Source organism: Rana temporaria, chromosome 5 (assembly GCF_905171775.1).
Source record: "Rana temporaria chromosome 5, aRanTem1.1, whole genome shotgun sequence".
NCBI classification, from domain to species: domain Eukaryota; kingdom Metazoa; phylum Chordata; class Amphibia; order Anura; family Ranidae; genus Rana; species Rana temporaria.
This window is the reverse complement of record NC_053493.1, coordinates 414,959,358-415,020,371: the sequence shown is the minus strand read 5'-3', so window position 1 is coordinate 415,020,371 and position 61,014 is coordinate 414,959,358. Positions and strand designations below refer to the sequence as shown.

Below are 61,014 nucleotides of genomic sequence, written 5' to 3'. Positions count from 1 at the left end.
TCCAAGATGGCCGCGTAAGCTAGGAGCTCCGCTCTGCCTCAGCCCCACGCCAGCCCTAGCACCGGTTTCACGGCGGTGCCAAGACCCCGGAGGGTCGGATTAGATTGGGGAACGCTCGGTCGAGCCCCCCATGTATAGCGGAGCGGTCCGGAGGGGCCTGGAGGCGAGTTACACGGCGCTAGAGATACAGGCCGATTCCAAGATGGCGGCCGCGCCTCAGCTACAACTACCTCACGCAGGGGGAAACGCTGACCTGAGGCAAGTGATCGCTCCGGCCACTTTAAATTTCCCTCCTTTGCTGGCCCAAGGCTCTCCAGGCTCCCTAGCACCCTCAGCAGCCGCCTTGGGTCCCCAGTCAGACTCCACACTGCTCCATTACAAGGGCCAGGCACAAGGTGTAATACAGGCCTCACCAGTCTCCATGGCTGCTGGTCACTCAGAATTAGAAATACCTCAGAATGCAGGGGAGCTCTTTTTGAAGTTCTCTGAACTACTTGAACGGGGGTTAGCCCAAACAGCAGTTAACATTACTAAGGAAATACATGCTGACTTCCAGAATCTGGGTTCCAGGATGGAGATCATAGAAAATAAATTGGACATCACTATATCCAGAACTAACCAGAACACTGACCAAATACAATCACTTCAGGAACAACTAGACGTGGCCCTCACTAGAATTGACGACCTCGAAAATCGTTCCAGAAGGGACAATTTTAGGGTGAGGGGTCTCCCTGAATCCGTTACAGACATCCCCAAAGCTATCCAAGACCTCATCAAAAGCATGATCCCCGCTATTGCACCCCACAAGCTGGAGCTGGACAGGGCCCATAGGTCTCTGGGCCCCCTGAGAAAGGATGGATCTCCCAGAGATATTATAGTAAAACCCCATTACTTCTCAGTGAAGGAGGAGGTCATGAGGGCATCCCGTCAGCAACCCCGCATATCCTTTCTGGGTCAGGATATTCAAATCTTTGCTGACATTTCTGCAGCTACTATACAAAAACGCAGATCGCTGAAACCTTTATTGCTGATTTTGTCCCAAAAGGACATCAAATATTGGTGGGGATTCCCGTTTGCCTTAAAATTTGCCTTCAAGGGCAAAACTCATGCCTTTACCACGCTATCTGAAGGAGAAAAAATTTTGCTAGCCTTAAAATTGATCTCACTGGACTCAGCAATGGACACGTCAAATCTTCCACCAGGTCCTTCCAAACGGTCCACCCCGGCAAGTCCTTTATCCCCCACTTGGCACACAAGCAAAAGCAGACGCACCAAAGACACCACAAAGACCTGAACTAATCATCATAGCGGTCCCGCCCGCTGTTCTGGAAGTTTTCCTCCGCTTGGTGCTTTTAACGGAGGATATTATACCTGTTAGGTATAGTGTATCTGGGTTCTCTATCCGTGGCTGGGGACCCATGAAATACCCGGAAAAGGAGAGAAGGGAAAGGGGAAAAATTTTCTTTTTATCCTTTTTTGGAGACTGTTTTGTTTTCTAGTTACATGTTCTTTGCACTGACCGTGATCCGTACATTTTTCTCTTGAGCCGTGATAGTATACATTTAGAGTGTTATATGATAAGCTATTGTTTTCTTGTTGACTCTAAAGGGTTGATAGGGGCTGAGGCAGTTGCCTTGCGCCTCAGATCATACCTGGACGGGGACTATGTCGCTGTCGGGGTTTGGTCCTGTAGCCCGAGTTAAGGGCTACGTTACTGTTTTGTCTGACGAAGGTGGATGGGATCTATATCCCCTCCATGTTCGTTGTGAAGACATACTTCATATTTTACAATGTATTATTTCTACTTTTGTTTGTTCTCTTATTTTTCTTCTTACTAACCTTTTTTCCTTGATTGCCAGTTCGTGCATGTGTCATCTTACCTATAGTGTTCCAGGCCTCGGCTCCGGTCTTGTTTCGCTCTGCTGTCTCCCATGCCTCCATGTCGATGGGGTAAGTTCCAAATTGCACCCACGTTATTCTCCCAATGACCTCACCACATAACTTGACTTTGCCGAACTTGGTTAGAGTTGCCTCACACAATGTTCAGGGCTTGAACTCGCCCGTCAAGAGAAGGAAGGTGTTTCAGTCTTACCATTCCCGGAGGATGTCAGTTATCTTATTACAAGAGACACATTTTCCGACCACTTACACACCCTCCTTTCTCCATGCGCAATACCCACAATTTTTTCTGGCTAATGCCGAGGATAAAACGAGAGGGGTGGCTATCCTTTTTGCGAAATCTTGCAAATTTAACCCGCTCCTGACTCACAGAGATCCTAATGGTAGATTTATGTTGGTTAAGGGGGAATTGGATGGACTTCTAGTGTCATTTATTTCATACTATGCCCCCAACAGAGGACAGACCGAATTTTTTAAAACTATGTTTGATACCTTAGTTCCTCTCTTGGAGGGAATGATAGTGTGTGGAGGAGACTCCAACATTGCATTTGACCTAAGCTTGGACAAATCCAGACCTATAGCTACAGCATTGACACGCCCAACTAGAGCTAGCTCACACATAGCAAAACTGATATATCAGCATAACCTGGTAGACATTTGGAGGGAACTCAATCCATACAAAAAGGACTACTCCCACTATTCTCACCCGCATCGATCGTACTCTAGGATTGACCATATATTCATATCTGCTAGACATATTCCCATGATTACGAAAGCTAACATAACGGACACAGCTCTATCGGACCACTCCATGGTGGTTTGCTCGCTACAAACTCAAAACTCAGATTCTCACAAATCACACTGGAAATTAAACGAAACTTTATTACACGACCCTATTGTGGTTTCACAGATTGATGGGGCCATCAGGGAATATTTTGTGCTTAACAGCGTTGAAGGGACCTCGGCCGAGATATTGTGGGCAGCTCACAAAGCTACCATTCGTGGCAGGATCATACAGATAGCCTCTAAAAAAAAGAAGGAAAAGTCTGCGGAGGTGATGAAGCTTGAGAAAGATTTTTTAACCCTGCGCAGACAACATAAGAAGGATCAGACGACGGTTCAGGCCCCGCAGCTTGATGCCGCTCGACTAGCTTTAAATTTAGCTTTGACAGTTAGGGCGGAACGATCGCTAAATTGGTCCAGTGCTAGATTTTATTTATACAGGAACAAAATGAACACGATGCTAGCCACCAAGCTCTCGCCGAGGTTCCGTTCGTTCGCTCTGCCCAAGATTAAGACCAGGGACGGGACAACAACCCTTAACCCTAAACGCATACTGCAAGAATTTGAAACCTTCTATACCTCCCTTTATCGGGGGTCGGGGATGGCCGGACATTCCGAGATCAATTCCTTTTTGGACCGGTTAGTGATCCCGAACCTACAGGAGAGTCATGTAGACTTGATGGAGGCACCGATCTCCACAGAAGAAATTATAGAGGTTATTAGGGGACTTAAGGATGGTTCGGCCCCTGGACCAGATGGTTTCTCAGTCCCATATTACAAGACTTTCTGCGAAACCTTGGCCCCCCACCTCACTAAATTTTTTAATTCAAAATGGGGGAGGGAGGGCGGTTCCATGCACCCAAATTTAAATGAGGCGTTTATCTCAGTCATCCCCAAACCGGATAAGGACTCGGAGCTCGTTGAAAATTACAGACCTATATCACTAATCAATAACGACTTAAAAATATTGACCAAGATACTAGCCAACAGGTTAAATTCATTTATAAAAATATATATTCATAGGGACCAGGTTGGATTTGTCCCTGGTAGACAGGGCCCTGACCAGGTGAGGCGAGCAATCGATATTATTTCTCTGCTTCAGTCGGGCTGGGATGGGAACCCGCGGCAGGAAGGACTCCTCCTTTCTTTAGACCTACGGAAGGCGTTCGACTCTGTTACGTGGGATTACCTCTTTGAGATTCTGCGGCGCTGGGGCTTTGGAGAACAATTCCGGGGATTGTTGAAATCTTTATACTCTGAACCCAGCGCACGGGTCAAATTACAGGGATTTTTTTCGGGCTCCATTAGTATTGCTAGAGGTACTAGACAGGGCTGCCCATTGTCCCCCTTGATTTTCGCAATAGCGATTGAGACACTTGCTATTGCGATCAGGTCGGATCCGGATATTAGGGGGGTATCTTGCGGCTCCCAAATCCATAAATGCGCTCTCTTTGCAGACGATCTTCTCCTGTATATCTCTTCCCCGACCACCTCTCTTCCAATTCTTTGCAACTTATTGGAGTCCTTCGGGAAGATTTCGGGTTTGCGGGTGAATTGGAATAAATCTCAAGCCTTAAACATCTCCACCCACCCCTCAGTGATCAATCACTTGAAACCCTATTATGAATTCCAGTGGGCCGAATCATCCATTCGTTACTTAGGCATAAACCTCACAACCAAAATTGAACATCTCTACCAGGCTAATTATCCACCTATATTTCGGAAACTAGAGCTAGATTTACAGACGTGGGCTCGACACAAACTTTCGTGGACAGGTAGGGTTAATGCAGTCAAAATGACCCTACTACCAAGGTTACTCTACTTGTTCAGATCTCTACCAATAGCGGTTAAAAAAGACCAACTCCGTTCATTACAGAGCAAAATTCTGAAATTCATTTGGGAGGGCAAAGGTTATAGAGTGGCACAAAATGTCCTTTATGGGCTCAGAACACAAGGAGGCCTTGGACTACCAAATCTGTTTAAATACTACCAAGCTGCCAGACTAGCACAATTTTCTGCTATTTTTGCGGAATGTGAAAAACCAGAGTGGATAGATATGGAAGGTTTGGCGATCCCTAGCCTTTCAATAGAGAGCCTTTTTTGGTCATCCCAAAAATCTAGACCTTCGATACTGTCCCCCACATTGTCGCAATCTTTTAGACTCTGGGATGGCCTGAGACACCTTCCTTCTTTGGTCTCGGAGACTAAGCCTTTGACACGGATCTTTCTCAACCCGCAATTTCCTATAGGGATGGACATTTCAGCTTTCCAATGGTGGCTGGACAAAGGGATCTATAGAATAGGCGACTTTTTGACAGCCACGGGCCCACTTTCACTGGAGCATTGTGTGAGGACACTTGATTTACCGCTATCGGAAAGAGCTCGGTACACCCAAATTTTTAACTTTGTGTCATCCCACTGGTCTGACAACTTCAGGCACGCAACTCTTACTAGTTACGAAAGTTGGTGTAAACAAATGACGGAACACAAGGGGGGAATATCTATATTATATAGAGCTCTATCCGAGGTTTCCACAAAATTCTCATACATGGAGGCATGGGAGAGGGATCTGCGGATGACCTGGGACCTGAGTAGATGGCACAAGGTAGGTTTGAAAACTTTCAAAGGTCTAGTGAATACTTCCTTAGCTGAAGCTAACATAAAGGTTCTGATGCGGTGGTACCTGGTACCCAGTAGATTGGCTGCGATGTTTCCTTCGTCTTCCCCATTATGCTTTCGCAACTGTCAAACGCACGGCACGATGCTTCACGTTTGGTGGGAGTGCCCCAGAATCAGGGGATTCTGGAACAGAATCTTTTGCCTTATCAGAAAAGTTACGGGAGTACAGGTGGAGAAATCCCCGCATATCGCTCTGCTAGGTTCCGAAATTCCTCGAGTCTCCAAACCCATACAAAAACTGATAGCTTTCATGCTCATAGGAGCTAAAACCACTCTAGCGGCAGCCTGGAAGCAACCTAGGGTCTCGTTCTTAGCAGCTAAGGGGAAGATTTCATGGATCATGACGCAGGAAAAAATGGTCAGCTCTATCTCTAATACCAGGGATAGTTTTGAGGCCATATGGGAACCTTGGGCCAGACATGTTGGTGTATCCCTATCGCCGGGTCAGGCTCTGACCCCCTCAGGTACTTAATTGGACTACTGGCAATCAACTCTTTTCTTATTGGTTCTATCTTTCTTTTTATTTCTTTTCTTTCTTCCTTTCTTCCTTTCCTTCTCCTTCTGTCATGATACCTTTGGTACAATATCCTCTTCGAGATGTTTGTTTTAGTTATTATACTAGTCTATTAATAGACGACACTTTCAGGGGAGCACCCTGGGGGAGGGGGAGAGTTTGGTTGGGGAGTGGGAGGTCTTCCTACTCACACATCCCTTGGGATGCGACAGGAGGTCTAGAGTTCTTCTCCACATTTTGGGCGGGGTCCGAGGTTATCTAGGGTCACAGAAGTCTCTCATCGTTATTAAGTTATGCTATCCCTTTATCCGACACAGTATGCTCCCTTTACGGGGTGTCGGTTGAGACTCTGTACGAAAAGCGTTGTTTTGGATCCTCGTCCCTCTTCAACTCTGGCTACACATAGATGGGTAGGAGATCTCCTACGGGGACATTAATTTATATTTTTATTACTCTCTCTTCATGAAGCTAGATTAACTTAAGATGTACATTGAAAGTTGGACTGTATCTCCATTATTTATTGATCGCTGTTTTTTTTTTTTTTTTTCCTTTTTAAATGGTATGTACTGAGTGCTTCATGCTATACTTTGTATGCTTTTACTTCTGCATCAATAAAATAAAACTTTAAATGACAAAGAAACTACACTAGTCATGCACTCTCCAGCTCTCTAGCTACTTCCGTGCACACCTGCACTCTCTGGGTTCTCCCTTCCAAGCCTGGACTCCTCGGGAGGGTGGAGCCCAGAATGCTGGTCCCGAGTCTCCTATCAGGCCCACACACACCTACACAATCAGTGTGCTGATCAGCTCTAAGGCTTCATTCACACTACTACACTACTTTCATCCTACTTTGCTCTGTGTTCAATGTTTCCCTATGAGAGCGTCTTGTAGCGTCCTACACAAGTCGGTCCGACTTTGAAAATGCTCCCTGTACTACTTTTGGTCCTACATTGATCCTACTTCAGGCCCATTGAATATCATTGAAGTCGGACCAAAGTAGTATCCTGTTCATGAAAGTAGGATGGATGTAGGACCAATGTAGGATAAATGTAGGACCGATGTAGCAGAGCTAAGTAAGATGAAAGTAGTGTAGTAGTGTGAATGAAGCCTAAAGCCTGAACCCAGGACTGGGGATTTCATTAACAATTGAGGAAACTGGAATGCCATCTTCCTAGAGCCCCTCAACCAGTCCAGTTGAAAACCCTGGGTCACCACACCCCTGGGGTACCACACTACTACAATATATATACACACACACACACACGCGTGTTTGAGCTTTGTTGTGCACACCCTAATGCGATAGGCTGCGCACGCCTATGTTCCCAACACACACAAATGTGAACGCAGGCTCAGATTTTCAGAAGAGATGCGACGGTGTATCTCAGGAAACACCGTCATATCTCTTTTTTTGGCCCCGGGTATCTATGCGTATGATTCCTAAAATCATTTTCGCATAGATACGGCGTAGATCCGACAGGTGTAAGTCACTTACACCGTCCGATCTTAGATGTAATTCTACGCCGGCCGCTAGGTGGCGTTTACGTTCAGTTCTCATTTGACTATGCAAATGAGCCTGATACGCCGATTCCCGAACGAATTTGCGCCGCGTCATCGTCGTTTATGTCGTTTCCGTAAGCGTAAGGATACCCCTGCTATATGAGGGGTAACCTTACGCCAGTCCGCCGTATGCCATGTTAAGTATGGCGTCGGGTCAGGGTCGTCTTTTTCCGTCGGTTACGTTGTTTTACTAAGTCGTCCGCGAATACAATTTTACGTCAATGACGCTCACGTCGGCGTCATTGACGTTTTCCGTCGTGAGCTGGAGCATGCGCACTGGGCTATTTTTTCCGCCCGGTGCATGCGCAGTTCGATCGGCGCGGGGGCGCGCTTAATTTGAATACAAGCCGCCCCCTTTGAATTACGCGGCCTTACGCCGGGCCATTTACACTACGCCGCCGCAAATTACGGAGCAAGAGCTTGGAGAATACGGCACTTGCTCCAGTAAGTTGCGGTGGCGTGGTGTAAATGGCTTACACTACGCCGCTGCCGATTCTATGAGAATCTGGCCCTCTATGTCTCAGTTACATTGGTGGTCAGTGTGAATCTTCTCCTTACATTGGGGCTTTGTGTACAATCCTTTCATTCACACTAGTGGCCAGTGTGAAGGTCCCCCTTACATTGGTGGTCAGTGTAAATCCCCATTACATTGGTGGTCAGTGTAGAAACTCCTCTTTATATTGGTAATTGTTAAAAAAATCCAAACTTGAATTTTCGGTCAGTTTACATTGGTGGTCCATGTAGAAGCCCCCTTACATTGGTGGCCAGTGTAGAAATCCCCCTTTATTGGCTGTTGCGGTAAAATCCCCCATTACATTGATTGTCAGTGTAAGTTCTTCATTACATTGGTCATCAGTGTACATTTCCCTTTACATTGGTGGTAAGTGCAGAATTGCCCTTACACTGGTGGTCAGTGTAAATCTCCCCTAACATTGGTGGTCAGTGTAAATCCCCCTCACATTGGTGGTTGGTGTAGAAGTGTCACCTTACATTGGTGGTCAGTACAAATCTCCTTGACAATAGCCGTCAGTGTAAATTCCCCCTTACATGGAGGTCATTGTATATTCCCCCTTACACTGGTGGTTGGTGTAAATGCTCTTATTACATTGGTGTCAGTGCAGAAATCCCTCCTTTCTATTGGTGAGTGGCGTAAAATACCCCATTATTACATGGTGGTCAGTGAAAATCCCCCCTCACATTGGTGGTCAGTGTAAATCCCCCTCACATTGGTGGTCAGTGTAAATCCCCCTCACATTGGTGGTCAGTGTAAATCTCCCCTCACATTGGTGGTCAGTGTAAATCCCCCCTCACATTGGTGGTCAGTGTAAATCCCCCCTCACATTGGTGGTCAGTGTAAATCCCCCCTCACATTGGTGGTCAGTATAAATCCCCCCTCACATTGGTGGTCAGTGTAAATCCCCCTCACATTGGTGGTCAGTGTAAATCCCCCTCACATTGGTGGTCAGTGTAAATTCCCCATTACATTGGTAGAATCCCCCACTATATACTTGCCAAAGATTTCCAGCTTTGCTCTACATGATTCAGAATTTGCCACAGTGTACTGCCTCCTAACTAATCCCATCCCCCACCACTTCCAGCCCCCCCCCCTCCCCCATTGCCACTGATGCCAGGATTCCTAGGAGTTTTCTGTCTATTGATGGGTCCCTTCACCTCCCCAGTCCATGGTGTGCAGGCAGTGAGGAGATGATGTGCTGTAACCTTTAGCAACCAATCAGTGAGCAGTAATGCTGTGCACTAACCTCTTGCAACCAATCATTGAGCGGTAAGCACATGCAGTAACCTCTAGGAACCAATCGGTGAGCAGTAATAATGTGCAGTAACCTCTAACAACCAATCAGTTAGTGGTATAGATGTGCAGTAACCTCTAGCAATCAGTCAGTGAGCAGTAATAATGTACAGTAACCTCTAGCAACCAATCAACAAGCAGAAGTCCTGTGCTGTAACCTCTAAAAAATAAACAGTGAGACATAATGTGTGCTGTAACCTCTAGCAGCCAGTCAGTGAGTGGTAATGATGATACACTGTAACCTCTGGCAACCAATTGCAATCACTGCCTGATCTGATTCAGTAAACTGATTTTGAATCTATTTATTGTATGTCTCAAAGCATGCGGAGAGCGAAATTGCATGGAAGACGGGGCCCAAGAAAATGTTTGACCAGGGTCCAGTCAATATTAAAGACGGCCCTGTGGGGAGCTACAGATCATTGAGGGAACCATGAATGCCGACATGTACTGTGACATATTTAAGCAGAGAATGATCCCCTTCCTCCGGAGACTGGGCCGCAGGGCAGTATTCCAACATGATACCGACCCCAAACACTCCTCCAAGATGATCACTGAAGCTGAGGGTAATGCCGCGTACACACGATCGGAAATCCCGACAAGAAAAGTCAGATGTGAGCTTTTTGTCGGAAATTCCGACCGTGTGTAGGCTCCATCTGACTTTTTCTGTCGGAATTTCCGCCAACAAAAGACTGAGAGCAGGTTCTCTATTTTTCCAACGGAAGAAGTTTCTATCGGAAAATCCGCTCGTCTGTATGCAATTCCGACGCACAAAAAAAACACATGCTCAGAATCAAGCAGAAGAGCCGAACTGCCTATTGAACTTCATTGATCTCGGCTCGTCGTACGTGTTGTACGTCACCGCGTTCTTGGCGGTTGGAATTTCCGACAAGATTTGTGTGACCGTGTGTATGCAACACAAGTCTGAGCCAACATTCCGTCAGAAAAAAATCCACGGTTTTCTTGTCGGAATTCCCGATCGTGTGTACGCGGGATAAAGGTAATGGACTGGCCAAGCATGTCTCCAGACCTAAACCCTATTGATCATCTGTGGGGCTCCTCAAAGGGAAGGTGGAGGAGCGCAAGGTCTCTAACATCCACCAGCTCTGTGATGTCATCATGGGGGAGGGGAAGAGGACTCCAGTGACAACCTGTGAAGCTCTGGTGACCTCCATGCCCAAGAGGGTTAAGGCAGTGCTGGAAAATAATGGTGGCCACACAAAATATTGACACTTTGGGCCCAATTTAGGAATTTTCACTTAGCGGTGTACTCACTTTTGTTGCCAGCGGTTTAGACATTAACCACTTAAGACCCGGACCAAAATGCAGCTAAAGGACCTTGCCCCTTTTTGCGATTCGGCACTGTGTCGCTTTAACTGACAATTGCGCGGTCGTGCGACGTGGCTCCCAAACAAAATTGGCGTCCTTTTTTCCCCACAAATAGAGCTTTCTTTTGGTGGTATTTGATCACCTCTGTGGTTTTTATTTTTTGCGCTATAAACAAAAATAGAGCGACAATTTTGAAAAAAGTTCAATATTTTTTACTTTTTGCTATAATAAATATCCCCCAAAAATATATAAAAAAAATGTTTTCCTCAGTTTAGTCCGATGCGTATTCTTCTACCTATTTTTGGTAAAATTTATAGCGTTTACAAAATAGGGGATAGTTTTATTGCATTTTTATTATTTATTTAATTTTTTACTACTAATGGCGGCAATCAGCGATTTTTTTCGTGACTGCGACATTATGGCGGACACTTCGGACAATTTTGACACATTTTTTGAGCCATTGTCATTTTCACAGCAAAAAATTCATTTAAAATGCATTGTTTATTGTGAAAATTACAATTGCAGTTTGGGAGTTAACCACTAGGGGGCGCTGATGGGGTTATGTGTGACCTGAAGTGTGTTTACAACTGTAGGGGGGTGTGGCTGTAGGTGTGATGTCATCAATTGTGTCCCCTATAAAAGGGATGACACGATCGATGCTGCCGCCACAGTGAAGAACGGGGAAGCCGTGTTTACACGCGGCTCTCCCCGTTCTTCAGCTCCGGGGACCGATCACGGGACTCCAGCGGCGATCGGGTCCGCGAGTCCCGCGGTCACGGTCACGGAGCTTCGGACCGGGTTGCGGGAGAGCGCGCCCGCGACCCCACGGCTGGACTTAAAGGACAACGTACCTATACGTTGATGTGCCCAGCCGCGCCATTCTGCCGACGTATATCGGCGTGAAGGGGTCCTTAAGTGGTTAATGGCTGTGTGTTGAGTTATTTTGAGGGGACAGCAAATTTACACTGTTATACAAGCTGTACACTCACTACACAACATTGTAGCAAAGTGTCATTTCTTCAGTGTTATCACATGAAAAGATAGAAGAAAAGATTTACAGAAATGTGAGGGGTGTACTTACTTTTGTCATATACTGTATATAACTCTGTGTGTAATGGATCTATATAATATAGGAGTTTAATTTTTTTTTAATTGAATTATTGAAATAAATGAACTTTTTGATGATATTCACATTTTTGAGATGCTCTTGTATATCTCTCAGGACAGGTTTCTTTTACCGTTGGAAATAATTTTCTCCTAAACACAAAAAGCCTCAACATGCAAATATCTATCACACTGCATTATAGAACTTAGTTTTGTGCCTCGTCTGCAGAAGTCATTTAAAGCTCCAAATCAGTACAATGTGTATCAACATGTAGGACATATACCTTCAATATAAACATTTATTTCTCCACAAACTTCCTCAAGATAAAAGCTGCAAGACCAGCTCAGCCCCTCCCTGTGCCGAGGAATGTGAGACGCCCTTTAGATTTTCCTTGTCGGAGACTTTTTACTTTCATTTCTCTCTTCTGCTGTCAGCGATGGCGTCTGCTGATCTGAGACAGGAGCTGGACTGTTCCATTTGTCTGACCACATATACAGATCCTGTAAACCTGAGATGTGGTCACAACTTCTGCCGGGTCTGTATTGATCGTGTGTTGGATACACAGGGGGGGTCTGGAGGATATTCCTGTCCTGAGTGCAGAGAAGAGTTCCGGGATCGGCCTGTACTGCACAGGAACATAACACTACGTAACATAGTGGAGACTTTCCGATCTACTCAGCTGGAAGAAGGGAAGACTGGAATCTTCTGTACTTATTGCTATCACTCTCCTGTACCTGCTGTTAGATCCTGTCTGCTGTGTGAAGCTTCTCTGTGTGATAATCACCTGAGAGTCCACAGCAAGTCACCAGAACATGTCCTAACTGATCCCACCACTTCCATGGAGAACAGAAAATGCTCCATCCATAGGAAACTTTTTGAATATTACTGCACTGAGGACTCTGTCTGTATCTGTGTGACCTGCAGTTTGGCCGGAGAACACCGGGGACACAAGGTGGAGACTCTGGATGAGGCCTCTGAGAATAAAAAACAGGAACTGAGAAATGTTCTGCAGAAACTGATGACAGAGAGAGAGGAGACGGAGAAAAGAGTCCAGAGTCTGCAGGATCGCAGGAGAAAAGTACAAGAAAAATCAGAGAGAGTCACTGCCCTGTTCATAGAGCTCAGGAGACATCTGGAGGACCTGGAGAAGAGAGTCCGGAGGAACATCTCCAGCCAGGAAGAGCGGATCTCATTGTCTGATTTGATTGATCAGCTGGAAATAAAGAAGGAGGATCTGTCCAGGAAGATGGAGGACATTGAGGAGCTGTGTAACATGACTGACCCACTGACTGTCCTACAGGAATCAGACACAGGGGACTTGTGTGATACTGAGGAGGGAGATAATGAGGACAGAGAGAGACATGATAGACTCCTCCATGATGGAGGGGATCTGGATGTGGCTGAAATCTCACACACATTACACACAGGGTTATCTCATATGAAAAAAGGGGTAAATGTATTCTTCAATATACAGGAAGCTTCAGACATATTACTGGATGTGAACACAGCTCATAATAATCTACAGATATCAGATGACATGAAAACTGTATTCTGGTCACATATAAAGCAGAATCGTCCAGAAACACCGGAGAGATTTCAGAGGTGGGAACAGGTATTAAGCAGTCAGAGATTTCCCTCGGGGCGACATTACTGGGAAGTGGATGTCAGAGAGTCAGAATATTACAGAGTCGGGATGTGTTATCCCAGTATAGAGAGGAGAGGAAGAGGAGGGCAGTCAGTGATTGGAAATAATAAGAAGTCCTGGGGTTTGTTCAGGTATATTGGTGAGTGTTATGTAAGACATGACAATAAACAGATCAGAATATCTCCCAATCTCTCCAGTAACAGAGTCAGGATCTATGTGGATTATGAGGCCGGGCAGCTGTCCTTTTATGATCTGTGTGACCCAATCAGACACCTCCACACTTTCACCACCACCTTCACTGAGCCCCTCCATGCCGGGTTATATGTATGGAATGGTTCTATAACAATATCTGGGGGTGAAAGGCGACGTGAGAAATAATAATATAACAGAAAATATGCCCAAATCTGCTGACATCACAGAAATATGAATCTGATGATTTTTTACCAACAGAATAATGCAGTAGATTCATATTCCAGATGTCATAAATCTAAAGGTTCCCAACACAACCAATCACAGCATTGAGAAATCTCAGCACAGGGAAGTGTGATTTATTCTCTTATAGCGACAATAATAAGATTTGGGGTTTTCAGGGGTTCATTAAGGGTTAGTGGTTATGATAAGACTAGGAGATATTATCATTGATTATGATTTGAATGATTATTCCAAATTTTCAGAAAATGTAATATACACTATTCATTAAATGTGCTGACTGCATTGGTTTTCTTTTTTCAGATGTTTTTTTATTCTTTTCTATTTTTACCTAGAGATCCTGCCAGTAACACACTTCCTGTCCTGGGGTGACACCACTCACTCTTTTTTTCATATAGGAGAGGAATGTCAGAATTGGCCGGACTGGAAGCGGTTAATATCAGACTGCAGAGTGCACAGGACAGCACTGGATTTCTGGCAGGATTCACAGGTTATTTATACACTTATTGAATAACTAGAACAATATTCTTTCAAGTGTATAAGTAACAAATCAAAATGAAGGAAATAAGTGACGTTTGTTGGTATCTTCATTGTAGATTATTGTTGCTGTCAGACAGAAGTGTACAAAGCTGTAAAGCTCTAATTGGCTCAGAGTGCTGCCCCTCCCCCCCCCCATTCTGCTGTGTAGGTGATTACAGGAAGTGATATCAGGACAAATTCAGATATATACAACAGTTCTATGTAGAAAGAAAAAAGCTTTTTAATTAATACATAATTGCATTAAAATAGAACTATAGGCAAATTTGTATTTAATTTTTTTAACTTTGGATAGATCAAGGGAGGGTTCTAACTCTCGTCAGATTTTTTTTTTTTTTTTTACCATCTGTGTTCCATTGTGGAGATTTCCCTTCACTTCCTGTCCCATAGCCAAACAGGAAGTGAGAGGAAATCCCTGTAAATCATGGGAATTTCTTGCCCCCCCCCCCATAGGTCACCAGAACTAGCGTGCCCATTGGAAGTTCCCCCTTCTTGGGGCCAGATTCTCGTAGGAGCGCGTAATTTTGTGCGGGCGTAACGTATCTGATTTACGTTACGCCTCCGCAACTTTGATGGGCAAGTGCTGTATTCTCAAAGCACTTGCTCCGTAAGTTGCGGCGGCGTAGCGTAAATCGGCCGGTGTAAGCACGCCTAATTCAAATGTGGGACAGGGGGGGCGTGTTTTATGTTAATGTTCTGTGACCCGATGTGATTGAAGTTTTTCACGAACGGCGCATGCGCCGTCCGTGGAAATCTCCCAGTGTGCATTGCTCCTAATATGCCGCAAGGACGTATTGGTTTTGACGTGGACGTAAATTATGTCCAGCCCCATTCATGGACGAGTTACGCAAACGACGCAAAATTTTCAAATTTCGTCGCGGGAACGATGGCCATACTTAACATTGGTACGCCGCACTTACGCCACCATATAGCAGGGGTAACTATATGCCGGGAAAAGCCTAACGTAAACAGCGTATCTGTACTGCGTCGGACGGGCGTACGTTCGTGAATTTGCGTATCTAGCTGATTTACATATTTTGACGCATAAATCAGCGTACGCGCCCCTAGCGGCCAGCGTAAATATGCACTTACGATCCGACAGCGTAAGAGACTTACGTCTGTCGAATCTAAGGGAAATCTATGCGTAACTGATTCTAAGAATCAGGCGCATAGATACGACGGCGCGACTCAGAGATACGATGGCGTATCTGGAGATACTCCGTCGTATCTCTTTTGAGAATCTGGGCCTATTACTTTTGTGGGGACAACCCAAAATTTGGGAAATTTCTTTTACTTTTACTTTCAATGATAATGGTAAAAAGGACCAATAGAGAAGGTGAGACCCCTTAATGGGGGGCACAGACTGCAAACAAAATTGACGAGCGTTTAGTTATACTTCAAATGTTTTTTTTTTATGTGTTCTCTGAGTTCAGCTTTAATTGGAAGAGTCACATTTAGGTTGTTGTTGGTGGACACGGTGGAGGAACTAACCCCTATGCAGGCTTCCTGACACCAACATTTGGATGATGTATCTAGAAGAGGGGGGTCCAACAACTTTTACATCTCCCATCCTGTTCTTGGACAATCAACATCTTCACATTCCATGGTGACTGGATGAAGGTGCCAATGCTACCTGTGTGGATAGAAATGCTATAGTATGGTGTGAGCCGTCTCTTCTAGTTACATATAGGTAGATTTGCCTAACGGCGGCCATACTGAACATTACTATTCCAACTAGGGCCTAGCTCTAACTTTACCCGCCCTGTCTCTTACGTAAACGGCGTAAAAGTACTGCGTCGGCCGGGCATACGTTCGTGAATCGGCGTATCTACTAATTTGCATATTCTTCGGCCGACCACAATGGAAGCACCACCTAGCGGCCATCCGAAATATTGCAACCTAAGATAGGACGGCGCAAGCCGTCGTATCTTAGATATGTTTAAGCGTATCTCTGATTGAGAATACACTTAAACATAAGTCGGCGTAGATTCTGAGTTAGGTCGGCTTATCTACTGATAAGCCGGCCTAACTCTTTGTGAATCTACCTATTAGTCCCATCCTTGGTGTCTCAATGGGATGATGTAACTAGAACAGGGGGGGTTCCACACCTTTCACCCCCCCCATGCTGGATAATCAACATCTGTCTCATCACATCTAATGGTGATTGGATGGAGGTGTTGGTGTTACCTGAGTACATGTCGGGGGATCTTTCTGACACTCATTACAACTAAAGAAGTGGCTTAGAGAATCTACAAAATGTCTTCAACATTACAGAACAAGTCCAGCTGAATGTGACTAACTGCTACTAGATAAACAATGAAGGGTTTGTCCATACTGCATTGTATAAAATAATGCTTAGTTTATATTACAATAATGGAACATATGAGGTGTGTCCAGAAAATAATGAGAATGATGCTTTAAAAATTATTTTATTGAAAAATGTTACAACTGAACACAGTCTTCTAGTGGGATGGCGCTCAGAGCCGGTGTAGTGGTCCTTTGGGCGTTATCCACACTACCAAAATGGCGTCCTTTCTCGTGTTCAAATCCTGAGTCACGATTTCATGAACAATTGACTTGGTAATTCCCGTTTCCTCTGCAATCATTCTGATAGTGATCTGTTGATCGCGGTTGAGAACAGACCTCACTGCATCCACGTTCTGTTCTGTTTCTGACCGACGGCTCACTATCGGAATGATTGCAGAGGAAAAGGGAAATACCAAGTCAACACGTAAAAGGACGCCATTTTGGTAGTGTGGATAACGTCCAATGAGTCACTACGCCGGCTCTGAGCACCATCCCACGTGAAGACTTCCAGGGACGATATGAAGAATGGAAAATTCGCTGGGATCGTTGTGTACACTCACAAGGTGAAAACTTTGAAGGAGACAATGTTCAAGTGTAAAATTTCTCAACAAAATCATTTTTTAAATATAATTCTCATTACTTTCTGGACACACCTCGTATAATGACTCTGTTCACTGTAAATGTGGCTCCTCGTGTTGCTTCTTCCTCTTACTTTCCAGCCCTGCTGTACAGGGACTGCAAGGAGTTGATACCAAATCACATTCAGGTACTTACATTGCTTGCAGTAAAAAAATAAATGTATGATTATACAGCCGCATTCATTTGTGTCTTTTATATCTGCACTGAGTTTGGCTTCAATGGTCTAATTTGCAATAGTTTCTCATAGTTGTCCTCCTTATTCATTTGGATCTCCTTCTCTGCAGCCTTTCCAGTTCCAGGACATCTTTTTGGTTAAAGTGGTTGTTAACCCTTACAAACCACTCTTTACTACAGGTAAGTCCATAATAAGGCTTATCTGTAGCTACCCCGGATATCTCCTAAACCTGCACAGTTCAGGAGATATCCCCTGTATCAGCATGTGCTGGCATCATTGGCACATGCGGACTAAAGCAACGGCTCGTTCATGCCGCTGCTTCAGCTGATGTGCCGTTACTGGCAGCTCCCCTGTGCATGTGCGGGAGTGACGTCATTGCGGCTCCGGCCAATCACAACGCCGGAGCCCGCATTACCCAGAAACAACTCTGGGAGACATGTCACAGAGCAGAGCAGTGTGCCTGGACTGCTGTGGGGGCTTCGATCTAAGGTGAGTATTTCATAATGAGCTAGTATGCCATGCCGACTAGCTCATTATGCCTTTGTCTTGCAGGTTTTTTGGGGGGGTTTACAACCACTTTAACTCCTTTCAAAACTAGAGTGTACAGTATGTGTGAGATAAGTCCATACTAAGGTTTTTACTTGACTAGGGCAGCCGGATAACTTACCGCACCAACCAATACAAGCATATACCCCTTAACATTAAACCTTTCCCAATAATCACACTGACACCTGCTGGATTTAAAATGGCCTGGTAGGCCTTTATTAACAAATACAAAAACTGTATATATATATATATATACACCATCATATACATATATATATCACCCAACTTTAAATATTTAACCTATTCCTCAATTGTTAAACCTTTTAACCATACCTTGGTTGTCAGTCCCCCTGACAACCCCTGATCACTCTTTTGGGCCTGTGGTACCCTCTTAGCTAACGACATGTCCCCAGTCGCGACTACCGACTCGAAGACCTAGCTGACCACAGACCCACCCACTTCTCCCCTGGTGGTCCAGACTGACACCAGACCACCAAGGCAGACACCATCCCTGTAACTATGCCCCCCCACCGTTTTTACCTAACCACCGTCTATTTCTACCAAACGGCAGGGGAACCCACCGCCATCCTGTACTGTCAAAACCACCTAACTCCTATAATTAGGGCGGGAGGGTGGGACTTCTCTCCTTGCTTCTTCCCCCGGACTGATGCTGCCCCTCCTCCAGCATCACCTAGCTCACTGAACTCTCCTCCCCCTCTCCTCACCTCCTCCAATAGTTAATTTCTAGGATCCTATTAACCACCCCCTCTAACTTTAACCCTTTCTACACCTAAGTTCCCTACACCCTGTCATGCTGTCCTCCGCCTCCATTGCATTGCAGCTACGAACTTGTCTTGACTAGGGCAGCCGGATAACTTACCGCACCAACCAATACAAGCATATACCCCTTAACATTAAACCTTTCCCAATAATCACACTGACACCTGCTGGATTTAAAATGGCCTGGTAGGCCTTTATTAACAAATACAAAAACTGTATATATATATATATATACACCATCATATACATATATATATCACCCAACTTTAAATATTTAACCTATTCCTCAATTGTTAAACCTTTTAACCATACCTTGGTTGTCAGTCCCCCTGACAACCCCTGATCACTCTTTTGGGCCTGTGGTACCCTCTTAGCTAACGACATGTCCCCAGTCGCGACTACCGACTCGAAGACCTAGCTGACCACAGACCCACCCACTTCTCCCCTGGTGGTCCAGACTGACACCAGACCACCAAGGCAGACACCATCCCTGTAACTATGCCCCCCCACCGTTTTTACCTAACCACCGTCTATTTCTACCAAACGGCAGGGGAACCCACCGCCACCGCGGCACAAGTGGGACCACCTCACACTTGGGCCCGCCGCCACACCAGGAAAGCCCTCCTAACGCCCTCCTCCAATCCCAGAGCCCAAAGATCGATCCCGATCGGGTTGAGATGAACCCCGTCCCCCCTCAGGTACCTCCAAGTCTCAACTTCTAAATCTGAATGGCGAACCGCTATCCCACCTTGCTGCACCACAAACCTGCCCACTTCTCTGTTCACCTTTATCCGGGCCTTATCCAAACGCTCCAATGACCTGGCCTCCCTCCAGGCCATGCGAGCCACAATATCTGACCAAACAATGATCAGGTCAGGGAAAGAGGCCCGCAGTCGGCGTATATCCCATTGTATGTCTTTGATCACCTGGCGCATCGGCCGGACGCTCAAATCATTCCCCCCCGCATGTATCACCAAAATGTCCGGGGCCCTGTCTAAGCTAGCCCCCCTGTGAACTTCGGGTAACACCTTCTGCCACATGAGACCCCTAATCCCTATCCATCGTACCCTTCCTTCCTCCCTGGGCACCCCCAGCTGTCTCCCCCCAGGCTTGACATCCGCCCTTCTTGCCCCCCAAAACACAAATGAATGTCCTAGGATCCAAATCAGACAACCTTGGGGATCTGTAAAGACATAAAAGAGAAAAACAATACCCAGCAGGACCAAAAACAACCCCCCGAAAACATTAACATCAGCATTGTCAACCACCGATACCTCATTGTTTACAACAAATGAGGCCGTACATACAGTTTATATCTATTAGACTCCCATCTGCCAATCCGCTTTACAGAATCTGCAGGCAGGCCTCCCCTTGCCGCTTCCGTTGCTGCCCCTATTCGAAACGAATGCGCCGAATATTCTCCCGGGACTAGACCCCCCTCCTTCAGACATTTCCGGAACACCGCCGTAAACTGGAACCGAGACAAACATTCCCCTTTTTGATGGATGAACAGAGCCTCCCCCCCTTTTGGGCGAACGCCCAAAAACCGCCTTACCACCTCAACCGGGCATGTTAGTGGACAATTCCCCCGGAACAACTCTATTTTTACGCCCCTACCTAGTTGATCCGTCTTCGAACGGCTAAGCCAAATCACCACCGATTCCTCCAGGCACCTAACGTCCTGCATTCGTAGTCCTCCCCCCACCACCTTGGAGGGGGAAACTAATTCCCCCACCCTGAATGCCCCAAAAAAGGCCAGAACGAAAACAGCCCGAAAAAGTATCTGCTCATAAAGCGATGCGCAAACCTTTTCCAAATTCCCCAATACCGTACCCAGGACCGCGAACGACACCGGACGCCTGGAATCCCGTGTAGTACTGCCCTTCCTGTATCCCTTTAACACCCTGCGCACCACAAAGGATTTTGTAAAATCCCTGAGGCCCGCCATCTGAAATAAAAAAGCCAATGCCGCCATCTTTTTGCTAATGGCGCCACCCGAGGTTCCCCTCTCGTAATTGCAGCACACAAAGTATAAGACCAACGACTGCAGGTCTTCTGGATCTTCCGACCCTCCTACCTCCTCCCTCAGTGCGGACCATTCCTGCCACACCTTAGAGTAAGCTCGCCACGTTCCCTCGCTGATCGACTGCCGAATCAATCCTGCGGCGACTCCAGTGCAATGTCCCACAACTTCTGAGGACAGGGTTCCCCCTGCCCCTCTGCCCCTGGCGCCAGGATCCGGAATTCCGCCCACTGGAAACGAGATAAAGCATCCGCCAATCTGTTATCCACCCCAGGAATGTGCACCGCATATATCAAGGCATTCACTTTGAGACACTTAAGTACCAAGTACCGCAGTAACCTAATCACCGGGGGCGAGGATGCCGATATGCTGTTGATCGCCCACACCACCCCCATGTTGTCGCAATTGAAGCGCACCTTTTTATTCCTGAAGAACTCCCCCCACAATTCCATCGCCACCACGATGGGGAACAACTCCAGCAGCACCAGGTTCCGGAGGAACCCTGCTGCCCTCCAAGACTCCGGCCAGGGCTCCGCGCTCCACCGTCCGTTGAAATAGGCCCCATAGCCCACTGACCCCGCCGCATCGGTAAATAGAGCCAGGTCGGCGTTGCTGACCGGCCCCGTCTGCCACATCGAACGACCATTGAAAGAGTCCAGGAATGTTCCCCAAACCCTCAGATCGTCTCTCAGTTCATTGGTCAGGCGCACAAAATGGTTTGGCACCCGGACCCCTGCCGTGGCCCCTGAAAGCCTTCGGCTGAAAATGCGTCCCATGGGAATAATCCGACACGCGAAATTTAACTTCCCCAACAAGGATTGGAGCTCCTTCAATCGAATCTTCCGCTTCACCCGGGCCTCACTGACCTCCCTCCTCAAAGCCAACACCTTATCCTCTGGTAGCCTACATTCCATCGCCACCGAGTCAATGGTGATCCCCAAGAACACCAGCTCAGACGCAGGGCCCTCCGTTTTGTCGGGGGCCAAGGGGATCCCAAAACGTTCCGCCAAATACTGTACCGTACCCAACAGAACCCCGCAACAGCGGGAGTCCGGGGGTCCTATGCACAGGAAGTCATCCAAATAGTGGATGACAGAATTCACCCCCGCCACTTCCCTGACCGCCCATTCAAAGAACGAGCTAAACGTCTCAAACAAAGCGCACGATATGGAACAACCCATCGGCAGGCAACGATCAACAAAATACTCCCCCTGCCAGTGGCACCCCAGCAAACGCAAACTAGTGGGGTGCACCGGTAACAGCCTGAAGGCGGATTCCACATCCGTCTTTGCCATCAAAGCCCCTTTCCCGTACTTTCTAACCCAAGACACCGCCGCATCAAATGATGTATAGGTAACCGCACAACTCTGCGGATCAATACCATCGTTGACCGACCCCCCTTTTGGGTGCGACAGATGATGTATCATCCGAAATTGACCCACTTCCTTCTTCGGAACTACGCCCAACGGGGACACCACCAAACCCCCCACAGGTGGTTCCCGAAACGGGCCGGCCATCCGGCCGAGCGCCACCTCCTTGGCCAGCTTAGCCGACACCACCCCCGGATGTCGCAGAGCTGACCGCAAATTGTCCGCCACCGGAGGGACCTCCGCCAACGAACTCGGAATCACGAAACCCTCCCCGAACCCCTGCTCTAGCAAACGCGCCGCCGCCCTGTCCGGATACTTACTTAGAAAAGGCAGCATCCTTTCCAGTCTCACCGGCGTCATTCCCTTTTCCAGCGCCATCTCCGGCCCGCTTCCCCTGTTTGAAACACCTATTGAACGCGTGCGACCCACCACACCCTGAGCACTCGTGCTTGAAGCGGCATGATCCTCCAAAACGACAGGTTCCGTCGTTGAACTGCCAGCACACCCCTTTCTTTTTGAGGGCCGGCGATCCCGCGGAGGAAGCGCCGCCGGCCCCCCCAGGAAAGGACTGGCCCGCCGCCCTGGTCGAGGTCATCAACCTCATCCACAGGCTAATGTCCTTATGGTCCCAGCGGATGGAGGGACGCACCGCCCTGCGCTGACGAAACTGTTCGTCATACCTCAACCACGCCAGACCCCCGTACACCCTATGCGCTTCGTGAATGGCATCAAGGTAACAGAATAGGGCCGTGCATTTCTCGGGGGCCTTTTCCCCGATCACGCTAGCCATAATCGCAAACGCCTGTAGCCAATTCGTAAACGTCCGCGGAATGAGCCTATACCGACGTTTTTCTTCCTCATCCTTTTTGCTCTCGTCCGGCTTCACCCGGTCGAGGTGAAATTTTTCCAACGGGAGCAGGGAAAATATTTCCACAAACTCGTCCTTCTGAATTTTCTCCCTCACCTCTGGCTTAAGATGGGCACCCAACGGCCCTTCAAAGCAAATGTAAATTTCCCCCCTAGCCGCGTCATCCAGCCGCACCTTGTCCCCGTCCTTGTCCTTGTCTTTGTCCTTGCGTTCCGCCGCCGTTCCCACGCCGTCCTTGTCCGTCTGTGTCCCTGCCACGCCTGTCCCTGGATTCGCCGGCACCGGGGGAGGGACAACTACCGCTGTCAGCGCCTGAACGGCGGGGGCAGGAACCGGGAGGGGGGGTACTGGCACCGGGGGGACCCAAGGACCCAGCGGGCTCGCAACCTGAGGAGCACCCCCATCTAGCCTACGTAACAATTCCCGTAAGGCATCCCACACACCCCCCTCCCCTGAGGGACTAAGCACCGCCACCCCCCCACTAATGTCCTGCGCACTAACCCCACCCCTACCCCCCGCAACCACAGTAGATGTAGTCTTACCGGTTCGGCGCGGCCGTGAAGGTCCTCCAGCCGACAGGTTCCCATAACGTCCATCCTCCGCGGGGTCCTCCGGCAGCTCCCCCTCTTCACTGCTGCTGGAACCGGTCGCCGCCTGCCCGTGTGGTCGTTGACGAACCTCCTCACTCCTTCCCCGACCTCTGGACACAGCTGGCGTTGTGACAGGTATGGGAGCCACCACCCCCCGAGGGCTCTCGTCTCCATCGCTGCTGAACTCTTCAATCAGATCATCCCTCAGCACTGCGGCTGCAGCCTGAGCACCACTGCCCCTCCGGTCAACCCTCCCAGACTCCGAACGGTGCCTGGAGGCGGGACCTCCCGACTGACGTGACTGGCCTGGTGTCGCTCCATCTGCATCCCTGAACGCATCCCCACCGCGTGCGAGGCCGCCGCCTGCGGACCGAGCTAGGCCGGCGCCTGTCTGAGGGTCCTTCCCACGCCGGGCCGCCCCCCCGACCGGAACATCGCCACCGGGGACAGCCATGTGAATCTGGGCCTGCACCAACACAGGGGAGGTAGGCCTGGGCACCCGAGAGGCTCCCCCGCGCTGCGCGCTTCCCGCCCCCCCGCCCCCCGCCGTGGCAGACTGAGATTGCTTGGCGGGGGGGCCCGACGGGGGCCTACTGGGACTCCGCACCCGACGCTGTGACCTGGGGGTATTATCTGGGCTAAAGCGCTCCGGCGGTATCGACCGCCTCGCGCGCGTTGAAGCAGGCCTAGACCCGACCGGGGCCTGCTGCACCCCCCGCAGAGTGGCGGTGATCTGGCTTTGCAGCCAGTCCGCGCCGTGGACCTCCGCAACAGCTTGAAGCTGCGCTAACAACCCGGCTACCTCTGACATTTTTCTTCCCTTCCTTGCCTTTTCCACAGATGACCCAGAGCGCTGACCCGATACACAGACAGGCTGCAGGACTTCTCTCCTTGCTTCTTCCCCCGGACTGATGCTGCCCCTCCTCCAGCATCACCTAGCTCACTGAACTCTCCTCCCCCTCTCCTCACCTCCTCCAATAGTTAATTTCTAGGATCCTATTAACCACCCCCTCTAACTTTAACCCTTTCTACACCTAAGTTCCCTACACCCTGTCATGCTGTCCTCCGCCTCCATTGCATTGCAGCTACGAACTTGTCTGTACTGAAGTAATATGACTTGTCCAGCTCTCTTGAGGCCTTCAGTCAATTCTAGATGTTAGATGTAGAATCTGCAGATTGGAATTGAGATCTGATATGAATTGAATCTGTAATGCCGGCCAAAAGCACATCGGAATTCCGACGGAATTCCATCGGAGTAAAAGAGAACATGTTCTCTATCTAAACTCCGATGGAATTCTCCGTTGGGACATACACATGGTCAGAATATCCGATGGAAGAAGTCCGTCTGACTTTTTCCATCGGAAATTCCGATCGTGTGTACAAGGCATTAGGAGAAAAACACAAAAGCTGCCTTAGCTGAATTTTGCCATCTGTAAGGGTTTGTGATCCTCATCCTTCCTTCTCTACCTAGTGGGTCACTTGCCCAGAGCTACCATGTGTGTGTCAAGTGTGCGTGTTTACTTCAAGTTTGGGCTCATTTACACTTGCTTCCGCTTCAACAAGGCTTCGGACAGGCTTTGTCAAAGCTCTCTTAACGCTAGTCAAAGCTCCTGTCACTAAATAAATTGGTTTGTTTACAGTCCTGTTTACACCTTACTTTTGCTTTGGCTTCACTTCAAAAATGATACCCCATGTAGCTCCAGTGGTGCTTCAAAGGGTCTTCAAAGCCTCCATAGAAGTCTATGGCAAAGCTCGCTTGAAGCCCCACTGATGCCCCACTGAAACTTCATTGAAGCCTCACCAAAGCTTCACCAAAGTCACATGGAAAGCCCTGCAAAGCCTCACTGAAGCTTCACCGAAGCCCCACCAAAGCCCCATCGAAGCCTGTAATGTAAATGTAAATGCCACACTAGCCAGATTACTGTAGAGCTGGCCATGGACTGGATGGTCCCCGGCCATCTCCATGACCCTGGGAGGCTGGAAGTGACGTCATGACTTGACTTCCGGCACGGGCAAATCTGAACATTGGCAGTTTTTTTTTTATCTAGAAAGCAGAGATCAATGTTTTTTTTTTTTTATTATTGTATTTTTTTTTTACACTATCCCTTCAATTATTATTTTTTTGATCACTTTTACTCCTATTACAAGAAATATAAACACCTCTTGTTATAGGAATAAGGCATGACAGGTCCTCTTTATGGAGACATCTGGGGTCAATGAGACCCCAGATATCTCCTCTACCCTGGAAAGCATGAGATTAACCACTTACATTTGGCACTTCTCTCCTACATGCAAAAATCATCATTTTTTTGCCATAAAATTACTCAGAACCCCCAAACACTATATATATATATATATATATATATATATATATATATATATATATATATATATATATATATATATAGATATATATATATATATATATATATATAGATATATATATAGATATATATATATATGTTTTTTTAGAAGACACCCTAGGGAATAAAATGGCGGTCATTGCAACTTTTTATCTCGCACTGTATTTGCGCAATCATTTTTCAAACGCCTTTTTTTGGGAAAAAACGGTTTCATGAATTTAAAAATAACAAAACAGTAAAGTTAGCCCAATTTTTTTTGTATAAAGTGAAAGATTATGTTACACCGAATAAATGGATACTTAACATGTCACGCTTTAAAATTCCGCACACTCGTGGAATGGCACCAAACTTCAGTACTTAAAAATCTCCATAGGCGTCGCTTTTTTTTGTTGTTGCAGATTACCAGTTTAGAGTTACAGAGGAGGTCTAGTGCTAGAATTGTTGCTGGCGCTCTAACACATGCGGGGATACCTCACATGTGTGGTTAGAACGGTGTTTACATCTGTGGGTGGGACTTGTGTGTGTGTTCACTTCTGAGCGTGAGCTACCGGGGACAGGGGCATTTAATTTTTTTTTTTTTTTACTTAATTTATTTTATTTTTACACATTTTTTTACATTTTTTTTTTATCACTTTTATTCCTATTACAAGGAATGTAAACATCCCTTGTAATAGGAATGATTTGTGACAGGTCCACTTTATGGAGAGATGCGGGGTCAATAAGACCCCCACATCTGTTCTCCAGGCTGGAAAGCATGAGATCGGAAAAAATTCACCGATCTCATGCTTTCAGCTGTGATTGCAGCTTTGTTTACATTACGGTACCCGGGCGTGACGTCATAGCATCACGCCCTGGCCACCGGCGCCGACAATCATAGAGATGACTGGTGACCATCTGGTCACCAGTCATCTCTATGCCTCCCATGCGGCGCCGGCAGATCGTTTCTCCGGGTCCTCGATGGCACGGGAGAGCCCGGAGAAGCACCGGATGGTGGCCGGAGGGGGGACGTCCCATCCCGTCACCTATAAGAACGCTCAATTGGCGGAAATGCCATCCGTAAATCCCTGGCTGAACAGATGGATATCTGAATGATGCCTGTAGCTGCACCATCATTCAGATATCCCCCCTGAGAGTCCAGGACATCATATGACGTCCTTGGGCTGGAAGTGGTTAAAGCGCCCCGTCTGCTCGTGCACATGTGAGGTATCGCCACAAACAAATAATTCTAGCACTAGACCTCCTCTGTAACTCTAAACTGGTAACCTGTAAAAATGTAAGAAGCATAATTCTATGGAGATTTTTAAATACTGTATTTTGGCGCCATTCCATGAGTGTGCGCAATTTTAAAGCGTGATGTTAGGTATCTATTTACTCTGTGAAACATCATGTTCCACATTATAAAAAAATGAGTAAATATTGTGTTTGTTTTTTCTTTAATTCATTTAATTCATTAAATTGTGTTGATTTAAAAAAAATTGCGTTTCAAAAATTGCTGCGCAAATACCGTGTGACATAACACAATAGTAAACAATGTTTATACCTATGAAGCTATTTAAATGCCTGTTTGCTCGACATGTTTCGCTATTTGCTTCTTCAGGAGCTGTAAGTAAGGCATATGTTGGCTACAGGAAAACACAAAAAAAAGACATCAAAGAATACAAAAAACAAATCCCAATGAACATTAAGGCCCCGTGTACACACGGTCAAACATGTCCGCTGAAACTGGTCCGCGGTGTGTACGGCCTAGCGGACAGGTTTCCAGCGGAGCTAAGAAACGTGTCCGCTGGAAACTTGTCCGTCGGACATGTCCGATGGTTAGTACACCTAATCGGACATGTCCGCTGGTTATGACGTATAACCAGCGTCCCAAAATCCCGCGCATGCGTCAAATTGATTCGACGCATGCGTGGAAGCATTGCACTTCCGTGTTAGAGAACGTCGGTGTCTTCTACGTCACCGCATTCTCTGTCCGCGGGGATTTTGGTCTGATGGTGTGTACACACATCAGACCAAAAGCTCCCAGGAGACATGTCCGATGAAAACAGTCCGCGGACCATTTTCATCGGACATGTCTCCTCGTGTGTACGGGGCCTAACATGTATATATAAGAGAAAAATTACATTTAATTACCATGCAGTAAACAACCGACAGAGCATATAACACCATACTAAGAGGTTTATGACTTGTAAATCTCACTGAAGGAGGTTTGTGATTAACCACTTAAGACCCGGACCATTATGCAGGTTAAGGACCTTGCCTCTTTTTTGCGATTCGGCACTGCGTCGCTTTACCTGACAATTGCGCAGTCGTGCGACGTGGCTCCCAAACAAATTTGGCGTCCTTTTTCTCCCACAAATAGAGCTTTCTTTTGGTGGTATTTGATCACCTCTGTGGGTTTTTTTTTTGCTCTATAAACAAAAATAGAGCGACAATTTTGAAAAAAAAAACAATATTTTTTACTTTTTGATATAATAAATATCCCCCAAAAATATCTAAAAAAATAAATGTTTTCCTCAGTTTAGGCCGATACGTATTCTTCTACATATTTTTGGTAAAAAAAATCGCAATAAGCGTTTATTGATTGGTTTGCGGAAAAGTTATAGCATTTACAAAATAGGGGATAGTTTTATGTAATTTTTATTAATATTTTTTTTTTTTACTAATAATGGCGGCGATCAGCGTTTTTTTTTTTTTTTTCGTGACTGTGACATTATGGCGACTCTTCGGACACTTTTGACACATTTTTGGGACCATTGTCATTTTCACCGCGAAAAGTGCTATAAAAATGCACTGGTTACCGTGAAAATGACAATGGCCGTGAAGGGGTTAACAAGGAGGGGCGCTAAAGGGTTAAGTGTGCCCTAGGGAGTGATTCTTACTGTAGGGGGGCGGGGCTGGACGTGTGACGTCACTGATCGTCGTTCCCTATGACAGGGAATAGACGATCAGTGACAAGCCACAGAGAAGAATGGGGAAGGTTTGTTTACACTCACCTCTCCCCGTTCTTCAGCTCCTGTGTCCGATCGCGGGACACCAGCGGCGATCGGGTCCGCGGGTCCCGCGGTCACGGAGCTTCGGACCAAGACGCTCGCGACCCACGGCTGGGCTCTTAAAGGCGAAGTACAGGTACGTGCCTGTTCCCAGCCGTGCCCTTCTGCCGACGTATATCGGCGTTAGGCGGTCCTTAAGTGGTTAAAAGAAACTCACCGATCATGTACGTTGGTAAGCAGAATTATTAGAGAGGTCCTGTTTAAGTAACAAGAGCAGAGAGGGAGCATCAAAGCCAACAATGGAGACCGCAGGGTGAGCACCAAAGAAAATACCTCCCAAAAAAATACAACAATAACGCTATAAGGGTCGGTCCCTTCCAAGAAAATGGAGGAATCTAAAAAAAACAAACAAAAAAAAACAATAACTATCAATACAGAAAAAGAAAAGGAAATGGGCCTTAAATTACCTTCGGTCAGTATCCAGGGAACGGCCCAAAAAGGGGGTGAAGCGTTGTCCAATAAGTATATAAAACAATGAATATGTTCCCAGTACTAAACTCCCAGGTATGGAAAGAACATATACATTCAGCCAGTGCAGACAAGGCCATTTAAGGCTCACAAGGGGGGGTAATACCCCATCTAAAGAAAAATACCCGCAGTATGAATGTAAAGGAGAGTGACCTCCTAGGTACATACCACAAGACAAAATGACTGATAAAGGGTTTGTAGATAATTCTCCATACATGGGGAGATGAAATTCAGCACACAACTTACCAATGGGCCCTCAAAGGATGCATTGACACCATCCCCCGCTCCAACAGGTGATGTGGTGATTCCACCAACAGCCCTCATTATATGGGCTCACCCCGATCCACCGGCTGTAAAACCTCCAAAAACCAAAACAAAAGCAGTATTTATGTTTTCAACTTTTCTTCTTGACACCATACAACAATATTTCTCAACCTATTTTTCAGCCAAGGCGCCCTCTAAAATGATGGACAGTCTCGAGGCTCCCCATTCTAAAATGTAAAAAATGGTCCTAATGCCGCGTACACACGATCGGACATTGCGGGAAACAAAACCCTGGATTTCTTTCTGACGGATTGTTCGCTCAAACTTGCCTTGCATACACACGGTCACACAAATGTTGTCGGAAATTCCCAACGTCAAGAAACGCGGTCATGTACAACACTACGACGAGCCGAGAAAAATTAAGTTCAATGATTCCGAGCATGCGGAAAATTGATTCCGAGTATGCGCAGGATTTTTGTGTCATTGGAATTGCATAGAGGCGATCGGAAATTTTCAACAAGAACTTTTGTCGTCGGAAAAATTGAGAACCAGCTCTCAAAAATTTGTTGAAATTCCGACAGCAAATGTCCGATGGAGCTCACACACAGTTGGAATATCCAACCGAAAGCTCACATCGAACTCGAATTTGTTGTCGGAAATTCTGACTGTGTGTACGCGGCATAATAGTATTACATAATACATCAACATCCACACGTAGGACACCCAACATTACAGGTGATTTATTCTTCCAAATCCAATACACTTTTGCACACTGGAACTGACTAGTACTCCAATGTTTCTTTCCCCCCCTCAGTTTTTCTCCATCCCTCAGCTAATGTAACCTCAGCGCTGACAGAGAGTAGCAGGGGAGGGTCATTGGTTGTTAGGACACTGGTGGTTAGAAGGTCGTAATGGTGCACAATATAAAACATGGCTTTGTGATATTAAAAGGTTCCCAGTTGATGGTGGCTTCACATGTGGACTCTCTGACCAGAAGTGCATTCTTTGACCAAAAGTGCCTGAGTTAAAAACCAGGAGTTTGAAACAGGTGGTAAGACAGGAGTCTTCATTATTTTTTTTCAATCACTGATCCAGAACAAGCCTACAGCTAATAAAGTTGGAACTCTTGATATATAGATTCAGCGGTGCAGCAGACGCTCTCACCTTAGTCTGCTCACCCCAGGGATAGTGAGAGCAGGACGCTCTCAAACGAGTCGGCTCTCCCCAGGGATAGTGCAGCCAGGCAGGATCCTCCCAGCTCTCGGCTGCTGCAGACACAGCACAAAAAAACAGGACAAACACCCCCCTAGGCAATTGATCCAGGGTTGCACCGATCGCCCGTTAAGGGGTCAGGAAGGAATTTTTTCCCCGATCGCTGCAGATTGGCACAGCACGCCTGGGGTTTTTCGCCTTCCTCTGGACCAATCGGGGAGAGAAGACTCAACGAGTGACGGCTCACTTGGACAGTCTTCCGCCCATCACCATATAAGACCCCCCAATCAACATTACTTCCCTGCGTTTTTTTCTGCGACCATGGGTTACCTAAAATACTCTGCAGAAACCATCCGGGAACTAAAACCATTTGCCTCTATACTCCCAGTTGTCACCAAAAAAGCTCCAAGGAATGAGCGACTGTTGAGAATCAATCAACGATCAACAGTCAAAAACTACGCGCAGGTACCCCAGCCCAAGCGCATAATTTGCGCTTTGGTCAACACAAGATCGGCAGTAAAACACCGACAAGAAATCTATGATTTCATCCTTCAACACGATCTAGACTGCCTCTTCATCACAGAAAGCTGGATGACAGCCGACTGCAACACCATTCTAACAGAATTGGTGCCAGCAAATTATCGCATTCAAATGCAAAACAGAGTGGGGCAAAGAGGGGGGGGGGGGGGATAACAAGAATTTTGCAACAAATTATCGGATTATTTCATTAATAAAATTGAAAAAATCCGTGAAAGTATTCAGCAAAATGGAACCGTCACCAACTCCCCCCCAAATCACAAACCTAATACCCACATAAATCCGCCGCAATCTCCAAAACCCATTTCCATCAATGCCATTAAAAACATCATCAGGACTCTGCGTAATAGCACAGCACCCAATGATATCATCCCCACTAAACTGCTGAAAGAAAGTGCCGATATACTGGCACCAGCTATCACGCAGCTCATTAACCAATCATTCAAGGAGGGCATGGTGCCCACCTTGCTAAAACAAGGTACAATAAAACCAATTCTAAAAAAAACTACCCTTGACCCCAAAGACCCAAACAACTGGAGGCCCATAACAGCTCTAAATGTCTTCTCCAAGCTAATGGAGAAAGTAGTTGTACAACAGCTGCAACTGCACTTAGACACCCATAAATTACTGGATCCGTTTCAATCAGGCTTCCGTCCGGGTCACGGAACAGAAACGGCGCTGCTCAAAATATGGGATGACGCTCTAGAGGCCGCAGACGAAGGAGAATCTTGTCTCCTGATACTGCTGGACCTAAGCGCGGCTTTTGACACTGTAGACCACGGACTACTACTGGCTAGGCTAGCTGAAGTAGCCGGAGTCGCTGAATGTGTTTTACCCTGGTTCTCCTCCTTCTTGGAAAACCGATCACAAATAGTGAAACTGGGGTCTTTCACTTCTGAAAAACGTACGGTGTCATGCGGAGTCCCTCAGGGATCTCCCTTATCGCCCGTATTGTTTAATATCTATCTTCGCCCTCTCTTTGAAATCATCAGGAACCAGAAGTTACTTTACCACTCCTATGCAGACGACACACAACTGTATTTCCGCATCTGCAACAAAAAGGATCATTCTGTTGGACTAGAGAAATGCCTCACTCTAATAGATAACTGGATGACAAACAGTTATCTTAAACTCAATGGTTCGAAAACAGAACTTCTCCTGTTTCATGTTAACCAGAAAAATCACCCCGCGTCAACATGGACTCCCCCACCCATTCTGGGTAAAACTATCACCCCTAGCACCAAAGTCAAAAGTCTCGGAGTCCTTTTCGATACCTACATGACAATGGATGCACAAATAGGGTCAGTAGTCAGCGGATCTCACCATCTGCTGCGCCTACTACGCAGACTCACCCCCTTTATCCCGAAAGAGGACATTGCAGTCGTGGTGGGAACAATCATCAATTCCAGACTCGACTACGCAAATGTGTGCACATGCAACCCCCCCCCCCCCTCCCTGTGCCATCACCGACGTACGACATACGGTGGTGGCAGTAAAAAAGTTAAAGGAAATCATTAATAAAATATATGTAGCGCCCCCCCCTTTTAGTTAGTGGGGCGTTACGCTAAAGTTAGTGGGAAATGGGAGATTTCAGTTGCTCCCATTCACTAATTGTTAGTTTGTGCTGGTGCTAGTTGAGAACTGCCTCTTGGGTCAGTCTGTGTGTCCAGGGGTGCGCTTCCACCCCTGGGCGACAGTTGGCACTATAGGGGTTCTGACGGAACCATCCTTCCCCGGCAGCCAATCAGAGGAGTTTCCCTCTTTGGGCATGCTGGCGGGGGGTATATCTGGAGCACCGGACTTTTTTCGTGTAGAGTCTGTGGGGCCCGAGTTCCAGGTGCGGCATCCACCTTTGGGGTGCGCGCATCCGTGGGCCCCATCCTCATGGCCGGCCGGGTTGAGGCTGTGCACCTCGCGGAGCCTTCTGTTGATGAAGAAAGGGACCCCAGCGACTTGCTGGGTTCCAGATCCTAAGCTGGAGGCTGAACGGTGGGGGATTGGCTCGGGAGAACCTAAGTGCAGAGGTTGTCTGTGAGGCCTGGACGAACCACCGGGGATCCGATCACCGCGCTACATGACAGGTATTTTTCTTTTTGCTGTCAGTAGGTGATCCTTTAGAACAAAACTTACTGGGAGGATTCGCTATCCTTACACTTCAATTATACCAAGAAAATGTACTACGCCTGTGGCAGAGGCATTGTTTCCTCCCAGTAATCTGATTATTTTGAGTGCCCCTTTGGCTGCCAGGTCCAAGTTAATTGCCTGTCCAAAGGGCACTTACCCACCCTGGCGAGGGTGGCGACGTTTGAATTATCTGAGCCGAGAGCAGGCTTGCTCTCTATGTTTTTGATATCCAAGGCCTGATGCTACAAGTCCTTCCTACTCATCAAACTTTTGCTCTACAGTGTGCCATGTTGATGTTGGCCTTGTTGGCCCTGGAATAAAGCATTACAAACTCACGCTACCTGCTGGACACTTGTTCTTTTATCCACACTCACAAGCATCACCACTAGACAGAAGAATTTGGTAACTTAATACGCTGATCCCTAATCAACCAGCGGCTCCTTCGGGGGTAGCGCTACATAAATATGAAAGCTTCCATTGAGGACCTCTACCGGTAAAAAAAAATATTTGTCCAGTTGACATGCCACTTTCGGGGTCAAGTCCATTTTATTATTATACAGGATTTATAAAGCGCCAACAGTTTGCGCAGCACTTTACAACATCGGGGAAGACAGTACAATTATAATACAATACAGGAGGAAACAGAGGGCCCTGCTCGTTAGAGCTTACAATCTAGAAGGAGGGTCAAGTGGAACAAAGGGTAGTATCTGTGGGTAGGCATGTGCAATTTTTTAAGTTACGAATACGTTTTCCGTCAATTTTCATTATTTTAGTTGATTCGTTAGCATACGAAAGCGTTTAGCGCAATTAATAACGAATAACGATATTTTCAAAATAACGAATATGAAAAACAATGAAGATACGAAAGATGAAAGAAACGAAAACATAGAAACAACGAAAATACCGAACCCAAAAAAAATAATAATTACGAAAAACAAAATGAACGAAAATGCAAACTTACTAATATTCGAAGACCGAAAAGAAAACAACCGAAATGCCGAACAAAGAATAAAAATCGAAAATCAAAACTAACGAAAAATAAATTACGAATCTTCGGAAAACGGAAATGAAAACAACGAAAATACAAAATAATGTAAATTTAGCTTTCGTTAGTACTGAAATATTTCTGGACATTGACCAATAGCCACTGAGCGCTGTCCCTTTCCTCTGAAGAGGTTTGTTCCTTCCCCCAATCAGCTTCTTTCTCATTACCTCCTGGCTCCTTGTGTCTTTTTCTGTGTTAGACTGCAGTGCATCTCATTTCTAGATTTGTATTTGTAATATCTGACATATTTTAGTTTTCTTCTACGTCAGACTTCATTCTAGACAGGGTGTGTGTGCTAACTAAGACAGTCAAGTCAATCACAGTAAAGTACGAATTACAAAATTACGACGAGTAGTGTGTCGAATAAACGTAAAATGTATTCTAACAGAATTACGAATGCAATAAAATCTACAAAAGTACGTTTTTACAATCAAAGCAAATTAGACACGAAAATACGAATGATCATAAAGCAACGAAAATATATTTCTTACGAAAATACGAATGCGGCATGATGGAAAATATAATGTAAATACGAATAGCAAAACACCGAAAATTAAACTAACGTAAAAACGAAGGAACGAATAAAATCATTTTAAAAATACGAACGCGGCAGAATACAAAATATAACGAAAATACGAATCTCGATTCAACGAAAAATAAACTAACAGAAAAAAACGGAAACGAAAAAAAAAATGTTACGAAAATACTAAAGAGTATGAATACGATAACTAACGTCTTACGAAATTATGACTCGTTACGAATCACGATAAACGAACAGAAACGAAACAGAAATAAACGAAAATTTTTGCTGTGCACATGTCTATCTGTGGGGGATGATCAGATGGACAAGATGGGTTAGGTGTGGGTAGGACAGGCTTCTCTGAAGAGAAGGGTTTTCAGGGATTGTCTAAAACAGCCATTCTCAACCAGGGTTCCTCCAGAGGTGGCTAGGGGTTCCTTGAGCTGTGGCTGATTTACCTCCTGTTTGATGGTGCCTACATAGTTCTGAGCCAATTCCACTTGGAGGAGCCAGTGGTATTACACCAATGATCTTCATAGTTCTCTGTAGGGGGGGGGGGGGGGCATTACCACTACTATAAAAAAGGGCATTCTTCTCACTGACCACCAAAGTAAGGGGCATTGTTCCCACTGACCCCCAATGAATGGGTTTTATCAGGGGTTCCCCGAGACCTGGAAATAATTTTTAGGGTTCCCCAGCAGTAAAAAGGTTGAGAAAGGCTGGTCTAAAAGCTAATAGAGTAGAAGATAAGCGGACAGATTGGGGTAAAGCGTGCTTTTTAGAACAAGAATGTTGAAAGTTCTCATTGGTCTCTGATTTCATTTTGCTGCAAGCCAGCTTCATCTTTATAAAATAAGTCATTTCTACAGAAGGTCACCAATAACATCATCCAGAAATCTCTCGGGACGGGTTTCTTTTACCGTTGGAAATTTTTTTCTCCTAAACACGAAATACAGAAAGCAAAAGGCTTCTTGTACACAGGACGTTTGATAACCTCTTCTGGATGCTGGAATTTGACAGCTACTAACCGATGTTTAAAAATATAATTTTGCCTCTTTTACATGTCGCGTATATGCGGGTTTAGGAGCGTTTGTGTTTAGAAGTGTTTTTGTACAGATAACCTCAGGAGACCTTCCCAAATGCCCACAATGCATGAGCAATCTCTCTCTCTCTCTCTCTCTCTCTCAAACGCTTATAAAATACAAATTACCACGTTTAGACACGTTTACACGCTGTTGCAAGCATTTGGCATTTCAAATGCCACTAAACTATCGTCCTGAACACGATTTTTTGCTTTCAGAAAAATGCAGACATCAAAAGTCTCCCGTGAGGTGCAGGAGCCTCCCACATTTCATCTGTGGCTCCCTGACGCCCGCAAGTCCAGCGCAATATCCCGGCGGCTGGGCCAATCCACTGCACAGTGCACCCAGGTGCCGCCGAAGTGCCTGTAATGCAGCGGTTCCTGGCGCCCTCTGATGTGTTCCGCCACCTCCTGCTCTTGGATGGAGGGTTGGCAAGCCCAGATCTTTGGTTCCCGACCCGCCATCCTGAGCATCAGTGTGAAGAACAGAGCCGGCGCTAGTGGAAGCAGAGCCAATGCTTCCTGTATAGCGCCACCTTCTGTCACAGGCGGAGTGATACCAAATGTACTCTGCCCGTGACAGTTGGCATTGTACAGGAAGCATCGGCTCTGCTCTCTACTGCAGACGCATGCTCCTTTCACACTGATGCTCAGAGATGGCTGGGCAGAGGACCACCGGCAGTACCAGACAGCAGTACCCACCAGTAATACCAGCAGTACCCACCGGCATTATCAGCCAGCAGTACCCATCGGAAGTACCAGCCAGCAGTAAGCACCAGCAGTACCAGCCAGCAGGACCCACCAGCAGTACCAGCCAGCAGTACCCACCAGTACCCATCGGCAGTACCAGCCAGCAGTACCCATCAGTAGTACCAGCCAGCAGTACCCACCAGTTGTACCAGCTAGCCAGCAGTACCCACCAGTAGTACCAGCCAGCAGTACCCATCTGCAGTACTCACCGGCTGTACCAGCCAGCAGTATCCACCGGAAGTACCAGCCAGCAGTACCCACCAGCAGTACCAGCCAGCAGTACCCACCAGCAGCACCCCTCTAGTTGTATTAAATTGGTGGTGGGGGGCTTGTGGAGCGCCACCTCCCTAAAATGAGTTTGTCACCTCCCTGAAATAGGTTTGTGCAGGTTGGGCTGTCGGAAAATTCTTCTAAACTCAACTGCTTCCAAACTGCTATAAACGTGTACATGTACCCATGAGATAACATTGAGAAAAGTTCAAGAGCTGCTAAAAAAAAGCCCAAATGCTCCTAACGATCCGTTTACCAGCTGCAGTGTACATGAGGTCGAAACCTGCAAATATCTATTCACACTGCATTATATAACTTAGTTTTGTGCCTTGTCTGCAGAAGTCATTTAAAGCTCCAAATCAGTACAATGTGTATCAACATGTAGGACATATACCTTCAATATAAACATTTATTTCTCCACAAACTTCCTCAAGATAAAAGCTGCAAGACCAGCTCAGCCCCTCCCTGTGCCGAGGAATGTGAGACGCCCTTTAGATTTTCCTTGTCGGAGACTTTTTACTTTCATTTCTCTCTTCTGCTGTCAGCGATGGCGTCTGCTGATCTGAGACAGGAGCTGGACTGTTCCATCTGTCTGACCACATATACAGATCCTGTAAACCTGAGATGTGGTCACAACTTCTGCCGGGTCTGTATTGATCGTGTGTTGGATACACAGGGGGGGTCTGGAGGTTATTCCTGTCCTGAGTGCAGAGAAGAGTTCCGGGATCGGCCTGTACTGCAGAGGAACATAACACTACGTAACATAGTGGAGACTTTCCGATCTACTCAGCTGGAAGAAGGGAAGACTGGAATCTTCTGTACTTATTGCTATCACTCTCCCGTACCTGCTGTCAAATCCTGTCTGATGTGTGAAGCTTCTCTGTGTGATAATCACCTGAGAGTCCACAGCAAGTCACCAGAACATGTCCTAACTGATCCCACCACTTCCATGGAGGACAGAAAATGCTCCATCCATAGAGAACTTCTTGAATATTACTGCACTGAGGACTCTGCCTGTATCTGTGTGTCCTGCAGGCGGGATAGAGAACATCGTGGACACAAGGTGGAGACTCTGGATGAGGCCTCTGAGAATAAAAAACAGGAACTGAGAAATGTTCTGCAGAAACTGATGACTGAGAGAGAGGAGACGGAGAAAAGAGTCCAGAGTCTGCAGGATCGCAGGAGAAAAGTACAAGAAAAATCAGAGAGAGTCACTGCCCTGTTCATAGAGCTCAGGAGACATCTGGAGGACCTGGAGAAGAGAGTGCGGAGGAACATCTCCAGCCAGGAAGAGCGGATCTCATTGTCTGATCTGATCCATCAGCTGGAAATAAAGAAGAATGATCTGTCCAGGAAGATGGAGGACATTGAGAAGCTGTGTAACATGACTGACCCACTGACTGTCCTACAGGAATCGGACACAGGGGACTTGTGTGATACTGAGGAGGGAGATAATGAGGACAGAGAGAGACATGATAGACTCCTCCATGATGGAGGGGATCTGGATGTGTCTGGAATCTCACACACATTACACACAGGGTTATCTGATATGATAAAAGAGGTAAATGTATTCTTCTATATACAGGAAGCTTCAGACATATTAATGGATGTGAACACAGCTCATAATAATCTACAGATATCAGATGACATGAAAACTGTATTCTGGTCAGATATAGAGCAGAATCGTCCAGAAACACCGGAGAGATTTCAGTGGTGGTCCCAGGTATTAAGCAGTCAGAGATTTTCCTCGGGGCGAAATTACTGGGAAGTGGATGTCAGAGAGTCAGAATATTACAGAGTCGGGATGTGTTATCCCAGTATAGAGAGGAGAGGATGGCAGTCAGGGATTGGAAATAATAACAAGTCCTGGGGTTTGCGCAGGTATACAGGTGAGTGTTATCTAATACATGACAATGAAGAGATCAGCTTATCTCCCAATCTCTCCAGTAACAGAGTCAGGATCTATGTGGATTATGAGGCCGGGCAGATATCTTTTTATGATCTGTGTGACCCGATCAGACACCTCCACACCTTCACCACCACCTTCACTGAGCCCCTCCATGTTGGGTTAGCTGTAGGAAAAGGTTCTATAACAATATCTGGGGGTGAGGGGCGACGTGAGAAATAATAATATAACAGAAAATCTGCCCAAATCTGCTGACATGACAGAAATATAAATCTGATGATATTTAACCAACAGAATAATGCAGTAGATTCATATTCCAGATGTCATAAATCTAAAGGTTCCCAACACAACCAATCACAGCATTGAGAAATCTCAGCACAGGGAAGTGTGATTTGTTCTCTTATAGTGACAATAATAAGATTTGGGGTTTTCAGGGGTTCATTAAGTGTTAGTGGTTATGGTAAGACTAGGAGATATTATCATTGATTATGATTTGAATGATTATTCAAAATGATCAGAAAATGTAATATACACTATTGCAGCTTGCCAATATTTAGATGTGCTGACTGCATTGGTTTTCTTTTTGCAGCCATTTGTTTTTTTTTCTATTTTTACCTAGAGATCCTGCCAGTAACACACTTCCTGTCCTGGGGTGACACCACTCACTCATAGTACTGCACACTGTAGATTTTTAGGTACTGTCGTTTTTTGGCGCCGTTCCGAGAGCATACGCAGTTTTAAAGAGTGACATGTTGGGTATCTATTCACTCAGCATATCATCATCTTTTATATTTCCCCATATGGGTAATATATTGTGTTTTAAAATTGTGTGTGTATTAAAATGTATTACGTTTTTTTTTCTCAAAACATTTGCAATATATAATGTTTGGGGGTTTAAGCAGTCTTCTAGCAAAACAATGATGATTTTTACATATAGGAGAGGAATGTCAGAATTGGCCCGGACTGTGAACCTTTTAATATCAGACTGCAGAGTGCACAGGACAGCACTGGATTTCAGGCAGGATTCACAGGTGATTTATACACTTATTAACCATTTGCCTACCAGGCACTTCCCCCCCCCCCCCTTTCCTGCCCAGGCCATTTCTCAGCTTTAAGCTCTGTCGCACTTTGAATGACAATTGCGCGGGCATGCAACACCGCACCCAAACACATTTTTTTATCATTTAATTCACACAAATAGAGCTTTCTTTTGGTGGTGTTTTTTTACTTAGTTTCTGTCAGTAAATTTTGTAATTAAGTAATTTTTTGCCTTCACTGATGTGCGCTGATGAGGCGGCACTGATGGGCACTGATAGGCTGAACTGGTGGGCATTGATGAGGTGGAACTTATGGGCACTGATGAGGAGGCACTAATATGCCACACTTATGGGCACTGATATATGGCATTGATGAGCACTGATAGGCGGCACTGTTAGGCAGCACTGGTAGGCACTAATAGGCAGCACTGGTGGGCATTGATAGACGGCATGGATAGGCGGTAATGAAGGGGACTGATGGGCATTGATGGGTTGCACTGATGGGCCACACTGATGGGCATTGATTGACAGCAGTGATGGGTATTGATGGGCAGCACTGATAGGCGGCACTGACTGCCATTGCTAATGGGCACTGATTACTGCCACTGGTGGGCATTGATTGGTGACACTAAATTTCTATACTGTTATTTAGGGCACGGATGATCAGTGCCCTGATTACATTCCTAGATGTCCCCTTGTGTGGAGATGCCGCTGATCGGCTCTCCTCGCCACGCACTCTGTCAGTGTGAAGCAAGGAGAGCCGAATAACGGCATCTCCATGTTTACATGTGGCCGCTGTGATTGGACACAGCCGATCACATGGTTAAAGAGCCACAGACTCTTTACAGAGATCGGGGGTCACCCCGTGTCCTAGCAACGTGGTCGCCGTGCTGTGTGCCCCCGCGAGCGATCAAGCGTTCTGGGACGCCGTCATATGATGGTGTCCCAGAACGAGAGCCGCACCGCCCTGCCGTCATTTGATTGTGGGCGGGCGGCAACCAGTTAAGTAGCTATAGATTCTTTCAAGTGTATATTTAACAGACCAAAATGAAGGAAATAAGTGAAGGCAATTGTTATCTTCATTGTAGATTATTGTTGCTGTCAGACAGAAGTATACAAAGCTGTGAATCTCTGATTGGCTCAGAGTGCTGCCCCCCCCCTCCCCCCATGCTGCTGTGTAGGTGATTACAGGAAGTGATATCGGGACAAATTCAGATATATACAACAGTTCTATGTAGAAAAAAATAGTTTGTTAATTAATACATAATTGCATTAAATGGTATTTTTATGTGTTCTCTGAGTTCAGCTTTAATTGGAAGAGTCACATTTAGGTTGTAGTTGGTGGACACGGTGGAGGAACTAACCCCTATGCAGGCTTCCTGACCCCAACATTTGGATGATGTATCTAGAAGAGGGGGGTTCAACAACTTTTACATCTCCCACCCTGTTCTTGGACAATCAACATCTTCATATTCCATGGTGACTGGATGAAGGTGCCAATCAGTGGCGGCTGGTGCTCTATTTTTTTGGGGGGGCGCAAACAAAACCCCAGTCAACCCCCCCCCCCCGCCACTCGCAGACAATGGGACCTGCAGACAGACAGAGAGACAGATAGATAGATAGACAGACAGATAATAAAACAAATAGATAGATAGATAGATAGATAGATAGATAATTAGATAGATAAATAGATAATTAGGCAGATAGCTATAGATAGATAGATGGATAGATAGAGGGAGGGGGAGGGAGCGAGAGATAGAGCTATATATAATTAGATAGATAATTAGATAGACAGACAGACAGATAGATAGATAGAGAGACATAGCTAGATAGAGCTATAGATAAATAGATAATTAAACAGATAGATAGATGGAGGGAGGGGGAGAGAGATAGAGCTATAGATAATTAGATAGATAGATAATTAGACATACAGATAGATAATTAGATAGATAGATAGATAGATAGATAATTAGACAGGCATATAGATATAGATAATTAGATAGATCGATAGATAGATCGATAGATAGATAGATAGATAATCAGACAGACAGATATAGATAGATAATTAGATAGAGAGCGATAGATAGATAGATAGATAGATAGATAGATAGACAGACAATTAAACAGATAGAGAGAGACAGAGAAAGAGAGAGAGAGAGGGAGAGCGATAGATAGATAGATAGATAGATAGATAGATAGATAGATAGAGCTGTAGATAGATAATTAAACAGACAGATATATAGATATAGATAGATAATTAGATGGATATAGATAGATAGATAGATAGATAGATAGATAGATAGATAGATAATCAGACAGACAGCTAGCTATAGATAATTAGATAGACAGACAAATAGATAGATAGATAGATAGATAGATAGATAGATAGATAGATAGATAGATAGATAATCAGACAGACAGCTAGCTATAGATAATTAGATAGATAGATAGATAGATAGATAGAGACATAGAGATATAGAGCTATAGATAGATAGATAGATAGATAGATAGATAGATAGATAGATAGATAGATAGATAGAGCTGTAGATAGATAATTAAACAGACAGATATATAGATATAGATAGATAATTAGATGGATATAGATAGATAGATAGATAGATAGATAGATAGATAGATAGATAATCAGACAGACAGCTAGCTATAGATAATTAGATAGACAGACAAATAGATAGATAGATAGATAGATAGATAGATAGATAGATAGATAGATAGAGCTATAGATAGATAGATAGAGATAGATAGATAGATAGATAGAGACATATAGCTATAGATAGATAGATAGATAGATAGATAGATAGATAGATAATTAAACAGACAGACATATAGATATAGATAGATAATTAGATAGATAAATAGATAATTAGGCAGATAGCTATAGATAGATAGATAGATAGATAGATAGATAATTAAACAGACAGATAGATATAGATAGACAGACAGATAATTAGATAGATAAATAGATAGATAATTAGACAGAGGTAGCTAATAGATAGATAGATAGATAGATAGATAGATAGATAGATAGATAGATAGAGACATAGATAGATAGAGAGATAGATCTATAGAGAGAGAGAGAGAGAGAGAGAGATAGATCTATAGAGAGAGAGAGAGAGAGATAGATCTATAGAGAGAGAGAGAGAGAGAGAGATAGATCTATAGAGAGAGAGAGAGAGAGATAGATCTATAGAGAGAGAGAGAGAGAGATAGATCTATAGAGAGAGAGAGAGATAGATCTATAGATAGATAGATAGATAGATAGATAGATAGATAGATAGAGCTATAGATAGAGAGATAGATAGAGCTATAGATAGAGAGATAGATAGATCTATAGATAGATAGAGAGATAGATAGATAATTAAACAGATAGACAGACAGACAGACAGACAGACAGACAGACAGAGAGAGAGAGATCTATAGAGAGAGAGAGAGAGATAGATCTATAGAGAGAGAGAGAGAGATAGATCTATAGAGAGAGAGAGAGATAGATCTATAGAGAGAGAGAGAGAGAGATAGATCTATAGATCGAGAGATAGATAGATAGATAGATAGATAGATAGATAGATAGATAGATAGATAGATAGATAATTAAACAGATAGACAGACAGACAGACAGACAGACAGAGAGAGAGAGAGAGAGAGAGAGAGAGAGAGAGAGAGAGAGGACAGGCAGGACAGTCAGATAGATTAGATAGACAGACAGAGATAAGAGATTTGTAAAGCACAGCTGCAGGACGCAGGCACTCTAAGCCCTCACACACAGACAGGAGATGTGAAGCACGGCACCCTCCCCCTCCCTCCTGTCCTCTCTCAGTCCGATCACAGTACAGGCTGAGCATACAGCATAAGGTGGTGGACAGGGACACTGGACAGGACAGACAATGAGACAAATAAAGTGTTTTTAATAAAATTACTTACCTTAGAATCCTCCTGGAGTCAAAACCGAAGTAACACTGCCCTGGGGAAAGCACCGCCCATTTCCTTCTGCAGTGAGGAAGCAGCAGGACCCAATTAGAGAGGAGAGTGGAGACACTGGAGAGTGATTGGCTCATGGCGCACAGCACATAGCCACAGAGCTTAAAAAAAAACTGCAAATGAAGCGTCTTGCCTGCTGCATTGGCATGACGCTTCAATGATGCTATAGCAGTGCTCTGAGTCTTTGACCGGCGCTCACCCTGAACATGCACCGTCTTAAAGGACCTTTTTTTTTTCTTAAAGGGCCCAAAAAAAAAATTTTTTTTTCATTTTTTTTTTTTTTTTTTTTTACTGGCTTTGGGGAGAGGGGGGGCGGCGCCCATGCGCCCCCTATGGACGGGCCGCCACTGGTGCCAATGCTACCTGTGTGGATAGAAATGCTATAGTATGGTGTGAGCCGTCTCTTCTAGTTACATCGTCCCATCCTTGGTGTCTCAATGGGATGATGTAACTAGAATAGGGGGGGTTCCACACCTTTCACCCCCCCCCCCCATGCTGGATAATCAACATCTGTCTCATCACATCTAATGGTGATTGGATGGAGGTGTTGGTGTTACCTGAGTACATGTCGGGGGATCTTTCTGACACTCATTAAAACTAAAGAAGTGGCTTAGAGAATCTACAAAATGTCTTCAACATTACAGAACAAGTCCAGCTGAATGTGACTAACTGCTACTAGATAAACAATGAAGGGTTTGTCCATACTGCATTGTATAAAATAATGCTTAGTTTATATTACAATAATGGAACATATGAGGTGTGTCCAGAAAATAATGAGAATGATGCTTTAAAAATAATTTTATTGAGATTTTTTACAACTGAACCCAGTCTTCTAGTGGGATGGCGCTCAGAGCCGGTGTAGTGGTCCTTTGGGCGTTATCCACACTACCAAAATGGCGTCATTTCTCGTGTTCAAATCCTGAGTCACGATTTCATGAACAATTGACTTGGTAATTCCCGTTTCCTCTGCAATCATTCTGATAGTGATCTGTTGATCGCGGTTGAGAACAGACCTCACTGCATCCGCGTTCTGTTCTGTTTCTGACCGACGGCTCACTATCGGAATGATTGCGGAGGAAACGGGAATTACCAAGTCAACACGTCAAAGGACGCCATTTTGGTAGTGTGGATAACGTCCAAAGAGCCACTACGCCGGCTCTGAGCGCCATCCCACGTGAAGACTTCCAGGGGCGCTATGAAGAATGGAAAATTCGCTGGGAATCGTTGTGTACATTTACAAGGCGCAAACTTCAGAGGAGACAATTTTCAAGTGTAACATTTTTCAACAAAATAATATTTAAAATATAATTCTCATTACTCTCTGGACACACCTTATATAATGACTCTGTTTACTGTAAATGTGTCTCCTCGTGTTGCTTCTTCCTCTTACCTTCCAGCCCTGCTGTACAGGGACTCCAAGGAGTTGATACCAAATCACATTCAGGTACTTACATTGCTTGAAGTAAAAAAATAAATGTATGATTATACAGCCGCATTCATTTGTGTCTTTTATATCTGCATCGAGTTTGGCTTCAATGGTCTAATTTGCAATAGTTTCTCATAGTTGTCCTCCTTATTCATTTGGATCTCCTTCTCTGCAGCCTTTCCAGTTCCAGGACATCTTTTTGGTTAAAGTGGTTGTTAACCCTTACAAACCTCTTTTTACTACAGGTAAGTCCATAATAAGGCTTATCTGTAGCTACCCCAGATATCTCCTAAACCTGCACGGTTCAGGAGATATCCCCTGTATCAGCATGTGCTGACGTCATTGGCACATGCGGACTAAAGCAACTGCTCGTTCATGCCGCTGCTTCAGCTGATGTGCCGTTACCGGCGGCTCCCGCGTGCATGTGCGGGAGTGACGTCATCACGGCTCCGGCCAATCACAGCGATGGAGCCTGCAATACCTGTAAATAACTCTGGGAGACGTGTCACTGGGCAGAGCAGTGTGCCAGGACCGCTGTGGGGGTTTTCGATCGAAGGTGAGTTTTTTTTCATAATGCTCTAGTATGCTGTGCATACTAGCTAATTATGCCTTTGTCTTGCAGGTTTTTTTTGTGGGCTTACAACCACCTTAACTCCTTTTAAAACTAGAGTGGACAGTATGTGTGAGATAAGTCCATACTAAGAAAATGTTATTATTCCTGAGCTACCAAGTGTGGATGAAGACTATGGCCCGGATTCACAAAGCACTTGTGCCAACGTATTTCTAGATACGCCGCGTAAGTGCAAATATGCGCTGTCGTATCTGTGAGCCGGACCCACAAGCTGACATACGCCTAAAAAGAGGCTTCATCTCACCGACGTAACTTGCCTACGCCGTCGTATCGTGGGCGCATATTTACGCTGGACGCATGTGGCGCTCCCATTGATTTCCTATTCAAATATGGAAATGAGGGAGATACGTGTGAAAAATGCATAAAAAAACTATTTCTGGTGAAATGTGCAAAGTGTAAATAAAAGTGTCAAATGCTGCAAGTGGCTAGTGCCAACAATATAATAATAAAGTCCAAGCAGTGCAATATGAAAAAAGGCCAAAAGATGCAGTGAAAATACATCCAAAAGTGTAAAATTGCAAATCAAGCTGTAAGCAGACGGCAACAAGTCATCCTATTCTCTGTGCAATCAAGCCAATCCAGTGTACAGGTAAAAGAAGTTGAAGACCGGGACCCCCCCCCCCTCCCGGCTCGTAAAAGAGCTAAAGAAAAAAGCGGGGGCCCCGGGAGAACGCCCCCGGAGCTGACTAATAAAGTAGTAGTGTAGTTTGTGTAGTGTAGTGTGTTTTTTTGACATTTTTTTCTCTCCAGGTGAATGGGCAGGGGTATGATGTACTCCATACTCATGAATGAAAAACTTGAATAACGCTACATATACCGCCTCAAGGTGCTTGGTAACCACTTCCTTCTAATTTTGGCCTTCAGAATAGATGGGTCTTGAGTTTCTTTCTGAAGGCCTGGTGATTAATTTCCGTTCGGATATCGGTTGGTAATGTGTTCCACAGTCGGGGTCCTTGGACTGCATTCACCTAGGGTGGGGGGCCGGGATCTGGGGGCCCCCTTATTTAAGATTCCGATAAGCTCCCCGCCCGCAGACCCTAACAACCAACAGCCAGGGTTGTCGGGAAGAGGCTCTGTCCTCATCAACATGGGGACAGGGTGCTTTGGTGCCCCAAAGCACCTACCTCCCCATGTTGATGAGGACAGAGCCTCTTCCCAACAACCCTGGCTGTTGTTTTGTTTTTTAATTTGGCGTGGAGTTCTCCCTCAAGATTCATACCAAATGCAGCTGACACAGTGCACTGCTGTTACCTGCGGTTATGTGCCGATAGCTGCGATACATCGCAGCTGGACGCATTCAATTCTATTTTTTCAATTCGCACAAAACCGCAGGTAACAAAACTGCAGGTAACGCAGTGTGTGAAGGGTGTCATAGGAAAGCATTGTGTGCTTCCAGCTGCAGTAAAATCCGCAGCACCATTCTATCTGTTCGTGTGAAAGGGGCCTTACCGCAAGGTAAGAGGCCATCTATATGTTGAAGAAGCCTGGGTGGCCCCCCCGCTCGTAAAATAGTTAAAGAAGAAAGCAAGGGCCCCCAGCAGAAGAGAACCAGGCGGCGGTGAAGACCGGGACCGCCCCGGCAGAAGACGTCGAAGAAGCCTGGGGGGCCCCCGCTCGTACAAGAGCTAAAGAAGAAAGCGGGGGCCCCCAGCAGAAGAGAACCAGATGGCGGTGAAGACGGCTCCCCCCCCCCAGCAGAAGACAACAGAGAAGACGCCGAAGAAGCCTGGGGCCCGGCTTGTAAAAGAGCTTTAAAGAAGAAAGCGGGGGCCCCGGCAGAACGCCCCCCGGAGCTGACTAATAAATTACTTTAAAAACCTGTGTAGTGTTTTTTTTTTACATTTGTTTTCCCTCCAGGTGAATGGATAGGGGTACGAAGTAGCCCATACTCATTCACCTAGGGTGGGGGGCCAGGATCTGGGGGCCCCCTTATTAAAGGGGGCTCCCGGATTCCGATAAGCTCCCCGTCCGCAGACCCAAACAACCAACAGCCAGGGTTGTCGGGAAGAGGCTCTGTCCTCATCAACATGGGTACAGGGTGCTTTGGGGTGGGGAGGTCGCAGAGCGCCCATCTGCCCCAAAGCACCTACCTCCCCATGTTGAGGGCATGCGGCCCGGTACGGTTAAGGAGGGGGGGCGCTTTTACTGTTTAAAAAAAAAGGAGGGGGGGCACTCACTCATCCCTACCCCCTTTCCTGAGCGGCCGAGCTGTGTGCTCGGCTATGGGTCTGGTATGGATTTTGGGGGGAACCCCACGACGTTTTTTCGGCATACAGGGGTTCCCCTTAAAATCCATAGCAGACCCAAGGGTCTGGTATGCTCTTGGAGAGGGAACCCATGCCGATTTTTTATTTGAAATTTGGCGTGGAGTTCCCCCTCAAGATTCATACCAGACACAGTGCTTGGTATTGGCAGGGATCCAAGTCGGATCCCCATTCAATATCGTGCCACGGCTAAACGCAACTGCAGCTAATCGCACTGTACAAATGCAGCTGACCGCTGTGCCTGGAGTCTTGAATTCCAGCAAAACATAAACGTGCTTTTAACTGCGGCAGAACAGCCGTCAAGCTATAATTATATAATGGATATGGGTTGAAAGTGCACACACTCAGGTTTAATTTGAGGGTATGTACATCCAAGTCGGAGGAAGGTTTTAGGAATTTACAGCTCGTAAGAATAACCTTCCCCATTTTTCAAGAGACCAAAAAGTAATTGGACAAATTGAATTGAATGAAAAATGTTTTATAGCCAGGTGTGGGCTACTCCTTTGTTATTTCCTCATCTATTCTGCAGGTAAAAGGTCTGAAGTTGATTCTAAGTGTGGTATTTGCATTTGGAATTTATAGCTGTGAACCTAAATCATGCGTTCAAAGGAGCTGTTCATGCAAGTGAAACAGGCCATTGTAAGACTTAAAAAACTAAAACAAATCCATCAGGGAGATAGCAGCAACGTTAGGAGTGGCCAAATCAACAGCTAAGGACATTTTGAGGAAAGAAGAACGCACTGGTGAGCTCGGCAACATAAAAAGGCCTGGACGTCCACGGAAGACAACAGTGGTGGATGATCGCAGGATCCTCTCTATGGTAAAGAAAAACCCAGGAGGTGGAGACAAGTGAAGGACACTCTCCAGGAGGTGGGCGTATCATTGTCAAAGTCTACAATCAGAAGAAGACTTCAGGAAAGCAAATACAGAGGGTTCACCACAAGGTGCAAACCTTTCATAAGCCTCAGGAATACAAAAGCCAGATTAGACTTTGCCAAAAAAACATCTAGTGACTGGCAAAGCATCAGAAAGAAAAAAAAAAGGAATACAGCAGTGGTGGATGATCGCAGGATCCTCTCTATGGTAAAGAAAAACCCATTCAAAACATCCAGACAAGTGAAAGACACTCTCCAGGAGGTGGAGACAAGTGAAGGACACTCTCCAGGAGGTGGAGACAAGTGAAGGACACTCACCAGGAGGTGGAGACAAGTGAAGGACACTCTCCAGGAGGTGGAGACAAGTGAAGGACACTCTTCAGGAGGTGGAAACAAGTGAAGGACACTCTCCAGGAGGTGGAGACAAGTGAAGGACACTCTCCAGGAGGTGGAAACAAGTGAAGGACACTCTCCAGGAGGTGGAGACAAGTGAAGGACACTCACCAGGAGGTGGAGACAAGTGAAGGACACTCTCCAGGAGGTGGAGACAAGTGAAGGACACTCTCCAGGAGGTGGAAACAAGTGAAGGACACTCTCCAGGAGGTGGAGACAAGTGAAGGACACTCTCCAGGAGGTGGAAACAAGTGAAGGACACTCTCCAGGAGGTGGAGACAAGTGAAGGACACTCTCCAGGAGGTGTAGACAAGTGAAGGACACTCTCCAGGAGGTGAAGACAAGTGAAGGACACTCTCCAGGAGGTGGAAACAAGTGAAGGACACTCTCCAGGAGGTGGAGACAAGTGAAGGACACTCTTCAGGAGGTGGAAACAAGTGAAGGACACTCTCCAGGAGGTGGAGACAAGTGAAGGACACTCTCCAGGAGGTGGAAACAAGTGAAGGACACTCTCCAGGAGGTGGAGACAAGTGAGGGACACTCTCCAGGAGGTGTAGACAAGTGAAGGACACTCTCCAGGAGGTGGAGACAAGTGAAGGACACTCTCCAGGAGGTGGAAACAAGTGAAGGACACTCTCCAGGAGGTGGAGACAAGTGAAGGACACTCTCCAGGAGGTGGAAACAAGTGAAGGACACTCTCCAGGAGGTGGAGACAAGTGAAGGACACTCTCCAGGAGGTGGAGACAAGTGACGGACACTCTCCAGGAGGTGGGCGTATCATTGTCAAAGTCTACAATCAGGAGAAGACTTCACAAGAGAAAATACAGAGGGTTCACCACAAGGTGCAAACCATTCATAAGCCTCAAGAATACAAAAGCCAGATTAGACTTTGCCAAAAAAAAATCTAGAGACTGGCAAAGCATCAGAAAGGAAAAAAGGACAAAGAAAAGAAAACAAATGCAGCCGTCACATCTAATGATTGGTAAGCTGCAATATATAACATTTTTGGATTAATACTGCTTTTAAAGAGTAACTACACTTTTGTTGAGAAAAAAAACATTCCCTTTTGGGTGATCTATGTGCATTGCAGGGATTATAACAAACTTTGTTGCAGATTATGACCCGTTTTTTATTTTAAAGAAATAGCTGTTTGTTTCTCTGGGCCAGATTCTCAGAAGAGTTACGACGGAGTATCTCAGGAAACTCCGTCGTATCTCTGTTTTTTGACCCGCGTATCTCATATCATCATATCTCTATGGTAAAGAAAAACCCATTCAAAACATCCAGACAAGTGAAAGACACTCTCCAGGAGGTGGAGACAAGTGAAGGACACTCTCCAGGAGGTGGAGACAAGTGAAGGACACTCACCAGGAGGTGGAGACAAGTGAAGGACACTCTCCAGGAGGTGGAGACAAGTGAAGGACACTCACCAGGAGGTGGAGACAAGTGAAGGACACTCTCCAGGAGGTGGAGACAAGTGAAGGACACTCTTCAGGAGGTGGAAACAAGTGAAGGACACTCTCCAGGAGGTGGAGACAAGTGAAGGACACTCTCCAGGAGGTGGAAACAAGTGAAGGACACTCTCCAGGAGGTGGAGACAAGTGAAGGACACTCACCAGGAGGTGGAGACAAGTGAAGGACACTCTCCAGGAGGTGGAGACAAGTGAAGGACACTCTTCAGGAGGTGGAAACAAGTGAAGGACACTCTCCAGGAGGTGGAGACAAGTGAAGGACACTCTCCAGGAGGTGGAAACAAGTGAAGGACACTCTCCAGGAGGTGGAGACAAGTGAAGGACACTCTCCAGGAGGTGTAGACAAGTGAAGGACACTCTCCAGGAGGTGAAGACAAGTGAAGGACACTCTCCAGGAGGTGGAAACAAGTGAAGGACACTCTCCAGGAGGTGGAGACAAGTGAAGGACACTCTTCAGGAGGTGGAAACAAGTGAAGGACACTCTCCAGGAGGTGGAGACAAGTGAAGGACACTCTCCAGGAGGTGGAAACAAGTGAAGGACACTCTCCAGGAGGTGGAGACAAGTGAGGGACACTCTCCAGGAGGTGTAGACAAGTGAAGGACACTCTCCAGGAGGTGGAGACAAGTGAAGGACACTCTCCAGGAGGTGGAAACAAGTGAAGGACACTCTCCAGGAGGTGGAGACAAGTGAAGGACACTCTCCAGGAGGTGGAAACAAGTGAAGGACACTCTCCAGGAGGTGGAGACAAGTGAAGGACACTCTCCAGGAGGTGGAGACAAGTGACGGACACTCTCCAGGAGGTGGAGACAAGTGACGGACACTCTCCAGGAGGTGGGCGTATCATTGTCAAAGTCTACAATCAGGAGAAGACTTCACAAGAGAAAATACAGAGGGTTCACCACAAGGTGCAAACCATTCATAAGCCTCAAGAATACAAAAGCCAGATTAGACTTTGCCAAAAAAAAATCTAGAGACTGGCAAAGCATCAGAAAGGAAAAAAGGACAAAGAAAAGAAAACAAATGCAGCCGTCACATCTAATGATTGGTAAGCTGCAATATATAACATTTTTGGATTAATACTGCTTTTAAAGAGTAACTACACTTTTGTTGAGAAAAAAAACATTCCCTTTTGGGTGATCTATGTGCATTGCAGGGATTATAACAAACTTTGTTGCAGATTATGACCCGTTTTTTATTTTAAAGAAATAGCTGTTTGTTTCTCTGGGCCAGATTCTCAGAAGAGTTACGACGGAGTATCTCAGGAAACTCCGTCGTATCTCTGTTTTTTGACCCGCGTATCTATGCGAGTGATTCTTAGGCCGAGTACTCACGAGCAAACATGTCCGTTCGAAATGTCCGACGGGCTGTTTCCGGCGTACAAGGCTGTTTTTTCATTTGGCCCGCTGGCTTGTACACACCAGCGGACGATATTTCCCTGCGGACCTGAACGCGTGCACGTAATCCACGTTTGACGTCACTATAAAGGGAAAGGCCAAAGTCAATGGCGACGCCCTCTGTTCCGCTTTTGCTAGTTACGGCTTTGCTCGTGTTAGTGAAGGTTTGGTTAGAGCTGATTCGCGCTTCTCGGTCTCCAGGCTTTAGCAGGTAGTATTTTCTCGTTCAGTGCGTGTGCTTGTGGGTACGTAGTTGGCATTCGGGTACAGGCGTGCAGTTCGTTCTGCTTAGCAGATTCGTACTGTGCGTTCGTATCTGTGTGTCGTGCGTTCTTTGCAGGTACCGCTGGATTTGATTGTGCTTTCTGTTGGAGTGTGTTCTTGACTGACCAGCCGGCCGGTTTGAAGCCATGATGGAGCAGCAGCGTCAATTTTCGCGAGTTGGTGCTGTTTATGGGATGGCTGCTGGATATGTTCATTATTCCAGTACTTTGGCCAGAAACAGGGGGCGGAGGCGTTTCTGGACCAAGAATTGGTTGCGCCAGCGTGACCAGTTCTCACATATGCCTCTGCTTAGGGAAATCCAGGAGAATAATCCTAATGACTATAGGAATTTTCTCCGCATGACGGACCCCGTATTCAACAGTCTGCTGGATCTTCTGTCCCCCTATATCACGAGGCAGGACACTGTGATGCGCCAAGCCATCACGGCCGAGCAGAGGCTTATTGCCACGTTGCGGTACCTGGCGACTGGGAGGAGCCTGCAGGACCTCAAGTTCTCGACAGGCATCTCTCCCCAGGCGCTTGGGGTCATCATACCGGACACGTGTGCTGCCATCATTAAAGTTATGCACGAGGAGTATATGAAGGTAAGTTTCCTCATTTTAACCTCACAATGTGTCTTTAATAATGTGGCAAACTAACTTTTTATTTTATTTCCCAGATATGCTGTGTGTTTAACTAACGTTCCCTTTTCTCACTATGCATGTTGATATCAGCTTTTACATGTTCTTTTTATTTTGGCCTACCTGCATATTTTGATCTTACCCAATATTAACCTGTCCAGCATGCTATCTTCGGGCCAACCCCCACCATGCCACTTTATTTTTATTTTTTTGGTTTTCTAAAAACAGTTTAAACACCCCCCACCCCCCCTTCAAAGTGTTTTTGTCCCCATCAGAGGGCTGTGGAGTCTCTTATTAATTAAGTTGGCCTATATATTTGTGCCCCGAAATTCTCCCTTCATAATTTGCAAATGCTATTTAAAAAATGTAAAGTTGCACAAGGATGCTTGTAGGATTATGTTTGCAATGTTTATGTGCCAAAGTACTAAATCTCTTTTTTTGTTTGTCCCCACAGCTACCCTCCACACCACAGGAATGGCAGTCTGTGGCTTCCCAATTTGCCGAGCGGTGGGATTTTCCTAACTGCGGTGGAGCAATAGATGGGAAACACGTCCGCATTGTGCCCCCACCCCACTCGGGGTCCTACTATTATAATTACAAGGGTTATCATAGTATTGTGTTGATGGCGGTGGTGTCGGCACAGTATGAGTTTCTCTATGTGGACGTGGGGAAGAACGGCCGGATGTCAGATGGGGGAGTGTTCGCACGGACTGATTTCTATGATCGTCTCCAAACTGGTGGTCTGGCATTGCCACCAGATGAAGATAATGTGGAAGGACTTCCGTTTGTGTTCCTAGCGGACGAGGCTTTTGGCCTTGGACCTCACCTAATGCGGCCTTTTCCCCAGAGGACCCTCACCTCAGAGAGGAGTGTGTTCAATTTTCGGTTGTCCAGGGCTCGGAGGGTAGTCGAGAATGCCTTTGGGATCCTCAGCAACCGGTTCCGCCTGTTCCTGACATCGATACATTTGGCGGAATATAAATTGAACACCGTTATATTTGCCTGCTGCATTTTGCACAATTTTCTACGCAGGCACTCCCAGACGTACCTAGCCCCCATGGGCTCTGAGGCAGGACTACCCTCAGAGAACATTCCTGGCCTGGACACTGGTCGCGCTGGCTTGGCCCCCCAATCTGCTCGTGAGGTACGCGACAAATATGTTGAGTACTTCATGGGTCGGGGGGCCATTGCTATGCCAGATCATATTTCTTTCTAATTCGGCCCCCAAAAGAAAGGAATATTCTCACAACTAATAAATAATTAGACCATTGGACTTTATACAGTTGTTTGTCATTACTGCTTTTTCTCTATTTTTCTGTCTTCCAGGTTATCTCCAAAAATAGTGCACTTCTAGTGCCAGATTTACTTACTCAGATGTATTAACTAACCACATTTGCACATTATTCACTCATCTACTAACTGGGTATTCAGTCTAGAAATAAGAAGCCACTCTTTTTTCTGCTTTTGATGTCTCATTATTTTTTTTTATTTTAGTCATTTTTTAACAAGAAATGTGTATTTTTAGGCAGAAAACATTTCCTGCAAAATCTTGAGACAAAATATTGGCTTTTAATTATTTATTTTTTTGTCTTTATTGACAGTGATTCGCAATAATACTGATCGAAACACAATGTAACAATAATTTCACTGAAACTATACGCAAGAATTTTTGGGCTTGTCATTTGTTTGTGTCTAATTTTTTTAACAAGATTTTAACACAACACAAAAATTTTTTTGTTTTTTTCAAAAATTAGTTAACTTCTTTCTTTAGGTGAGATTTATTGTTCGTTTTGTGATCTGAAACTGGAAACATTTACAAACCAAAAAAGATCAACACCAAACAAAAATTTAAAAAAAGAACAGCAGTCAGTCATATGGATGGTGTGCTTTCACACTGGAACACGCCAAAATTTCTAAATGCACACATTCAGTGAAAACTCGCCAAATGTCATTGGTTAAACAGACAAATGGCCACATGTGCTATCTGACATCATGGGTGATCAATGTCTGTGTTTTGTGGGAGCAAACCCTTCCTCTCAACTACTTGAGGATCGAGGAGGGGTTTGTACCCACAAAGCACAGACAATAGATAGTCTGTGATGGCAGATAGCACATATTGGCACACTGTGTGTGCATTTAGAAATTTTGGCGTATTATAAAGTACAAAAATTAAAAAGGGTTTTGTGGGCGGGGGATGGGCGGGGGATGGGCTTCTGTGGTTCAGTCTTTGACACGGCCCATCATGTCCATGATATTTTTGTAATTTTGGTTGATGACTAGCATCCTTTGTCGCATGTTCTCCATTTCCGTGCTACACTCTGAAATGACATTTCGCACATTCTGCTCCATGACTAGCATCCTTTCCTGCATAATGTCCATTTCCGTGCTGCACTCCATTAGTTGCTGTATAATGATAGAAGCACTTGCACGTGAAAAATGTGCTACTCCATCTTGATCCCCTAAAAAGAAACAAATTGGCATTCAAAATATGTAAATAATTTCCAGCCTATCTGCATATGTTTGGCCCTATTAATATAGGGGTGACACTGACCTGATGGCCTGATAATTTCCACATCCCCAATTTCTTCATCTTCTATCACTCCTCCTTCTTCCACCACCTCCCCATCATCTTCTATCACTCCTCCTTCTTCCACCACCTCCCCATCATCTTCGACTCCTCCTTCATCCATCAATCCACCTTCTTGAAATTCGCCAAATTGTTCTTCCGCCACTTGCCCTTCATCTGATATAAATTCTAAGTCCAAAATAACTTCTTCCTCCTCTCTTCCTTCCTCCTTTCTTCCTTCCTCTTCTCCTTCCACATCCTCTTCTCCTTCCACATCCTCTTCTCCTTCCACATCCTCTTCTCCTTCCACATCCTCTTCTCCTTCCACATCCTCCTCTCTTCCTTCCCCAGCCTCCTCCTGCTCAACATGTGGAGGTGTTTGATTTTGGGGGTGTCTGGCCCTCTCTGCCTCCTCCAATTGCTGGCGTCTTCTTTCCCCTATAAGAAATAATAAAAAACAAAAGGTATACTCATCAGCACACTGATATTGGATATCATAAATCGCACACATTGCATAGACGATACATTTATGATGATTTTTGGTTGTTTTTTCTTTCAGCAATCCTCCATTTTTGGCGTAGTTCTAGGCCAAGCTCTGATGCTGCCCCTTTTTTGCAAATAAGTGACACAAATGGATGTCCCCCCAAAACATTAATTCTCGTCGACCCTCCAAATAAATATACTTTGATTTTTGAGACACAGGTGCTTTGCATTTCAAGATGTTAAAACATCAGCTTTATTTGCATTTTGGAGAATGAATCTTGTTTGCCTGTCACATTCACTCAATTTAATTTCTGTGATTTTGCTAGTCAACAATGTTGGAAAACCAAGTTTGGGGCCAGTCAGCCATGTCCAGGTGTGTTGTTCCTGGAGTAACGTCACATTTTTGCAAAACAATGTCATATTACGCGTGTTTACTATTTCACCAAATTTGTTTAAGGTTGTTATTTGACATAAACACAATACAGTATCTACACGTGTTCAAAAGTAAAAGCAGGCCAAGGAGGCAGATGTGAAAAAATACATGTCAACACATTATTGCAGACATTCCCCCCCCCCTTAAATAATATGGACTTACTTTTACGCAGAATTTTGAGGATCTTCTTCATGTGATGTGGCTCCCTCAATTTTAAATCGGACCAACGCTTCCGTAGTTGCTCCTTTGACCTGGTGACACCAAACATTCTCCTCATTCTCCTTGCCACCTTGTCCATTATGTGTGACTTCCTACGGTTCGGTGTTTTGTAGGGCCCACATTCACCATCATAATCCTTCCTCCTCATGATGTAAACCAACTCCACCATTTCTTCGAACGCCATATTAGTGGCTTTATATCTTTTAGGCCTGGATCGGGACGGTCCAGCCTCTGTCCCTTCACTTGCGCCATGAGAGCTCCGTGCCCGCTCGTGTGACATCGCCATCTTTCCTTCCCACAGAGATTAGGGGCGTGGAAACGAGGAAATGTCCCGTCAGGGGCGGAGATGAGGGCGGGGATTATTGCATATGCGGAGTGTCGCGAATGCCAACAACGTATTGACGTAGGTTACGCGGAGAATATTCGCGCGATTCCAGAACCTACACAGTTAACGCCATATTTACTTTTTCAATTGATTAGGGGCATGGCAAAGGTGACGAGGGCGGCGTTTCATACATACGCGGAGTGGATAAAAGGCGCTTGACGTGATTACGTAGGTTACGTGTTAATTCAGCGAGCGGAAGAAACGAGGATTGTGAGAGAGGCAGGTAAGAAATTTAAACATGGGATCAGCAGCGGGCTCTAAAATGTAGAGCAATGGGATGGGGGTTTGGTCTGTTGGTTGCACAGTTTTATTAAGCTATTATGTCTCTTGGATACCAGAATGTGATTTTCGTACCCAAATGCTTTTGTAGACATCACAAAATAGAGAGATCAAAAATGCTGTGACTCATTAGTAATTATGTAGGGTGTATTCAGATCAGGCCAAGTATTGTTCTGTGTTGGTTGGACAGAGGTCATTAGGAAGTTTCTTTCATGTAATCAATGCTGAGGGGCAGGATATCTACACATGCAATAGTGCCTTGATGAATGCTGTCATTTGTAATAATTGTGTATGGTTGTAGATTTATATTATTTCCTGCAATGTAACCAAAGGGGCGGCATGTTAAAAAAAAATGTTAGCTAAAACCAACCAATGGGGCAGAGCTGGCCAGCATTTTCTAAACAAGAGACACTGTGTTTGTATTTCTATATAGGTACTACTTTTTTAACAACATATTCTATCAATGTAAATGCTGAGGCTTTTTTTAATTGTGTTTTTGGTTTCTTTTCATTTTTTCAATCTAGAATAAAAAAAAAAAAAAAAAAAATTCACAATGGATCTCCTGCAGAGCCAAGACATTATCCAGCATTTGCTGGATAAATTTCGGGAAATGCCCATCCTGTGGGATTCAAAGCAGGACCATTACCACAATAAGGACGTACGAGCGGCAGCACTTGAACAGCTAGCAGCATACATGAGGACATGGGTGCCAGAATGCAGTGCCAACATGGTGAAGGATAAACTTGCCAACCTCAGGGGCACATATAGGAGAGCGTACAAAGCTCACCAAAAACAGCTAAGATCTGGAGCAGCAGCAAGACCACCAAAGGAACCCAAGCTGTGGTATTACAACCAGATGTCATTTTTGCGGGATCAACTGGAAGGCAGGCCATCAATGTCGAGTCTGAATCCCAACCTTTCCTCCACGCTACCTCCCAGCGGGACTTCCCAAGATCACCACAGCCCTGCAGAGTCAGATGAAGAGGGCCTGGCTGACAGAGAGGCAGATCTGCGCCTCTACGATGATGAGGTATAGTAGTTTCATAACTATTTATGTAATAATATTAATTATTGTTTGATTCTTGACTTGATATTGGTTAATAAAATACAAGCTGGGAAGTAAAAATCTAAAATCGTGGGCAAACAAATAGGTGTCAGGGATGACAACTGCAGGGGTCAGAGGGTGAGTCTGTTTTCAAGTTTAAATTCAAGGCAAAAAATAAGATTCAAGCATGAAAATGTGAGTGAGTATATTCCTAAATATATTACAACATGTCCCTTTTTTTTACACAGGAAGAAGAGACCAGCCAGGAGGTGGCAGATCCTCTCCTCACTGACAGCCAGGCCGAAGGGGTCAGTGGCAGCCAGGAGGAGGCCGGGCCCAGTGGCGTTCAGCAGCTCCCCAGGACAAGCACCACCAGCCAGGCTCCTCCCCTTTATATTAGGCCACCAGGCCGTAAGAAGAAATTGGGGGCAGTGGAGGAAGCCAGCCTCCAAATGATTAGGGAGGCGAGTGCCATCATGAGGGCCCCCCTCAACCCCACTGAGGCCTACAGTGCCTCCGTGGCACATGACCTGAATCAAGGCACGGAGGAGCAGAGGCAACTGGCAAAGGGCGTGATCAACCAGGCCCTTTGGTGGATGCAGAGGGAGCTGCTGACCCCAGACACTGGGCTATGTGACCCGGCCCGGCTTGCTGAACACCATTCTCCTGCTGCCACATCATCCCCACCTGCAAGGGCCCAGGGAAGACCCGCTGGAAGGCAGCCTGGAAGGAAGGTTGCAAGGAAGAGGAGACGTTGATGCCCTGCCTTCCATTTGATCCCCCACAAATGGCATCTTGTTTGGACTACCACAGCTTGGGTTCCTTTGGTTATGTGCTGCTGCTTCAGATTTTATTTTGTGTGCTTCCTGAGGTTGGCTAGTTTATCCTTCACCATGTTTCAAATGCAAGTTTGCATGTATGTTGCTAGCTGTTCAAGTGCTGCCATTCTGTTTTTGATCCTTTTTATAATTTGCTCAAATAAAAGCCTTTTTGTTGATTTGAAAAACGTGCCTATTGTTTGTAATACTGTGGGTATTATTTTAGGCATCAAACATTACAAACAAATAAAATGATTAATCTAAAATATTCACTAACTCATGTGGGGGGGGGGGGGGGTCATTTGGTGTGCCAACATGGTAGACAATTTAAACAACCTTCAACAAAATCATGTTAAATATACAAACAAAAGCAAAAGCAAAAATATTTCCTATTAAAATATTCTAAATGGTGACATAACTATAAACACCTAAAGAAAGTGGGAAAGATAACCATTAAACATTAAAAGCAAAAAATTTGAAATGTGGAGGACCACTAAAAATATGATACGTCAGGCCAATAAAAGTTTGCAAAAATCTTACTACATCACAGCTAACAAATGTCACTTTTCAGTATGGAACAACTCAGTTGAAATAACATGAGCTAAATAACTGATTAGTTATAGCAAGAGAAGAATGAAGAAAACGACGGCATCAAGCATTGGTTATTGTGTGTTTTGCTTCAGTGTTCTATTGCTAGAATTAATCTTTCTATTGACGAATGTGCCATATCCCAAAGAAACGTGAGTTTTACCTGAACGAGCGCTCCCGTGGCCTCATTTAGTCTGAGCATGCGCGGGGTTTTTGTACGTTGGTTTTGTGTACTCACCACCAAACATGTACGTTCGGACAGGATTTGAGCGGACGGTTTTAAAACAAGTTTGGAAATAAATGTCTGCTGGAAAACGGCCCGGCGGGCAAATGTACGGTGAAATTCTGTACGCTCGTAACTACACACGACCAAACATGTATGCTGAAACTGGTCCGCGGGCCAGTTTCAGCAAACATGTTTGGTCGTGAGTATGGGGCCTTAGAATCATTTTCGCATAGATACGCTGTAGATCCGACAGGTGTAAGTCACTTACACTGTCGGATCTTAAATGTAATTCGCCGCCGGCCGCTAGGTGGCGTTTACGTTCAGGTCTCATTTGTTTATGCAAATGAGCCTGATACGCCGATTCCCAAACGAAATCGCGTCGTGTAACCGTCGCTTACGTCGTTTGCGTAAG

At 45.6% G+C, this 61,014-nt stretch overlaps 3 protein-coding genes across 4 annotated transcripts; 2 read left to right on the top strand and 1 right to left on the bottom strand.

Annotated features, from left to right (window-relative positions):
• Positions 1–11,876: 11,876 nt before the first annotated feature.
• On the top strand, positions 11,877–14,040 carry LOC120941606 (E3 ubiquitin/ISG15 ligase TRIM25-like). Its single transcript, XM_040355137.1, has one exon. The coding sequence runs from the start codon at positions 12,107–12,109 to the stop codon at positions 13,691–13,693; it is 1,587 nt and encodes a 528-aa protein (XP_040211071.1). The 5' UTR covers positions 11,877–12,106; the 3' UTR covers positions 13,694–14,040.
• A 4,005-nt stretch (positions 14,041–18,045) lies between these two features.
• On the bottom strand, positions 18,046–24,111 carry LOC120941605. 2 transcript variants are annotated; one of them, XM_040355136.1, is made up of 3 exons: positions 23,532–24,111; positions 19,269–19,911; positions 18,046–18,509 (listed from the first exon to the last, which is right to left on the bottom strand). In XM_040355136.1, the coding sequence occupies exons 1-2, from the start codon at positions 24,031–24,033 to the stop codon at positions 19,316–19,318; spliced, it is 1,098 nt and encodes a 365-aa protein (XP_040211070.1). In that variant the 5' UTR covers positions 24,034–24,111; the 3' UTR covers positions 18,046–18,509; positions 19,269–19,315. The 2 variants fall into 2 exon arrangements, with proteins under 2 accessions (XP_040211070.1, XP_040211068.1); XM_040355134.1 differs by having other exon boundaries at positions 18,046–19,911.
• A 13,490-nt stretch (positions 24,112–37,601) lies between these two features.
• Positions 37,602–39,887, top strand: LOC120941604 (E3 ubiquitin/ISG15 ligase TRIM25-like). Its single transcript, XM_040355133.1, has one exon. The coding sequence runs from the start codon at positions 37,811–37,813 to the stop codon at positions 39,389–39,391; it is 1,581 nt and encodes a 526-aa protein (XP_040211067.1). The 5' UTR covers positions 37,602–37,810; the 3' UTR covers positions 39,392–39,887.
• Positions 39,888–61,014: the final 21,127 nt, after the last annotated feature.

Bases quoted from the DNA above. Each gene is read 5' to 3' on its own strand.
- LOC120941606 (XM_040355137.1), top strand. From the start codon at position 12,107: ATGGCGTCTGCTGATCTGAGACAGGAGCTGGACTGTTCCATTTGTCTG.
- LOC120941605 (XM_040355134.1), bottom strand. From the start codon at position 24,033: ATGGCTGTCCCCGGTGGCGATGTTCCGGTCGGGGGGGCGGCCCGGCGT. The intron at 19,912-23,531 runs GTAAGACTACAT...ATGTCTTTACAG, and splicing joins TTCACGGCCGCGCCGAACCG to ATCCCCAAGGTTGTCTGATT.
- LOC120941604 (XM_040355133.1), top strand. From the start codon at position 37,811: ATGGCGTCTGCTGATCTGAGACAGGAGCTGGACTGTTCCATCTGTCTG.